The 72,089-nt window shown below is 36.3% G+C and overlaps 3 protein-coding genes and 1 pseudogene across 9 annotated transcripts; 2 read left to right on the plus strand and 2 right to left on the minus strand.

The window, feature by feature from the left end:
* Positions 1 to 625: 625 nt before the first annotated feature.
* Positions 626 to 13,183, minus strand: LOC132603546 (uncharacterized). 5 transcript variants are annotated; one of them, XM_060316671.1, is made up of 9 exons: positions 12,784 to 13,183; positions 10,673 to 10,846; positions 10,097 to 10,404; positions 9,522 to 9,805; positions 8,726 to 8,794; positions 8,567 to 8,623; positions 2,151 to 2,203; positions 1,972 to 2,047; positions 626 to 1,822 (listed from the first exon to the last, which is right to left on the minus strand). In XM_060316671.1, the coding sequence occupies exons 2-9, from the start codon at positions 10,728 to 10,730 to the stop codon at positions 928 to 930; spliced, it is 1,800 nt and encodes a 599-aa protein (XP_060172654.1). In that variant the 5' UTR covers positions 10,731 to 10,846; positions 12,784 to 13,183; the 3' UTR covers positions 626 to 927. The 5 variants fall into 5 exon arrangements, with proteins under 5 accessions (XP_060172654.1, XP_060172652.1, XP_060172655.1 ...); XM_060316669.1 differs by having other exon boundaries at positions 10,097 to 10,472; XM_060316672.1 differs by lacking the exon at positions 12,784 to 13,183 and adding an exon at positions 11,501 to 12,718.
* Positions 13,184 to 21,408: 8,225 nt separating this feature from the next.
* On the minus strand, positions 21,409 to 21,855 carry LOC132601593 (uncharacterized). The gene has a single exon (XM_060314676.1). The coding sequence runs from the start codon at positions 21,853 to 21,855 to the stop codon at positions 21,409 to 21,411; it is 447 nt and encodes a 148-aa protein (XP_060170659.1).
* Positions 21,856 to 52,197: 30,342 nt separating this feature from the next.
* Positions 52,198 to 57,364, plus strand: LOC132603547 (uncharacterized). 3 transcript variants are annotated; one of them, XM_060316674.1, is made up of 3 exons: positions 52,198 to 52,312; positions 55,265 to 55,408; positions 56,800 to 57,364. In XM_060316674.1, exons 2-3 carry the CDS (start codon positions 55,309 to 55,311, stop codon positions 56,937 to 56,939), a joined length of 240 nt encoding a protein of 79 aa, XP_060172657.1. In that variant the 5' UTR covers positions 52,198 to 52,312; positions 55,265 to 55,308; the 3' UTR covers positions 56,940 to 57,364. The 3 variants fall into 3 exon arrangements, with proteins under 3 accessions (XP_060172657.1, XP_060172658.1, XP_060172660.1); XM_060316675.1 differs by having other exon boundaries at positions 52,243 to 52,312; positions 55,259 to 55,408; XM_060316677.1 differs by lacking the exon at positions 52,198 to 52,312 and adding an exon at positions 52,319 to 52,437 and having other exon boundaries at positions 55,259 to 55,408.
* Positions 57,365 to 57,975: 611 nt separating this feature from the next.
* LOC132601594 (glycolate oxidase-like) lies at positions 57,976 to 63,361 on the plus strand (annotated as a pseudogene).
* Positions 63,362 to 72,089: the final 8,728 nt, after the last annotated feature.

Genomic DNA, 72,089 nt, shown 5'->3' on the forward strand with positions numbered 1-72,089 from the left:
CATAGTTGCATTTTTAGTACTCCCTCTCTCCCAATTTAAGTGTCTTACTTTCCTTTTCAGTCTGTCTGAAATAGAGTACCTATGTCTATATTTAGTAAGTTGACAATTCAAACATCTTACATGGCAAGTTTAAATACACAAGATTCAAATGACATTTTAATACATTACACACATCACATCTTTAGTTTAAGTCCACAACATTCAAAAAATCTCTTTTTATTCTTTAAATTTTGTGCTCAGTCAAACTAAGACACTTAAAATGGGATGGATAAAGAATTAAAATGGTACTCTATCTTAGTTTAACTGGGCACGAAGGTTAAGAAATAAAGAGGGACTTTTGAATCTTGTTGTTTTAAAAGATTATGGTCCTAAATTTGTCTTGAAATTGAAAAACTTACTAAATATTAAAAAGAGGCACTCTTTTTTAGACAAACCAAAACCAAAAGAAAGTCTTAAATCGGAATGGCTGAAATATTTTTTACGTAGTTGCATTTTTAATATAAAATGATATTTTAGTTAACTTCTTCACGTGTTTGTTCCTTTATTTTTATTTTTTTTAATACTCTCTGGCAAAATTCTGCCGCCGCCACTAAATATAGCAGTTGCGGAAAAGAACCTTGGACTATTCCCCAATGAACCTTGGAAAATCTCTGATTCTTACAACATAAAGAAACTATATGCAGAGCAATAACATCCACTTCCAACCGCACCTCAAACAAATCTATTACAACACACGGTACTATACATAGGCGAATCCCCTTCCCAGAGCATTAGGGAATATAACAGTGTGTTCCCCATATTCTCATATATCCATTCTTAAATACAACCTGAAGCACACCGGGAAAAAACATGTGTCTCGGGCTTTTGCAGCATTACACCATAATGGCTGCTCGGTTGTCCCTCATTTCTCCGATGCCTTAGTGACTTCTACCCAGTTGGTTGCTTTGTCGAATGCCCTACTAATGCTAACCGAGACACAACATATGCGAGTAGTTCCTCACGATGAGAAAATGTAAAATCCAGATGCGCGTACTCAAACTCATTATATGATACATCTACACCTGCATCAGTCATTACGTCATAATGTTTCCTAACCATGGATGGCCTGATGACCTTGTCCTTGTGCCCAGCAACAAGATCAACAGGAATGCCAATAAGGATATAGTACTCCCCCAAATCCAAAGGCTGTGGTGAACCATAGACTTCCATGTTTGCAGCAGCACTCCCGTAGTCAAACATGATAAATTTACGACCGCGTTTAATCTGTGCCATGTGAAGTGCCACGCGAAATGAAACAGCTGGCATGTCATTCATATTGTAATGTGATAATCCTAAAGCTCCGACCCAATTTGAACTGTCTCCACCGACCACATAACTTATAAGGGTTTGCACCAGGCCTCCAACAGCAGGTAAGTTATGGAAGTCCCGAGCCAACTTGTTGACCAACATGCGGAAAAACCGAGTGGGTATATAGAAAGCTGGCACAAAGGGCATCAGCAAAGGAGATAACATTAGGAATACGTACTCCATCACCGTGAATACAGGATTTGAATCATGATGGAAGCCAGCAGGTGATAACAAGATTAATCTTGAAAGCCTATGGGGTTTTTCCTCAATTCGCTGGGTTATGACATGCATCAGAATAGCAGCTCCACCCAAACTATGGGAAATAGCACAGAGCTTGTAAGGTTGATCACTCTCACACTCTCCCTCGAGACCCTCTTGGCTATTTTTCAATTCAGAAACTTTTATTTCGTGGATCTTCTCTATCATTGCAGGTATATCTTGTGTCCCGTGCTCATTTATGGAATACCGCCAGTATCTACATGCACATGCCACATACAGAAAGTAAAAGTAAGTTGACAGAGATTTAGCAATGGCAGATATATAGAAAATCAATACCATTTCAAGGAAGATATGGATGAAGGTACTTCCAACATGAATGGGAACGGCATGAAGTTGTAAACTTACTGTTGTGGGGATATATTTCTGTCAACGTGTTCTCTCGAAACCAGTCCGCGAAAATTTCCGAGGAAAACATCATACCCTGAACAATAAAGAGAAATATATATCACTTAACTATCGCGGTACAGAAATAACTATAGTATATCACACCTAGATACATTGGCTCAGAAATCCAAATGCCAAACCTTGATCATAGGCTGCAAATGCCGGAGAACCAACAACTCCATTTGATACCCAACTGTCAAGTCAGGTAACCGTGTAAGATGTAAGATGTACAAGATATCTATCTACTTGACAATTATAACTGATCAAACTACAATTTTAGCAACAAGGAAGAAACAGAAAACTAAGAACTGAAAGATTATCAAGTCACACAGCAGTCAAATACATTCATTGACAAAGAGATTCACTGGTCAGTTCTCTAGCGATTTTGGATGGGATACTTCAGCAAGATACAAGGATCCACAAGATCAACGTGACAATAATTCTTGATCTCATGCTCAGACAATTAATCAACTTTTGCTACAGATAGCACAACTCACTTTCAAGGGCTAATGCAGAATATACACCATCTTCAAGAGTATAATTTGAATCAACTTGATTAAATATCTTGCTTTTGCTAGTTAAGTTGCAACAGAAAAAGTATCTTACTTTATTCAAATTTGACAGTGACAAAACGTAATTAAGAAGCGGAGTACTGAATTTCAAGGTCGACAACCATTCTTAATCATAGTCCCACTACCCCGGCTAATGATGTGGACTGGCAATTTACACAGCTTGGTAATGAATTGAATGATCCTAAAGATGGGAATTAACCCTTCTTGAACAGATTCACTCTAGAACAATTGAGAAAAATAGAATGAGAATGAGAATAGAGATAGAAATGAGTTTTTATTTCATTGATGTTCAAAACATGCCTTACACAACGAAGAAGTAGATCTATATAGCTGAGTTAGGCAACAAATGCAGTTACAACCAAGTTAACTGATTTTTGGACTAGGCGCTTATGGCCCACGCGCCTGTAACTAATTCTCCCACGCACCTGCCTTAACTACTTCTAACTAATTTCTGGACATCTAACTAATTTCTGGACCTAATCAATTAACTACTAATTATCCAGCTAAGCTAATCCATCACATTATTCAACTAATCACTTACAATTAAAAAGGAATTACAATATTACAATTTGAGCTCATAACAATACCCTCCCCTTCAAGCATCCTTGTCCTCAAGGATTAAAATGAGGGAACTTCTTGGTGAAATCATGTAGTTCCTCCCATGTACTGTCCTCCGCAGCACAGTTCAACCATTTAACCAGGACTTGAGTGATTGCCCTTCCCCTCCTTTGAGCCAATCTCCTGTCAAGAATAGCTAGCCAATCTCCTGTCAAGAATAGCTTCAGGGGCCAGTGTGGGAGCCTATCTTATTCTTTAGCTGAGAGACATGGAAAGTTGGATGAATTTTTGACCCCCTAGGTAGAGCCAAAGTATAGGCAACATGTCCCACTGTAGCAGTAACTTGGAAAGGCCCAAAGAACTTAGATGATAGCTTCTGAAAGGAGTGATCTTTGAGAGAGAGTTGCTTGTAAGGCTGCAACTTTACGAAAACCCAATCACCAATCTCAAAAGACCTCTCAGTCCTGTGCTTGTCAGCTTGCATTTTCATCCTGTTCTGAGCTTGAGCCAAGTGAAATTTGAGTTTCTTGAGAGTAACTTCCCTTGCCTGTAGACTTCTATCAACCATGTCCAGCTGAGAGTCCAAAGGGAGGTAGGGTAGCAAGGGGGGTGGTTTTTGACCATAAACATCTTCATAAGGTGACAAGGGGACATGTTAATAGCTGAGTGATAGGAAGTGTTATACCAGTACTCAGCAAGGCCTAACCAGCTAGGCCACTCTTTGGGTTTATCAAAAGTCATGCACCTCAAATAACTCTCCAAGCACCTTTTCACAACCTTAGTTTGCCCATCAGTTTGAGGGTGGTAGGCACTAGATGTGAGCAAGGAGACTTTCTGTAACTTGAATAACTCTTTCCAAAATTTGCTAACAAAAACAGGATCTCTATCTGAGACGATAGTCTTAGGCATACCATGAAGTTTGAATACACCATCCATGAAAAGCTGTGCAACATCCAATGCAGTATATGGATGTTTAAGAGCCAAGAAGTGTGCTGCTTTGCTGAGTCTGTCTACCACCACATAGATAGCCTCGTTACCAACAGCTTTAGGTAAACCTTCTATGAAGTCCATGGAAATATCTTGCCACACCCTTTCAAGAATTGGCAAGGGCTGTAGCAAGCCAGGATATGGAACATTCTCTCCCTTGCACCTTTGGCAAGTGTCACATTCCCTCCCAAATGTGTACACATCCTGCTTCATCTGTTTCCAGTAGAACTCTTGTTTGAGTCTATGCAAGGTAGCAGAAATGCCAGAATGACCACCAGAAGCACTTGCATGAAAATGCAATAACAGTTTCTTCCTCAAGGTAGTATTAGACCCAACCATCATCTTGCCTTTCCTGCTTAACACACCAGCAGTCAACTGGTAGTAAGGTTTGTGGGGTGCATTAGATTGTATATCTTGAATCAGCTTCTGAAGTTTGGGATCCTGATACCAGAATTGCTTAACCTCATCTATTAAAGGAAATTGCACACCTGAGATGTTGAATAATTGAACCTCCTCAGACTGCCTTGATAAGGCATCCCACATTCTCCTTGCCTTTCTTATACATGATAGAGTAGTCATAACCAAGTAGCTTGATCAACCATTTTTGGAAATGCTGGCTTGGTGTGGATATTCTCTGCTCAAGTAAGTACTTGAGACTATGATGGTCAGTCCTGATAGTAAATTGCCTACCAAGCAAATAGGGTCTCCACCTTTGAACAGCAGTAACCAATGCTAATAACTCTCTTTCATAAAGAGAAAGTGCCATGTTCTTGTTAGACAACCCCTTGCTTAGACAACCAATTGGTTTATGGTCTTGTGCAATTACAGCACCAGCACCAATACCATGACCTGATGCATCAATTTCAACTGTGAATTCTTTAGAGAAATCAGGAAGAGTAAGCACAGGTGCAAATGTGAGTGCCATTTTAAGCTTCTCAAAAGCAGTAGTAGCCTTCTGATTCCAGTGAAAACTGCCCTTTTTAAGCAAATCATGTAAGGGCCTAGCAATGACTCCATATCCTTGGATGAACCTCCTAACCCGTCAATCCCAAGAATCCCCTAAGTCCCTTTAGTGTTTTTGGTTCAGGCCACTGGGACACAGCATCTATTTTATGCTGATCCATTGCCACTACTCCCTTAGAGATCACATGACCTAAGTAGTCAATTTTAAGTACTCCAAAGTCACATTTGCTCTTCTTCACAAACAAAACATTACTTCTTAGTATTTTGAAGGTCTCTTCTAGATGCAACAAGTGATCAGACCAAGTAGAGCTATAGATAAGTATATCATCAAAAAACACAAGAATGAATTTTTTGATGTAGGGATGGAAAATTTGGTTCATCAAGCTTTGAAAGGTAGATGGGGCATTTGTAAGGCCAAAAGGCATGACTAGGAATTCATAGTAACCATGGTGTGTTCTAAAAGCTGTTTTAGGGATATCAGGCTCAAACATCCTGATCTGGTGATAACCAGATCTGAGGTCAAGCGTTGAAAAGAATCTAGCTCCATGTAGCTCATCTAATAATTCTTCAATAACTAGTATTGGAAATTTGTCCTTTACTGTGAAATTGTTTAACTCCCTATAATCTACACACATCCTCCATGATCCATCTTTTTTCTTCACCATGACCATAGGTGAAGAATAAGGACTACTAATGTTTCTGATTACCCCAGAGCTTATCATTTCATCAACCATTTTTTCAATTTCATCTTTTTGGACAGCAGAATATCTATAAGGCCTTATATTGATTGGAGAAGTACCTTCCTTGAGGATGATCTTATGGTCATGCCCTCTAGAGGGGGGCAGTTCAGTTGGAGGTTCAAACAAGTTGAATACTTGTCCAAAACATTTGTCAAATCCTGCTGTTGTGCTTCTGCGACATTCTCACCTTCCATGGCATATAGACTAATTCCATCTCCTTGTCCTTCTTCAATAAGCATTCCTACTGAGATCATGCAAAGTTCAGTAGGTTGAGCAAGCAGCTTGTGCATTTGTCCTGCTGGGATCATTTTGGTTGCCGGTGGTTGTGCTCCTCTTAGTGAAACTTTCCTTCCATTCATGCAGAATTCCATTTTGAGTTTCTTGAAGTTCCACATGATATCCCCTAGTGTGATCAACCACTGAATCCCAAGGACCATATTGCACCCACCAATGGGTAGTATTAGCATATCAGACTCAAAACAGACACCTTGCATTTTCCATTCTACCCTTTTGCACACATATGAACTTGGAGCTTTACTACCATCAGCTATGGACACATTAAAAGGGGTTATAGCTATCAAATTGCACCCCAGCTTTTTAGCAGTGTTGTAGTCTAGACAGTTATGAGTACTTCCAATGTCAATCAAGACCTTAATGGCCTTCCCCCTTACAGATACTGTTACCCTCATGGTTCTAAAATCATGAGTGCATGAGATAAGATAGCACCCTCAGAATTTGTTTCTAATGCATGAGCCATTAGAGCCAATAAGTCACCTGGATCCATCATCACCTCATCTCCTCCTTCAGTTGGTTCTTCATAGTCCTCCACTACCATTGAGAATAACTGTCTTTTCATCTTGCACATATGGCCAAATGAGTATTTCTCATCACAGTTGTAACACAGACCTTTACTCCTACCTTTACTCCTCCTTTCTTCCATCTCAACAGAAGTGAGTAGTTTTGGATTTCTAAAAACTGGTTTGGAACTGTTGGCACTATTAGTGCTTTGGGTAGTAGTGCTTATTGGTCTAGGAACATGGGTTGATTTAGGAGGGTTATATGGCTTGGAATAAGGTTGGTTATTAGGTTGAAAAGATGGTGTAAATCTAGTGGTATTTCTGGAGGTTGACAGATTGAAATTTTGGAAGAAAACTTGTTGTTGAACAGATTGAAATTTTGGAAGAAAACTTGTTGTTGAATATCTAATGTCTGTTCTTGGATCCTTGCCAAGCTAATGGCCTTAGCCAAACTTCTTGGGCCTAACATCTTAACTGTCATCCCAATTTCAGGTTTCAACCCTCTCACAAAACAACTAACTATATATTCTTCAGAAAGATCAACTCTAGTAAGTAATTCATCAAAGATATCAACATACTCTTGAACAGAACCTACTTGCCTTAAATCTTTGAAGTCTCCCATGGGATCATCAAAAAGCTCAGTACCAAATTTGGAGTACAAGCATCTGATGTATTCCCCCCATCTTGGCCAGTCCCTTGTTAACCTTTGTTTCATATAGGCTTGGCGCCATTGTAATGCCTTGCCTTCCAACTTACAGGAGGCAATCTTCACCTTTGCATCATCAGGGATCTCACTTACTTCAAAGAACTGCTCACACTTATATAGCCATTCCTTCAACTTAGTGCCATCAAAACTTGGGAATTCCATCTGATATCTGTGATTTGTGAACTGATCTCCAAGTCTAGCTTGTCCTTTATACTTAGCTTCATTGATTTCTACATGAGGTCTTCTGTTTGCTCTATGGTTGTCTTCCTCCTGTACCCCATTCCTCTCTACTTCGACTTGAACTGGAGCATTTCTGTTTCCCACTAACAACCTCTTGATTTCTTCCACAGTTTGCTACATTTCTGCAACAGAACTGACAACTCCCTCCATTGATCCCTTCAAGAAGTCAACTTCCCTTCTTAGCTCTTGCATACGAGTGCTATGATCTCCCATTTTACAGATCATAAGATCGAGGCTCTGATACCAATGATGTGGACTGGAAATTTACACAGCTTTGTAATGAATTGAATGATCCTAAAGATGGGAATTAACCCTTCTTGAACAGATTCACTCTAGAACAATTGAGAAAAATAGAATGAGAATGAGAATAGAGATAGAAATGAGTTTTTATTTCATTGATGTTCAAAACATGCCTTACACAATGAAGAAGTAGATCTATATAGCTGAGTTAGGCGGCAAATGCAGTTACAACCAAGTTAACTGATTTTTGGACTAGGCGCGTGTGGCCCACGCGCCTGTAACTAATTCTCCCACGCACCTGTCTTAACTACTTCTAACTAATTTCTGGACCTAATCAATTAACTACTAATTATCCCGCTAAGCTAATCCATCACATTATTCAACTAATCACTTACAATTAAAAGGGAATTACAATATTACAATTTGAGCTCATAACAGCTAACTTAGTAAATAAAATGATCAAATAAAATATTAAAAAGAAAAGAGAAGCCGCGTCTCTTCGAACTGTTACTTATCATAGACACGTCCCAGATCCAATAGCACTTCATAAATTCTTCTAGCCAATTGACTGGCATGCCTTCCAGACGTTATCTAGTTATACTAATACTAATTATACACCTGAAGAACCAGAAAGGACAACTTCACAATCTGTCAACATGATAAATATGACTGGTCATTATAACCCCAACTTAGACATTAATATACACACACAGGAAAAAGTGACGTGAAGATTAAGGCAGACGTGCGGCTCACCCCATGGATGAATCAAAAACCCCATGTTGCAAATAAACAACTTTCTGAGCATCACGTCTGCAACATCAGATTTAAATCATCAGGTCACATTCATAAATGCTCATCCACCTAAAAGCTCTGGATATAACGAGACAGCGATGTGAAAACAGGAATCTAAACCTTGGAATTCTCTCCAAATGGAGAATATATCCATCTTTAGTTACCACACGAAGAGCTTCATATGGGTACCTACAACAGAAAGCAGTTATATGCTGAGGATATTTGTATTGCCAAATTTTATGTGAAAATATCAATTACTTAGTTATGAATACAAGAGTTCTTGCTGAGAGCCCATGCTTCAAATCTGTAAAGAACAATGCAATACCCCTAAACAACAAAGACTTCCTTATTTCCTAAAGCAGAGGAGAATCGAAAGAGGACACTATAAGAAAATTAACTTGTCTACCACTGAACAACAATCTCTTCCCTAAGAAGAAAAACAAATAAAAAGATGGCAATAGAAAGCTCCTCTTTACCACTGAACAATGGCTTTCCTAAAGCAGAAAGAGACCAAAAGAGGACAGTAAGAGAATATTGATCACCACTAAGATCTGAAAATTTTGTCAGACATGATTATCTACCAAAAAACAGTTGACAGAAATTCTTCATTTTCCACACTGTCGATCAATTTAGACAGTCTGCCAAAAGCTTAACCTGTAGAAATTATAGCTCAATGTAGAAAGTACAGAAACACAAATGCAATTGAAATACAGGTGAGATGCTAGTCCTTTAAACACCACATCAAACTCCAAACAATTTCGTGAAATATCACCACAGTTTAAGTGATAAATTTGAGTCCTTGTTTAAAAAAAAGTTAAATTTATTTGAACATGTTATCTGTTCGGGAACTTCTCAATTCAAGGAAACATGCATGTCAGATTAGGCTAAGGGGAGAAATCAAATAAAAGTGTCTTACCCAAGCTCTGTTATGACATCTTGACACGTCCTAGCATCTGTATTAAGTGAATGATAAAAGCCTGTTTGTCGTTCCCTAGGCGTAGGATCATTCTCTGAAAGAGTATCCGTAGGTACAGATACAGCTGAACCATCAGCAGGAACAACCTCAGGACCACTCATATGAGAAAAGAACCATTTCACCACTTCCGTAAATGTGACTATCGGAGAAAGAAGACAATGTGCTGCCTTGTGAACGACTCCAAAGACAGTCTCAATCATGATCTCAATTGCTAGATGGAGATCCTACATAAAATAAATCAAACCAAATCATTTTCATAAAAGCTGTAATGGCCGAACGGGAGTACAAAAGAACAATAAGACAATTACTTAAATGACCAACAGCTCTCGAGCCAAAAACAACCACACAATGACCCGTAGTCCTGCCCCAAACCAAAAAGATGAGCACAATGAACATAATATGTAAACGGAATCTCAAAAAACATATATCATACATATGATTCATGAAAGTTAAGCCCACTGCAACAAGTTTGTGATTGAGGATACTTTATGAGGAGAAAAGTGAATATGTCAAACCTCAACTACACCTCGCCTTCTGTCAGCGGCACGTTGGACAAAGTGGTCCCTGAGTGACTGTATTCTCTTGGTAGCTCGCAGATGGGGAGGCTGGAGGCTCCCAGGCGTAGTATGTGAACCATAGAGATACAACGGTATGCCCAACATAAATTTAATGGGGAAAAGGAACCATGAGAAGATGTATCCGAGCAAATGTACCCAATTGCGGCTCTGCCTGGTAAAACTGCTCACTCTGGAAGCTCGAGAACTTTGTGACAGAGGAGACGTTGGACCAATGTTTTCATCAACATCTTCTTGTGATGAGTATTCTACACTTGATGAGGCATTGGAGTCAACAGAAAGTTCATGAATTAATTGGTTAAAGGATGAGACACCACTGTGATCATCAAGGAGGAGCATGTTAACAAAACGTGCAGTTATTCAAACAACAAGAAAAGATAAGAAAGACTTTTTGACATCTACCACAATTGAAAATAGGGACAACAGTAACCCGATTGTCAATTCATAACTAGAGAAGCAGTAAATCGTCTGAATTTTTAAAGCATTGGCAAACAGGAAATCAAGATGGAAACTCACTCTTCCATCCAGCGTGGAAGTCTAGGCCCACGAAATGCTGGGCGAAGCTCCCAACCATGGATACCTTCAAGAATAGAAGAATTCCCTGGCAATATTGTCAGCAATAGTGCTGACACCCCATTTATCAACCTCACAACATTGTTCAATGACTCATAAGTGAATGTTTTAACTGACCTGAGAGAATGAAGAAAGAGATACTAACATCAAATAATCGATAGGTCCCAACAGGTGCTTAAGGAAGTCAGCAGACAAAACTACAGACATAAAACAGCATGAGCTTAACCCGCAAGGATTTCGAGTAAACATTCTAAAAAAGTTACTCTCTTTTTTAGAAGGTAAACAGCTACTACGCCTTATTACCGTCACCTAATGCTATAGCAATCCTCAAAAGAAACAATTTCATTTACAGACAACTTTTTTACGCAATTTCTCATTTATCCCACTAAAAAGGAAACCACAAAATTCATGATGATAGCTAAGGTATCTACTTCGAAAGTATATCTATCTTCATTGGTTGAGTTTTCATGATCTTGTTTCTTACTGTACTTTCACCATTAGTTCTGTTACTTGAATTGTGTGAAGAACTAAATACAAACCAGTTAAAGGTTTGTTTCCCACACCGCGACATCCTCCCCTGCTCACTTTTAGATGGAGCCAGTTATTTGCTGACCAGCACGAACCAATGGATTACCGAGAATAACTTACAAAGACACCACTCGTATACAATTGCTAACAGGTAGGGGAGCAAGGGTATATCCAGACTCATGGCTTCATATCCTAAATATGTGTCCTAAAATGTTGATAGAAATGCTTCAGCTGCCAACTTACTGTTTTATAAACTGAAAATGTCTTTTCTTTTGATATAGCTAATATCAGAAGTCTTCAGCTGTGTCAACCTTGAATACACCGAAAATGTCTTTTCTTCCGATATAGCTAATAACAGTATCTCCCCTAGTTCCACCTATTCTCTACATGGTAATTTTAGTCTTCTTCCCGCAAGTGATTAACCTAGTTCGCTCATTTATGCTACAGGGTAAAGTATAAAAAACAAATACACGTCCCTCCAGGTTTACTTAGAAAACCCTCATTGTCCACTGATATAAAGGGCTCTCTTTTTGACATATAAGGAACCAATGTCAATTTTCTCCCTTATTATCAGTCTGGCTCTCTCTATAACTCATCGTCTTCAACATGATACTCCGTATGTACACGCAAACTCTTCCCGCTTATTCAATCTTATTCTCAGAGCACTTCTTGGTAAATCGAGTTATATGTACTTGAACATCATATGCATTTATCTGATGGTATCATGATTCAATTAGCAACAAACAAATTGATGCTCGCAGTGATAGTAAACAATATCCTTTTGGCATCCTCTCTAACAACAGCCCCACCAAATTGTTGTCATCATAATTCTACTTGTTATACAAGTAAAAAGTCTACCCTTTCCCCAATTTTTTGGAATAAACACTCAAGAAGTCCATCACTTGATCATACCTCTTCGGGTAAGCTGCTGTTCTTATGCTTATCATTCTAAGGGCCTGTTTGGCCATGGATAGTGTTCACTTTTTCTGGAAGATTATTCCGCAAAACTGTTTGGACATACAACTGTTAAATTTTCCAGAAATTGAAAAACTCCAAAAGGCTATTGTCACTCCAAATCACTCGCAAAATCCAAAAACAACTCCAGTTTGTATTCATGTCCAAACGCAACTCTGGTTTTCAAATACCATTTTCAACTTGAAAACAAAAACTACATTTTTCCAAATTTCACAATCCTTATGTCCAAACGCCCACTAAATCTCAATTTCTTTCACACTATGTTGAAAGACATCAAAATAAGAGGAATTCTCCCACCATGCATACACACAAACAATTTAGCATTTGACCTAATACTGGCGAAAAATCGACAAATTACCTTCCCCCCGCCAAATAACCCAAAAAGGTAAAGTCCAAAATGATGAAATAACGTTTCATCCGAAGTTGCAGCTACAATTCCGGTCACGGGCAATAAATAAAGGAGCTAAAATTTGAGGTATAAAGGCATTAAATAAAGGAAGTAGGGGCCTCACGTTCGTATTAAAGAAGGAGAAATGAATGAAAGAACATACTCTTTGGAGACAGCAAGGACATGGTCAACCAGCCGTTGCATTGGTTTAGGTTTCCAATTTGGTAGATTGCAGAAGAATCAACCCCTTTTTTCTCAAAAATGCAATCTCGGGAGAGAGGAGAAAAGGGTCTGATGGAAGTCGGTTTGTTTTCTGCAACAAAGTCTTAAAATGCAACGTGGCAAATCCTTGTCTGTTACAGTGACGACTATCGGTTTCCAAAGTCCCACTATGCTGACTCCGCCTCCATCTTTACTTTCACCCAAAGATGCGCAAAAATTATGATTAAGTATTTGGGATGCGGCATGCAAATATACGTGGACTAAGATACAAGAACAAGGAAAATTGAGGTGCCAGAACCCCAAAACCTGTTTTTTCTAAGTGGCCCGGCCCCTTACTTTTTCCATTTTATTTTTTGTCTAGAAATTACTAATGACCTAGATTAGCAAACACATGGGAGCTTTTTTGTATTTTTAAAAATTTCAGGGTCCCTTTTTTTCTTTCCCTCTTACTTCTTCGTTCGTTTTCCCTCCAACTCCACCGATCGGTAAGCTTCACATTTTCCTACACCTCCATCTCCAAAAAACTTTGAAGGCAACTTTGGGAGCAAAAAAAACTATTTCAAGAACCAATATTTCATTATTTCAACTGAAGAACAGTTGTAGATTACAAAAGCCCTAATTTTTTTCCTATTCTCATTTCTTTCGAGTTCAAAATAGTATTTTTAATGTGATGTTCTGAGCTTACAGTCATAGCGAAGCCCTAACTTGTTGATTCTAATTGCCTATTGATTCCGATTTTACAGTCATTGTGAAGCCGTAATTTCTTTTTATTCTGATTTTTTGTTGAGTTTCATTGTTTTGCGCATGCATGTCTTATTTGTTGAGTTCCATTGTGTTTTGCATGCCTTATTTGTTGATTCTTTTGAGTTTATAGTCATGGTGACGACTAGAAGGCGTTCCGGATCACTTTGGAGAGTTGACTACAGGCCTTCTTCATCTAGAAAAAGGTTAAGAACAGAGGTCATTGACCTAGATCCCGACGTAGGTGAAGTTGAAGCCCAAAAGAAGAAACAAGCAAAGAAGTTAAATAAGACCAAAAAAACAAGAAAAGTTAAATAATAGACGAAATAAAGAACCAAATGAGGTGATTAATAGACGAAATGAATAACTAGATGAGGTGATTAATAGATGAAATGAAGAAGAGTTAAATAATAGACAAAATGAAGAAGAGTTCATTAGTAGACAAAATTAAGAACCAGATAAGGTGATTAATAGACGAAATGAAGAAAAGGGAGACGAGATGTCTCTTGATAAGATTCTCAAGGAGATTGATGAATTTGAATTTGAAGAAGAAGAAGTAGTAGCCAATTGTGGTGTTGGAGAAGAGGAAAGTGGCGAATGAGACGTTCCGGAAGATAAAGAGGACAATAGTGCTCGCCTATTCGTTCCTGAAAATGTCAAGTCCATCACCGTAGAAAAGCTGGAAAGGCTCGGATTAACCTTATAGATTTTAGAAGGCATTGATTTCCCAGCCTGTATCATAGTAAGGTCTTCTATGAAGTCGTGGTTTGACTTTAAAGTTCAATTACGAAAGCATAAACTTCTAAGTATGTTTCGTAAAACTTTTTCGGCCCCTTCTTGGACCTACCCTTACATTGGGATAAATTTTGTGCAAAGTTTGTTCATTCGCTTCTTCTATGGCAAATTAATAACCGAAAGAGAAAGCATGAGATCTGGTTTTTGATTGAGGATATGCCATGTTGTTTTGGGACAAGGGAGTTTGCATTGGTCACTGGGTTTAATTGTGATGTCATCCCTAGTGGAAAGGAGTTGAGTTTCAAGGTCCATACAAAAGGAGACAAGTTCTCTAAAATAGTTAAAAGAGTTGTTCAGGTGTTACCCAAGATTTGCTCATGAAAAGCTTGAAAAACAAATCATTGACCAAATTGGACAAGCTTAAGTTGTCGTTGCTGTGGTTTGTTCACTGCATTTTATTGACACATGACAAGTCTAAAACAGTTGAGACGAAATGGATAAAATTGGTTGATTCGTTGCTGCGCTTTAACAAATATCCTTAGGGAAGATATGCTTTGATTTGACACTGGATTAATTACTTAAAGAACAAGGTGGACATGTTGAAAATGTTTAAACAATTCAAAAACGACCCCACTACAAGACTAACTTGCTGTCTTTTCGGGTTTCTCTGGGCATTGATGGTAAGTTATCCATACTAATATCATTTTATTATAGACCATTGGTAGTCTGTTGACCCTATTATGTGTTGAATTCCATTACAGGCATGGGCATATGAAGCAATCCCCTTTGTTGGACGTAATTGTGCCAAATCAGGGGTTGTTCCGCTTCTAACTCCAACGATGTTGATATGGCGCACTTCATGCCAAAAAGAACCTAATCCATTCATAAAGAAAATACCTGTTGAAGAGGTAACAATTTGAACTTAAGTCTATTAGAATGCCAATATTGATACATTATAAACTACATGATGCATTCAAAAAGAAAATACCTGCTGAAGAGGTAAAAATTTGAACTTAAGTCTATTAGAATGTCAATATTGGTACATTATAAACTACTTATTTTATGAACTGATCTTGTTGATTTGTTGAACTTAAGAGGGTGCATCCTTTTCTTTACTCAACTGTTGGTGAGATGGAGAAGGACCATATAAGAAATCTTACGTCTTATGACGACAAGGAGGTGGATGTCATGACCCAACCGGGGGGACCATGGCGGGCACCCGGAGCTAACCCACCGGGCACCTCTCATCATACATTCACATTCATATCTAGGTGAGACACATGGCTTACTATCAAACTCTATGACTCAATAATACTATTTCTAACGGCTAAAACGCTTTTATATCAACGTCAACAACTATGCCCATACACATATACACAAGCCGACAAGGCTAGCAAAATAATATACAAAATATGAGCCGACAAGGCCTAAAGACTTCTAACTGTACACAACTGTCTACGAGCCTCTAGAGAGAGTATGTAATATCATATAGACGGGACAGGACCCCGCCATGCCCATATGTATATACACAAAAGAATAGTACCAACAGCTGCATCTCCGAATCAAATGGAGCTCCTCTACGCAGTCTCTGAACAAGCAGTTTATGGGTCAAGTCTATCTCTCTGTCCACCTACGAGCATAACGCAGCGTCCACAAACAAAAGGACGTCAGTACGAATAATATACTGAGTATGTAAAGTATAATCAATAACATAATTGAAGCATGAGAAATAACATAAGATAGAAAAGTCATGGGATGAAAGAGCCATTTATACCTCTAGCGACATTTATCATAATTTCTTACCCTTTTTCTAATGGGGACCTTCCATTACATATGCTTACATATATCGTAGTACCATACCCGACTATAGAGGTTCGGTGTCTCACATACCAGGCCATGACAAGGCTCGGTGCTATACATACCTCGCCCTACCAAGGCTCAGTGTTATCCGTACCCAACTGCAGTGGTGCGCGCGATAGATATCATACCCGGCCATATTAGCTCGGTGTTCTTAATAATCATACTTAGATATGTATATATATATATATATATATATAAGTACATAAGTATCATCAACATCACTATCATTTCCATTATATCCTTCTTTAGAGGATCAACTATCATAGGATGAGACTAATGGTATCGTGAGAATATCAAGAATCATGAGCTTTAGTGATTCTAGGAATGAAGTCATCTTGGAAGACATTATGGAATTCACGTGAAGGTATACAACAATGGAATCATGCCTTAAGGAAATAAGGGTTAGCCTTACATACCTCTTTGTCTTCTTAGCTCCTTAACGTTCACCGTCGAAGCTTGGAAAATCTACATTTAGAAGGATTCATACCATAGTTAAGCCTTAAAGACACTCTTAAATTCAAACTAGAATAATTCATGTGTTAACGAAAATTGGGCAGCATTTCCCCTATTTCATCGACTTCCACCATATTGCGCATCAACTCCCAAACAACCATAATAACATCCACAATATCATAATCAAGTAATCACATTCCATTAAGTCTTCAAAATTCATTCTCATATTCAACTTATATCAACAACTTCACACCAACCCTTTGCACAATTTTGTACAACACTTCCTTGTTATCATTAATACCTTTTATGAGGAGATTATATCCATAGTATACTAAGAATCATGACTCAAGTTAGTTTACTACTCAAAAATATCATGAAATCTACATTTGGACCTCATTTTTTACTTTCTTCTTTCACCCAAGTTATTCAACAACTAAGCATTCTTAATAACATGAAATAAACATGAAAACTAACCTTTTATCTCATAAGAATAAGCTTTGGAGCAAGTTATCAACTTGTATGAAAACCCTAGCTTCAATACCCAAGAAATTCTTGAAGTCTACCAAACCTAGTGAGTCTTCTAGCACATGGATATCTTGATTCTTGCCTCTTGACCTTTGATTTCTCTTGGGTTTGGTCCAATATATGTATGATAAAGTTCTAGATCTCTCAAGGGTTTGGGAGAAGTGGAAAAATGAAAAATAAGAACAAGGGTCATCTATTTATATTAAAAGAACAAAGCTGCCTGACCACGTTATAGGGACACTTATACTGTCCGTATAACTTTATACGGTCCGTATAAGTGGTTGTATAATCCCACCAGGGATTGACCCTTCTCCGGAATGTTATACGGACCGTATAAAGCTATACGGGCCGTATAAGTGGTCGTATAACCCATATTTTCCGAACTTGCTCTCGTTGATTCGTTTGACTTCCAATCCTTGTGAAACCTTCTTGGCACTTATATAACACTTCATTAACCATACAATAGGCCCGATAGCCCCTCCTCAAGAATTACTAAATAAATATTAGCTCAATTATAGAGAAAACCTTTCCAAACATGACTTACATCTCACTTCCTTCAACGAACTTAGTTTCATATATTCATATGACTTCAAAATCCTATGGTACACACTTTAAGCTACCTAATAATTTCCTTAATCTCGTAAGGACTTCTTATTGACCTTAAGCTCGCATTAGTCTACTCGCACGGCAACAATTTGAAATCTCTGAGATGTAACAGTGGATGAGGAAATAGATGCATTGGGGGAGGAGATTGCAGATGCAACATAGATCAATAGGCCAGGAGAGCCCCACCAACAACGTTAATAGAGCAAGAGTTTGTGACTTCTAGTAGTGAATTTTGCAAGGAGTGTGGAAATACCATTCTAGATAGACTTGCAGCAATTGAGAAATCAATTGTTGAGTTTACAAAATGCATCAGGCAATTGATTTATTTGAGGACAATTTGTACTGTTAGTTAGGACAATTTGTAATATTATCCTTTTTTTTTTTGGTATGTTGTAATATTATCTTTGTTTTGTACATGATTTAATGGATGACTTTAATACCTGTGTCAGATATTAACATTGTTGTTGCATTACTGTCAATTAGCTTTTAGAAAAATAACATGTTTACACAATGTAATCCGACAAATGGATATATATTAAGTGTAGACGTGATAAATTATAAACTTTGAAAATGCATCGACAATCAAACAACTAGTCTATGGATTAATTGTTGTACACGCATATAGTGGTAACATCTGATTTTGGCTATATATTTTCTGCCAAAAATCTAATGATTACACCTATATGATCCCTTCCCAATGTGGCTTTTCAATCACTAAACAAGGAAAAGAGGGTTTTACAATTAATGCTTTGATGAGAAGTGGAAAAGACACTCATTTTTAATCCCTATAAATAAACTCTTCCATCTTCAATCTTTGATCATAAAATTCAGATTTCCAAAACTCTTCAAAAACCTCCTATATTCTTCAAAATGGCCAACTTGAACAACAACAACCCAAATGACCTTCCAAATGGCCATCATGACCCCAAACACCGCCCCTCCCCCACCAAACAGCCTTACGAAGACCCTCGGGTTAGTAGAATGTTGTGGGAAGTACTTGTTGCTAGCAAGAGCATCACCACACTGTTTAGCCTTGTGCGTGGACTTCAGGAGGACGTGTGGTTTGTCCGTCACCTTCCTTTCACCACGAGAGAGGACATGGAGCGTCATCATAGGAGAACAAATAGGATTCTCACTGAACTCCTCGCTGATCAGGGAGAGGTGCTCGAAGGCTACAACACCCGTCTCCTTCCCCTCCATATTCCCCTGAAGCTTCACCCCCACATTCACCTCAAGCTCCCCCCCTCCCCCACACACACACCATAATAACCCTCAGTAGTTGTAGTTTCTGTTTTGTTTTGTCTTTGTGTTTAGGGTGATGTTTTTGTTGTTTTGTTTGACTTTCCATGTAAATCACCCTATGTAAATATTAAGGTTGCCTCTTGGCTTAATCGATATTCACTTATTTCCAGTCTATGTCATGCACTGATAACTTAATAGTTCCACTGATAGGCACTAGATTTAATTGTGTATTCTACTAGACGTTAAAAATGGGGAAAATAAGAAATAACTGCTAACTGTTAAACATAGACACTAGACCTAATTTTATCTTCTAGAAAATGGGAAAAATTGCACTGCTATCTGCCACACGTAGACAATAGACCTACTTGTCTATTCTACTAGACATTGTTGAACAATGGGAAAATATGCACTCATAACTTAAGAGTCCCACCCATAAACACTAGACCTAATTGTGTCTTCTACTAGAGCTTATTGAAAATGGGGAAAATAAGAAATAGCAAACAACTGTCAAACATAGACACTAGACCTAATTTTATCTTCTACTAAGCGTTGTTGAAAAATGTGAAAAATAAGAAATAACTAATAACACCAATATTAATGTAAAATGGGAAAATTGCACTGCTATCTGCCACACATAGACACTAGACCTAATTGTCTATTCTACTTGACATTGTTGAACAATGGGAAAATATGCACTAATAACTTAAGAGTTCCACACATAGGCACTAGACCTAATTGTGTCTTCTACTAGACGTTATTGAAAATTGGGAAAATAAGAAATAACACCAATATTAATGGAAAAACTATGCATGTTAAAATTGATGAATTAATTCTTGAAGTTTATATTTGTGGGCACTTAAATGGGCTCTTAAAAAATATATAATGTCATGAATTAACTTTAAAATAGACAGAAGACCGAATTGTATCTTCTACTAAATGTTGTTGAACAATGGGGAAAATATGCACATTGATGAATTAACTTTAAAATTGATGAATTTATTCTTGAAACTTATATTGGTTGGAATTTAAATGAGTACTTGAATAAATATATAACGTCATATTTATTAATATAAACACCAATTTCAATGAAAATAAATATGATGTTCACATATAGTTATGTCACCAATTCCAAGTTGTTACATATGATCATCACAACCAAAGACTTTCACTAGCATATTATTGACATTAATCAATTAGTGTCATTATTTAGATCATTATAATGTTTTTTTGACTAATTCCATGATGACAACATATTATTTAGTCAAAAATATAAGTTTTAAATTCAAAAATTAGTTCAATTCTTACTTAATAATACATTGAATATTCTACTAGTATGTTCTAGGTGAATTATAAACCAAACATTTAGGCCTCGCATATGACTCCAAACGATAACTTTTTTCAAACCCAACGTCAAATAACGGTAAATTTTCCATAATAAATACCCTCATCCCAAGGCTTTCTTCCAAAGAGTAAAAAACCGACATTTTATTATAACTCAAGGGAAGATTATTAGAAGTGTCGATTCATTAATTTCTAAAATGTCACAGAAGTCGTCGTCTAATTCGTATGGCACTCAAAAGGGAATATGCGGGTGTGGTGATTTAGCTCCCATTAAGATTTCAAAGACACCACAAAATCCTGGAAGGGAGTTTGATAGTTATGCTAAGGGAAAAGTTAGTATTTAATATGCTTATGTCTGTTTTAACTTGATACACTGCTAATTTTTATTTTTATTTTGATTTGTGCAGAAAGAAGATGGTAGATGCGGTTATTTTAAATGGGTCGACGATGATACCCCATTAATCAATGGGGAGGAGAAATTTAATTTAATGTACAGGCTCCACAAAGCTGAAGATTCATTGGGAGAAGTCAGAAGCCTCTTCAAGGAAGCGGAAGCATTGAGGGACTGGTTTAAAGATCAAATGAAGGAAGCTCAGACTGAGAGGGATCAGGTAAAGAAAGAATTGAATGCGGCTGAAATGGACAGGGATTAGAAAAAAAGCAAAAAAAAACTGAAGGCATCTGAAGTTAGGAAAGAAAAGATGAAGAGGATGTTGTTGTGTTTAGTGTCATTTTTAATTACCAAATGGGTCGTTTGTGGTTCCTTTTGACTGTGTTTCCTTTTATAATCAATTATCAGCTTGTTTTATGTCTAGACTGAATGCATTCGTTAAAAGTGAAGACAAAATAACAACGTTTAACATAGACCAACAACAGTAATACATAGACCAACAATAGTTATAAATAGACCAACAACAATTATACATATACTGCAGCCATATCAAAAACTAAAAGGCAACAGAAATACATTCACTGCATCCATAGAAGACAAAAGGGCAATAGCAAAACTACATTTTACTGCAGCCATAGCAAACAAAAGGGCAATAGACTAACGACAAATTCACTACTCAACTTGTGGCGAGTTCTGCTCAAGTTGTGACGAATTATGCTCAACTTGTGACAAACTCAGATTACAAGTGATTCTCTTGTGTCCAGGTTGTTTGCATAGGGAGCATTTATTTCTTCTCTTGGCTGGTTTCTTGGTATGACTACGTTCTTCCTCCAAGACACCTTTCTTACTCTTATTACTCTTTCGACCCAGTTTAGGAACGTATTTTGGTGGGGAAACTTGTGCGCCCTGTATATATGGCGGAATCATCCACTTACTTTCATGAGGAATTTGGACAATATCACCTTCATGTGCTTTGTAGTATGCATCTGTGGAGTAATATGCAGAAGAGTGGTTATGAACGGAGTCTCCAAATGTATCTGGATACCTCTTACTCAGAGCTGCTCTGGCATGTAGGCACGAAAGCCTGTCCAGGTCGAAAACTCTACAAGAACATGACATAGTCGACAGGTTGACAGTTGCATGTCTCTTTGTCCGCACGCGGTGTACTCATTTTTTTACCCCAATAACAAATACCTTTTTGCTCGCTTCCATTATCTTCCTTATCCTTGTTTCAGCACGAGGCATGACACGGTTGTTTAATAAGAGGAGATTCTTTGCTAAGGTGCACTTTCAATTGAATTTGGTAGTAACCTCATATTAATGGCGTCGAAAAGGGAAGTTATGGGGAACTCTCTCTCTACTAGAAACATTGAGTTGAATGACTCGTCAATGTTTGACGTCGGCACTTCAAATCTGTTCCTCGAGAAAAATGCCCTGCTCCATTTATCGAACTCAACTTCATCCCTAAGGCAATCAGCTACATCCGGTGTAACGTGCTGAATTTCACCAAATTGATCATAGAACACCTCCGAGGTATATGATTTTGCTTCTTTGTAAAAGAATTTCTCGAAGGATCCGTTATGAAACCTCCCACTCATTCGCTCACAAAGATGCCTTGTGCAAACACTGTTGTGGGCATTGGTGTAAACATCTCGTATTGCCTTCTTAATGTTGTGGTACCTATCAGATATTATGCATAAATCGAAGTTGTTAGGCACAATGTCAAGAAATTTTTGGAAAAAGTAGTTCCAAGAGGCATCACACTTCGAGTCAACCACACAGCAGGCCACTGGGAAAACATGGTTCTCCACATCTTGTGCCACATCAGTCAACAAAACACCTCCATACTTTCCCTTTAAGTGTGTGCCATCAACTGCTATGACCTTTCTTATGTGCTTAAACCCCGTAATCCACGCTTCAAAAGACAAGAGGTAATATAAGAATCTCCCCTCCTCATCAAGCTGTAATTCTGTCTTACTTCCGGGGTTTGTACTATGTACGATCCAAATCGGAGGGCCACGACGGGCACCCGGGCCCTACCTGCTGAGCACCGCTAGTCATGCCACCATATCATAATCATGAACAAGGGTGGACCACTGTCACGACCCAACCAGAGAACCATGACGGGTACCCGGAGCTAGCCTACCGAGCACCATCTAGCATGCTTCTTTTAATCTTGTCTCGGTGGGCCACATATCTAACTCACAATTATCAGAGTCTGTACGGGCATGAATTCTAAAATAAAAGCTCATTTATATGATTATCATCAACTCTGACCCATATATATATATATATATATATATATATATATATATATACCAGGCTTCAAAAATGATATACAAGATGTGAATCGGTGAGGTCATGAGACGTCTAACTATACACATCTGTCTACGAGCCTCTACATAGAATACCAGAAATCATAGGGATGGGACAGGACCCAGTCATGCCCAAACATGTACACAAAAGAGTAATACCAATAGATTGCAGCTTCGACGCAAATAGAGCGCTCCTGAGAATCCGCTGATGAAGCACCTAGGGATATGATTCGTCTCCCTGCCTACCTAAGGGAAGGAACTGAGTGTCCACAAGAAAAAGGACGTTAGTACGAATAATGTACTGAGCATGTAAGGCATGAATAGCAACATAATAAGAGATACGGAAAGTAGCATGATACAAGAAAATAACATGTACATCTGAATACCTCTTAACGCGAATGTCATGCATGCTCAGTTTTAGAAAAACAAACCATCTCATACATACATATATAGTATACTGCCTGGCCGTATAGGCGTGGTGTTATCATCATGTGTGTGTGTGTGTGTGTGTGTGTATTGCTGCAGAACGTGCAGCCCGATCCATATACCCCGCCCACGTCCGGGACGATATCATAAGTTGCCCGCTACAATGGTGTGTACATCTATATGTCTGGTCGGCTAGTTATAGCATGGCGTAGTGTGAGAAAATAAGTACATATATAATAATCATGCATGAGAGTCCAAATGAAACGTTTCTAGTCTATCGGAGTGACGTAAGATCGGTAAACCTCTGATTTCTATTATGCAATCTTCAACATCGTTATATCTCACCTTGGAAGAACATCTGTTATAAGGTGGGATCAACAACAATGGATGCAATCGGTAATCAGGTGACAAACTCAATAGTATCATGAGAGCATTAAGAACTTTTAAGCATAGGCATTTCTAGCATTGAAATCATCACCATAATCATTATCATTATCATCACAAGGAGCATCATAAACCATATCACAAGAATCATGAAAATTATGGGCTTCTAGCGTTTCTAGGAATAAGAATATTGTGGATATCATGGGTAGGTTCACAACTAGGGAATCATGCCTTTAGAAAGAAAAGGGTTAGCCTTACATACCTCCACCTCTTTGTAGCTACTAAACATTTTCCTCCAAAACCCGCAAAATCTACATTCAAGAGAATTCATACTAAGATTAAGTCTTGAAAACAATCTTAAGTCCAAACTAGCATAATTAACGAGCTAATGAAATTTGGGCAGCACTTCCCCTATTTTATCAACTTCCATCATATCATAAAACAACTCCCAAACAACAATAACAACACCTATAATATCATAATTAAGAAGTTATATCCAATTTAGTCTCGAATTTACCCAAAATCACCTTTCCAAGTTCATCTTCTTCATTTCAACACTTATCGCTTCTCCACTTTAATTCTTTTCCTTCCTAGGAGTTACTAAACCTTTATATCAACTCAATCATAGGAATAGGATGAAGAACATACCTTATAATAGAAGAAATTCACCTCACACAAGTCCCTCCAAGATCAAATTCACCACTACTTTGAAAGGAAGCAAGAACTATCACCTTCTATAGATTACCTTTGAGTTTTGATATTGATCTCCTCTCTTGATGATACGGAAAGGTGTGGAGTGATAGAGAACCTTTAAGAACTCTTAAGAAGCATCGAGAAGTGTGGGGGAATAAATGTGGGAAGTTGGAATGAAATTGAGGTCTCTTGGGATTTAAAAAGGTGGCAAAATTCGCACCCCGCTCCACTTTGCGGTGAGTATGGGGCCGCATTCTCCCTCCACCACTTGGGGGTGATGTTGGCCAGTGATTTCACCCAACATAGGGAGTTGGCGGCCAGTATGAGACCCAGCATACTCAGTATGTGACCGCATACTGCCCCAACTTCTCCAGTTTTGCGAAATCGCATTTTTTTCGATTTGTTTGACCTCCAATCCTTATGGAACCTTCTTGGAACTTGTATAAAACTTAATTAACCATCTAATGGTCCCTATAGCTCCCCCTAAATATAGTTCTAAGCAATGTAAAACTCAAACGATACGAAATCTTTCCAAAACATGACTCCAATTCCCATTTCTCCAACAAACTTACTTCCACCGCTTCATATAACTTTGAAACCTCAGGGTATATACTTAAAATGATCAAATATCCTTCCTAACCTTATGAAGGCTTCATATCCACTTTAGGCTTGCATTAGTTCACTTATAACACAAACGTCACAAAATTTCCAAGGTGTAACATTCCTCTCCCCGTAGGAACATTCGTCCTCGAATGTTGGACTCTTAAGGATTCTACAAAAATTTCGCTAGATTTTCACCTGTAAATATGCCACTACCATCTTATCACAATAACCCATAATATACAATGCCTCACAGGGCTACAAAACAATAGCAATAATGGCCACACATGACCGAGAAATCATCCAAGGAAAGCATTTCATACTTGTATACAATTGTGCTTCTTTTAGAAGCTCATCTGGAAGTGGAAACAGATATGGATATCTGAATTTCATATCTTCCTCAGCTTCCCAAGTCATCTCTTCCTTGTTATTATTTCTCCATAGAACTTTAACTGAGGCTACGTCTTTGGTTCTGAGTCTTTGAACTTGTCTATCTAGAATAGCAATGGGAACTTCTTCATAGGATAATTGCTCTGTACATCATCTACAGGTACAATTCTGGAAGGATCTCCAATGCACTTACAAAGCATTGACACATGGAAAACTGGGTGGACTGATTCCAAGTACGAAGGTAGATCTAATTGATAAGCCATCTGGCCTACCTTGCGCACAATCTTATAAGGTCTAATGTACCGAGGACTAAGCTTGCACTTCTTACCAAATCTCATCACACCCTTCATAGGTGTCACCTTCGAGAATACCCAATCATTAACTTGAAATTCTAAGTCTCGGCGACGATTGTGCGCATAAGACTTCTGTCGGCTCTGGGCTGTCAACAACTGATCTCGGATAAGCTTAATCTTCTCCACCACTTGCTGGATCAAGTCTGGGCCTACTAACTTTATCTCCCCTACTTCGAACCATCCAATTGGCCATCTACACTTTCTCCCATATAAAGCCTCACACAGGGCCATCTGGATGTTGGAGTGATAACTATTGTTATATGCAAACTCAATGAGCGGCAAATGATCATCCCAGCTACCTCCGAAGTCTAACACATATGCCCATAGAAAATCTTTGAGGGTCTGAATGGTGCGCTCATCTTGTCTATCAGTCTATGGATGGAATGTTGTGCTAAGTCTCACCTGAGTTCCCAAACCTTCTTGAAAGGACTTCCATAAATTAGCTGTAAATAGTGCTCCTCTATCAGTAATAATGGATATTGGAACACCATGAAGTCATACTATCTCTTTGACATACAGCTTCGCATAATCTTCACCCGATTATGTAGTTCTGACCGGTAGAAAATGAGTTGACTTCGTAAGTCTATCAACAATTACCCATATAGAGTCATACTTACACTGAGAACGAGGTAAGCCTGTAATGAAATCCATATTAATCACTTCCCATTTCCAAGTCGGAATCTCCATAGCTTGCAACAATCCACCGGTCTTTTGATACTCAATCTTTACCTGTTGACAGTTAGGACATTGAGCTACGAACTCTGCTATGTCTTTCTTTATTCCGTCCCACCAATATATGGACTTAAGATCATGATACATCTCTATCGCTCCTGGTTGAACAGAATAACGGGAATGATGGGCTTCCCCCATAATCTGTCGACGTAACCCTGTAACATCAGGAACATATAATCTGTTTCGATACTTGAGAACTCCATCTACGAAAATCTCAAATGGTGACTTCTTCTTCCGAGAAAGTGTATCTCCGTAATGAATTAACATGGGGTCCTCATATTGGATCTTCTTCACCTCCACTACTAAAGATGAAACAGCTGAATTATGAACAATGACTCCCGTATTGCCTGAGTCCATTAAGCGAACTCCTAGGCTGGCTAGCTGTTGAAGCTCACGAGCTAACTCCCGCTTCTCCAGCTGGATACTACATAAACTGCCCATGGATTTACGGTTAAGAGAATCAGCTACTACATTCGTTTTTCCGGGATGGTATAAGATACTCACGTCATAATCCTTTAATAGCTCCAACCACCGTCTTTGCCGTATATTCGATTCCTTCTGCTTGAAAATATTCTTGAGACTCTTGCAGTCTGTATAAATATCAACGTGAACACCATATAAATAATGTCTCCACATCTTTAATGCATGAATAACCACAGCTAATTTAAGATCATGGGTCGAGTAGTTCTTCTCGTGTTTCCGCAACTGCCTTGAAGCATAAGCAATAACTGTATCATGTTGCATCAACACACAACCTAACCCAACACCGAAAGCACCACAATAAATAACATAGCCTTCTGATCCTTCCGGAAGTCTCAGGACCTGGGCTGTAGTCAATCTATCTTTCAACTCCTGAAAACTGCACTCACAAGCGTCGGTCCATTGGAATTTTGCTGATTTCTGAGTTAGCTTCGTTAACGGTGCAGAAATAGAAAAAAAGCCTTCTAAAAATCTTCTGTAATAACCTGCCAAACCAGGAAACTACGAGCCTCCGTAGGTGTTGTAGGCCTTGGCCAAGTCTTCACAGCTTCAATCTTCTAGGTGTCCACTCAAAAACCATCAGCTGAAATAATATGCCCTAGAAAAGTTACCGAATTCCACCAGAACTCACATTTTGAGAACTTTTCATATAGCTCCCGAGTCTGAATAACTCTAAGAACAGTACGGATATGATCTGCATGCTCTGCTTCAGATCGAGAATATACCAGAATATCATCGATGAATACAATCACGAATAGATCTAGCAAAGGCCTAAACACATTATTCATCAAATTTATGAATACCGCCGGTGCATTAGTCAATCCAAACGACATTACCTAAAACTCGTAAAGACCATATCTAGTCCTGAAGGATGTCTTCGGAATATCCTTATCCCTAACTCTCACTTGGTGGTATCCTGATCTCAGATCTACTTTGGAAAACCATTTGGCACTCTGCAACCGATCGAATAAATGATCAATCCTTGGAAGTGGATGCTTATTCTTTATGGGCATCTTAATCAATTGTCTGTAGTCAATACACATCCGCAAGGAACCATCTTTCTTTCCTGCGAACAATACAGGTGCTCCCCGTGGCGATGAACTAGGCCTAATAAAGTCTTTTCAAGAAAATCTTTCAATTGCTCTTTTAATTCCATCAACTCTGCAGGAGCCATCCTATAAGGAGGAATAGATATGAGCTTGGTATCCTGTAACACATAAACGGTAAAATCAATCTCCGGTTCTGGTGGGAGGCCTGAAAGCTCATCCGGAAACACATCTGTAAACTCATTCACTATCGAAACAGATTGAACAGTCGGCGACATTGCTCCGGTGTCTTGAACCCGGACTAAGTGATATATACAACCCTTAGCAATCATCTTCCTCGCTTTAAGATAGGAATTAAACCTACCTCATGGGGATGTTGTATTACCCTTTCATTCTAAAACTGGTTTTCCCAGAAACTGGAAATAAACCATTTTTGTTCTCCAATCAACATTGGTGTAACAGGAGGCTAGCCAATCCATACCCATAATGACATCAAAATCTACCATCTTCAATTCAATCAAATCAGCCATAGTATAACGGTCACAAACTATAACCACACAATTTCTATAGATCCGTCTAGCTACCACTGGGTCACCAACAGGTGTAGACATCTCAGAAGGTTTGATTGGCTCAGGTTTCACCCCAATACGATCGGCAATATAAGGAGTAATATATGACAATGTAGAACCCAGATCAATCAATGCATATACATCATGAGAGAATACTGATAATATACCTCTGACAACATTAGGGGAGGACTCAAGATCCTGTCGCCCAGCTAGTGCACAGATACGGTTCTAAGGGCCGCTCGAACCAGATACTCCCCCTCCCCCTCTGCCTCTACCACAACCTGCTGGTGCTTGCGAACCTTGCCCCAAAGGTCGTACAGATGATGAAGAACCAGCCGCTGATCTTGTGGGTTGGGCCCTACCTCTGCCACCTTTCGATAGACAATCACGCAGTATATGCCCAGTCTGACCGCAGGCATAACAAGAGCCTGAACCAAGGCGGTACTATCCCAAATGTAGCCTACCACATTGATTGCACCCTGGTAGGGGTGGCCTCATCTGACTGGAATTACCTCTATACTGAGAATCTGAAACTCTGGAGCTCTGACCCGGTCCGGAATAAATAGGGCGATCAAATCTCTTGCCAGCAAATCGGGAGGTGCACTAGCTACTGATTGGCCTGAATGCCTAGAATACTGCTGCTCCGGATACCCTCTGTACTCACTAATAGCACCTAAAGATCTGACTTTCTTACTATAACCTCTATCATAATCACGCTCACCTCTTTGCTGCTGATGTTGTTCTTCTAGGTTCTGGGCATGGGCCTGAATACGAGAAATATCTATTCCTTCCTGAAGTGAGGCCGTCAAACACTCCTTAATCAAACGTGGCCCCAAACCACTCACAAACCGGTGTATACGGTCCCCCATATTAGCTACCTTGGTTGGAGCATACCTAGCCGAAGAATTAAACCGAAGGTTATACTCTCGAGCACTCATATTCCCTTGTTTAAGATTCAGGAACCTGTCAGCTTTGGCCCATCGAATCTCTAGCGGTAAATAATGTCGGAGGAATGCATCTACGAACTCTTGCCATACCGAGGGAGGTGCATTTACCCTTCTAGAAGATATCCAGGTGTTGTACCAATGAGCAGCCACGTCTTGCAATCTATAGGAGGCAACCTCTACCGACTCAATATCAGAAGCATGTATTGTGAGCAATGTCGTTAGCATCTCATCTATAAAGCTTTGCGGGTCCTCATCCGGGTTTGACCCAAAGAATTCTGGAGGGTTCAGACTAATAAAATCTCGGGCTCTAGCTCTGACATCTCTGTCACCATGACCCGCACCCTGCTGCTGGACCTGAGCGGCGACTAACTGGGTCAGCAAATGGATGGCCTCTCTCATATCCCGACCTAAGGCATCTGGTGGAAGAACTGGGTATTGGAGCTGAAGCTGAGGGCCCTTCATGCTCTTCTGAAATGGGTGGAGTATGAGAGGACCTATATGGAACCTCATTCTAGGACTCACCCTCCTCTATGTCTGCCGGCGACCCCCGCTCAGTCCTCCTTCCAGCTATTGTCTTGCCCTTCTGGGCCGCTGTAGCTTTTCTCTTCACAAGCATCGCTGAAAACATAATGCACGGTTAAGCAAAGGGAATTCTTATATCATGGCTTTATCGCACGATCTATGATGAGGAAGAAAGTTCAATCATTCCTAAATGCCCCGCAGCCTCTTGTTTATAAGTGTGGTGCGCTTCACACTCATACACAAGACTCTACTGGACATAGGCTCGTAGACATACCTTAAGACGAACTGCTCTGAGACCACTTTTGTCACGACCCAACCAGAGGGCCATCACGAGTACCCTCAGCTAGCCTATCGAGCACCATCTAGCATGCTTCTTCTAATCTTGTCTCTGTGGGCCATATATCTAACTCACAATTATCAAAGTCTATACTGGCATGAATTCTAAAATAAAAGCTCATCTATATGACTATCATCAACTCTGATCCATATATATATATATATATATATATATATATATATATATATAGACACACACACACACACACAAAAAGCTAACCAGGCTATAAAAATGATATATAAGATGTGAACCGGTGAGGTCATGAGATGTCTAACTATACACATCTATCTACGAGCCTCTACATAGAATACCATAAATCATAGGGACAGGACAGGACACTGCCATGTCCAAACATGTACACAAAAGAGTACTACCAATAGACTGTAGCTCCGAAGCAAATGGAGCTCTCCTGAGAATCCGTTGATAAAGCACCTAGTGATCTAATCCGTCTCCCTGCCTACCTGTGGGTATGAACGCAGTGTCCACAAGCAAAAGGACGTCGGTATGAATAATGTACTGAGCATGTAAGGCATGAATATCAACATAATAAGAGCTATGGAAAGTAGCGTGATACAAGAAAATAACCTGTACATCTGAATACCTCTTAAGGCGAATGTCATGCATGCTCAGCTTTAGAAAGATAAACCATCTCATACATACATACATATATAGTATACTGCCCGGCCGTACAGGCGCGGTGCTATAATCATGTGTGTGTGTATATACATACATACATATATATATACATATATATATATATATATATATATATATATATATATATATATATATATATATATATATATATATATATATATATATATATATATATATATATATATATATATATAGCGTGCAACCCGATCCATATATCATATCCTCATTATATATATTGCTACAGAACGTGCAGCCCGTTCTATATGTAGATATTGCTACGGAACATGCAGCACGATCCATATACCGCGTCCGAGCATCCCGCCTTCGGGACGATATCATAAGCTGCCCACTGCAATGGTGTGTACATCTATAGGTCTGCCCGGCCGGCTATAGCATGGCACGGTGTGAGAAAATAAGTACATATATAATAAGCATGCATGAGAGTCCAAATAAAACGTTTCTACTCTATCAGAGGTATGTAAGGTCGGTAAACCTCTGATTTCTATTATGCAATTATCATCATCGCTATATCTCACCTTGGAAGAACAACTGTTATAAAGTGAGATCAACAACAATGGATACAATCGGTAATCAGGTGACAAACTCAATAGTATCATGAGAACACTAAGAACTTTTAAGCTTTGGAATTTCTAGCATTGAAATCATCACCATAATTTTCATCATTATCATCACAAGGAGAATCATCATCAACCATATCACAAGAACCATGAAGATTATGGGCTTCTAGCATTTCTAGGAATAAGAATGTTGTGGATATCATAGATAGGTTCAAAACTTGGGAATCATGCCTTTAGAAAGAAAAGGGTTAGCCTTACATACCTCCACGTCTTCTTAGCTACTAAACGTTTTCCTCCAAAACCCGCAAAATCTACATTCAAGAGAATTCATACTAATATTAAGTCTTGAAAACATTCTTAAGTGCAAACTAGCATAATTAACGAGCTAACGAAATTTGGGCAGCACTTTCCCTATTTTATCAACTTCCATCATATCATAAATTAGCTCCCAAACAACAATAACAACACCTATAATATTATAATCAAGAAGTTATATCCAATTTAGTCTCGAATTTACCTAAAATCACCTTTTCAAGTTCATCTTCTTCACTTCAACACTTATAGCTTCTCCACTTTAGTTCTTTTCCTTCCTAGGAGTTACTAAACCTTTACATCAACTCAATCATAGGAATAGGATGAAGAACATACCTTATAATAGAAGAAATTCACCTCACACAAGTCCCTCCAAGATCAAATTCACCACTACTTTGAAAGGAAGCAAGAACTATCACCTTCTATGGATTACCTTTGAGTTTTGATATTGCTCTCCTCTCTTGATGATACGGAAAGGTGTGGAGTGATAGAGAACCTTTAAGAACTCTTAAGAATCCTCGAAAAGTGTGGGGAAATAAATGTGGGAAGTTGGAATGAAATTGAGGTCTGTTGGGATTTAAAAAGGTGGCAAAATCCACACCCCCGCTCCACTTTGCGGTGAGTATGCGGCCGCATACTCCCTCCACCACTTAGGGGTGATGTTTTCCAGTGATTTCACCCAAAATGGGGAGTTGGCGGCCAATATGCGACCCAGCATACTCAGTATGCGACCGCATATAGCCCCAACCGCTCCGGTTTCGCGAAATCGCATTCTTTTCGATTTGTTTGACCTCCAATCCTTATGGAACCTTCTTGGAACTTGTATAAAACTTCATTAACCATCTAATGGTCCCTATAGATCCCCCTCAATGTAATTCTAAGCAATGTAAAACTCAAACTCTACGAAATCTTTCCAAAACATGGCTCCAACTCTTATTTCTCTAACAAACTTACTTCCACCGCTTCATATAACTTTGAAACCTTAGGGTATATACTTAAAATTATCAAATATCCTTCCTAAACTTATGAAGGCTTCATATCCACTTTAGGCTTGCATTAGTTCACTCATAACGCAAACGTCACAAAATTTCCAAGGTGTAACATTCCTTCTCCCTTAGGAACATTCGTCCTCGAATGTTGGGCCCTTAAGGATTCTATAGAAATTTCGCCAAATTTTCTCCTGTAAATATGCCACTACCATCCTATCACAATAACCCACAATATACAACGCCTCACAGGGATACAAAACAACAGCAATAATGGCCACACATGACCGAGAAATCATCTAAGGAAAGCATTTCATACCTGTAGATAATTGTGCTTCTTTTTTAATCTCATATGGAAATGGAAACAGATGTGGATATCTGAATTTCATATCTTCCTCAGCTTCCCAAGTCAACCCTTCCCTGTTATTATTTCTCCATAGAACTTTAACTGAGGCTACGTCTTTGGTTCTGAGTCTCCGAACTTGTCTATCTAGAATAGCAATGGGAACTTCTTCATAGGATAATTGCTATGTGACCTGAACATCATCTACAGGTAAATTTCTGGAAGGATCTCCAATGCACTTGCAAAACATTAACACGTGAAAAACTGGGTGGACTGATTCCATGTACGAAGGTAGATCTAATTGATAAACCACCTAGCTTACCTTGCGCACAATCTTATAAGGTCCAATGTACCGAGGACTAAGCTTGCCCTTCTTACCAAATCTCATCACACCCTTCATAGGTGACAACTTCAAGAATACCCAATCATTAACTTGGAATTCTAAGTCTCGGCGGTGATTGTTCGTATAAGACTTCTGTTGGCTCTGGGCTGTTAATAACTGGTCTCGGATATGCTTGATCTTCTCCATCGCCTGCTGGATCAAGTCTAGGCCTACTAACTTTATCTTCCCTACTTCGAACTATCCAATTGGCCATCTACACTTTCTCCCATATAAAGCCTCATACGGGGCCATCTGGATATTGGAGTGATAACTATTGTTTTATGCAAACTCAATGAGCGGAAAATGATCATCCCAGCTACCTTCGAAGGCTAACACACATGCCCATAGCATATCTTCGAGGGTTTGAATGGTGCGCTCAGCTTGTCCATTAGTCTATGGATGGAATGTTGTGCTAAGTCCCACCTGAGTTCCCAAACTTTCTTGAAAGGACTTCCATAAATTAGCTGTAAATTGTGATCTTCTATCAATAATAATGGATACTGAAACACCATGAAGTCGTACTATCTCTTTGACATACAGCTTTGCATAATCTTCAGCCGAGTATGTAGTTCTGACTGGTAGAAAATGAGCTGACTTCGTAAGTCTATCAATAATTACCCATATAGAGTCATACTTACGCTAAGAATAAGGCAAGCCTGTAATGAAATCCCTATTAATCACTTCCCATTTCTAAGTCGGAATCTCCTTAGCCTGCAACAATCTACCGAGCTTTTGATGCTCAATCTTTACCTGTTAACAGTTAAGAAATTGAGCTACGAACTCTGCTATGTCTTTCTTTATTCCGTCTCACCAATATATGAATTTAAGATCATGATATATCTCTATCACGCCAGGATGAACAGAATAACGGGAATGATGGGCTTCCCCCATAATCTGTCGACGTAACCCTGCAACATCAAGAACACATAATCTGTTTCGATACCTGAGAAATCCATCTACGAAAATCTCAAATGGTGACTTCTTCTTCTGAGGAAGTGTATCTTTGTAATGAATTAACATGGAGTCCTCATATTGGCGCTTCTTCACCTCCACTACTAAAGATGAAATGGTTGAATTATGAACAATGACTCCCGTATTGCCTGAGTCCATTAAGCGAACTTCTAGACTGGCTAGCTATTGAAACACACGAGCTAACTCCCGCTTCTCTAGCTGGACACTACATAAACTGCCCATGGATTTACGATTAAGAGCATCAGCTACTACATTCGTTTTTTCAGTATGGTATAAGATACTCACATCATAATCCTTTAATAGCTCCAACCATAGTCTTTGTCGCAGATTCGATTCCTTCTGTTTGAAAATATACTGGAGACTCTTATGGTCTGTATACATATCAATGTGAACACTATATAAATAATGTCTCCACATCTTTAATGCATGAATAACCGCAGTTAATTCAAGATCATGGGTACAACCTGAGCCAATCAAATCTTTTGAGGTGTCTACACCTGTTGGTGACCCAGTGGTAGCTAGACGGATATATAGAAATTGTGTGGTTATAGTTTGTGACTGTCATACTATGGCTGATTTGATTGAACTGAAGATGGTAGATTTTGATGTCATTATGGGTATAGATTGGCTAGCCTCCTATTACGCCAATGTTGATTGCAGAACAAAAATAGTTTGTTTCCAGTTTCTGGGAGAACCAGTTTTAGAATGGAAGGGTAATACAGCGTCCCCAAGAGGTAGGTTTAATTCCTATCTTAAAGCGAGAAAGATGATTGCTAAGGGCTGTATATATCACTTAGTTCGGGTTCACGATACCGAAGCAATATTGCCGACTCTTCAATCTATTTAGGTAGTGAATGAGTTTCCAGATGTGTTTCCGGACGAGCTTCTAGGCCTCCCACCAGAACTGAAGATTGATTTTACCGTTTATGTGTTACAGGATACCAAGCCCATATCTATTCCTCCTTATAGGATAGCTCCTACAGAGTTGAGGGAATTAAAAGAACAATTGAAAGATCTGCTTGAAAAGGCTTTATTAGGCCTAGTTCATCGCCGTGGGGAGCACCTGTGTTGTTCATAAGAAAGAAAGATGGTTTCTTGCGGATGTGTATTGACTACAAACAATTAAATAAGGTGCCCATAAAGAATAAGTATCAACTTCCAAGGATTGATCATTTATTCGATCAGTTGCAGGGTGGCAAATGGTTTTCCAAAGTAGATCTGAGATCGGGATACCACCAAGTGTGACTTAGGGATAAGGATATTCCGAAGACAGTCTTCAGGACTAGATATGGTCTTTACGAGCTTCAGGTAATGTCGTTTGGATTGACTAATGCACCGGCGGTATTCATAAATTTGATGAATAATGTGTTTATGCCTTTGCTAGATCTATTCGTGATTGTAATCATCGATGATATTCTGGTATATTCTCGATCTGAAGCAGAGCATGCAGATCATATCTGTACTGTTCTTAGAGTTCTTCAGACTCGGGAGCTATATGCAAAGTTCTCAAAATGTGAGTTCTGGTGGAATTCGGTAACTTTTCTGGGGCATATTATTTCAGCTGATGGTTTTTTAGTGGACACCCAGAAGATTGAAGCTGTGATGACTTGGACAAGGCCTACAACACCTACGGAGGTTCGTAGTTTCCTGGTTTGGCAGGTTATTACGGAAGATTTTTAGAAGGCTTTTCTTCTATTTCTGCACCATTGACGAAGCTAACTCAGAAATCAGCAAAATTCCAATGGACCGACGCTTGTGAGTGCAGTTTTCAGGAGTTGAAAGATAGATTGACTACAGCCCAGGTCCTGACACTTTCGGAAGGATCAGAAGGCTATGTTATTTATTGTGGTGCTTCCCGTGTTGGGTTAGGTTGTGTGTTGATGCAACACGGTACAGTTATTGCTTATGCTTCAAGGCAGTTGCGGAAACACGAGAAGAACTCCCACTCTCGTGTTAGCAATTGACGAAGAATATTAAAGCTCAAAAGTTTTGATGTTGTTCGAAAGCCTTGTTTATTTGAAAAGGTAAGAGTTCTTTGTTGTAAATTCAATTCTCCATTGCTTTCAATTTTAGGTCGAGAACTCAACTATGTAACACCACATAATCCTTGAATCTCTTCAAGTTTCAATAAAATTACTACTATAAATTAATTTATTAATCTATATATAATATAAAGCTAGGCATAGACAAGGTGATGTGGCACCTCTCTATGGCCTCCATTAGTATTTATCTTTTTTCTCCTATTTTTGACATTTTTTCTATCATTTTCCTCATTGCCTATATTTAAAGTCCATGTAAAGAGAATAAATAAAAAAGAATTATAGTAAATAAATGGGGAAAAAATGAAGAGTCATAGTATGGACGGCAGTTACCCACGAAATGGATAATTAGTGAAAGTAATAATGACATGTAGTAAATGATAATGAGCAGTCTAGCATATATTCATCTTGCAACAAGTAATTCTTTTCCTATAATCTCCTTTCTTCCTTCTATGTCTTTCGTAATTTCTTTCAAAAATTTCAACATTCTTAATATGCGATTTATCTTATCTTTTCTACTTTCTTAATTATTGATAGATTTTGTGTTTTAGATTTGTTATTATGTTTTTGAGAGCATATACAACATAAGTGATAATTAGTGAAAGTAATAATGACATGTAGTAAATGATAATGAGCAGTCTAGCATATATTCATCTTGCAACAAGTAATTCTTTTCCTATAATCTCCTTTCTTCCTTCTATGTCTTTCGTAATTTCTTTCAAAAATTTCAACATTCTTAATATGCGATTTATCTTATCTTTTCTACTTTCTTAATTATTGATAGATTTTGTGTTTTAGATTTGTTATTATGTTTTTGAGAGCATATACAACATAGCATGAAATGTTGTTGTCTTTTTATAAATATAAAAAGAGAGAAAATTTACTGGTAACAATTTTGTGTCAAAATCGATATTGATTTTTTCATTTTTTGCGAAAAATGGTTTAAGCTTATTTGTATATCTGATTTAAAGATAATATTGCAGGGACTGTTTTGGAGCAAATTAAGCTTATGGAGAAGGGATGGAGAGGGTGTGGCACCTACAAAGAACCAAAATTCACCGGTAATTATATATTAAATCTGTCGCTTTTCTCTCTCAAAGTTGTGCTTACAAAAAGTTTGTATTTGTGCATTGAAACCGTTTTTCGTTAAATTCGTGTAACTTTTAGTAAAGTTACATCTTGATGCACTTATATTATTATTTTTAGTCTTGATAGATTTTATTAGTTTTTTTGGTAGAAACAAATAATTTAAGTTATAGTTGTTTTTCTTATCAACAAAAAGAAAATTCATTTTTTATCGTAAAGTTACATTTCTATATTTGTAAGAAAAAATATCTTACACAGTTATTCTTAATCTTTTTTACTCTTGTCTTATTTCAATGTTAAACATCTGTTTTCTTGCTTCCATAGTAGAATGTATCTTTTGCGACAGTTAATGTTACATGAGTGGCAAAGGTTGAAGCCTTTTTAAACTTATATAGAGGTAAGAAGAATTGACAAGTGAGAGAAGATATATAATTTCAGGAATTTTACATAAAATTGGGAGGACGATTAGATGAAATTGATGGGAGGAAAGAAAGAAAGAAACAAACAAACAGAAAACGGAAAAATAAAGCGAGAATCACATTTTTCTTTTTCTTTTTTTTTGTGTTTTTTCCTGGACCCCCTATTTTTTGCGTTTTATCTCAGTCTTTTCTTTTGTTGTTTCGTTTTTTTCTTCTTCTATTTATTTCAAGTATTTATTGGAGAGAAAATTGAAAACAAAGTCTACTTTATTATTAGCAAAAGACAATTCTTACTAAGACAACATACTAAGAGAAAGACCGTATCAGAAGAAGAAAAAATTGAACGATATTTAGATGTGCATCTTCCGGATTTTTACACTACAATTAATGTCTTTTTTCGTTATCTTTTATTTTTTGTTCTCCTTATTCAAGTTCACCTATAATTTTAAATGAGTTATTTTATACTTTTTTTTCACTGACATTTATTTCAAATAAGTTTATATAGGATGTTAAAAGTTTATAAAACGATGTAGATTCGTAATTATTAATTTTCTTTATTAAAATCATGATATTAATATTTAACTGTATTTTTTACAACCGCGCGAAGCGCGGATAGATGTACTAGTATCTATATATAATATAAAGCTAGGCATAAGAGAGGTGATGTGGCATGCCTCTAAAGCCAAGAATGACATTTATCTTTTTTTCTCCTTTTTTTGGCTTTTTTCTTCCCAATTCCTCCTTTTTTGCCTTTTCTTCTAATATATTTCTCTATTTAATCCAATTGTAAGAATTAAAATCATTAAAACCTAATAATTATAACTCTTCCGTTTCTCCCGTTCATGAACGGAATTCATTTCCTATTTATTATTCTATTCTAATGTTTCATATAACTGATTCTCTCCCTATTCCCCACTAATTAATGGTCCCTAAACATCTTCCATTACGTATAATAATCCCTATCATGTGAAGCTTTTGTCATTTTAGTATACGAAGGGTGAGAAAGAAAATGAAGAAAAGGTTAATCAAATCATATGGTTGCTTTCACGTATAAGAATCATGGTCGGCAAAGCTGCAAAGAATCTAAGGGTAGGAATGTTTCTTTTAATTTTCTAAATTAAACTCCTTTCGTTTTAATTTATGTGGTTTTTTTATTTTTTCGAGAGTCAATTATTTTAGTAATCTTTGTAGCTACATTGTATTGTTTTAACTCAAAAGTTATACGGAAAGTACTACAAGTTGCATTTCTTTTCATGTTAATACAATGAAAAAATACACATTAATATTAACATGTTGATAGAAGTTACATAGTTTAAAATGTTTGTGTGGCATTTTTTGGTCTTCCAAAAGTCAATTTGACTTTGAGCTAACTTGTACTACATTAATTCAATATTTTAAAATTAAAATTTATATCTTCAAAAACTATACGAGAAGTACTACAAGTTGCATTTCTTCTCATGTCAATACGATGAAAAAGTACATGTTAAAATGTTGATCGATAGATTGAAATTCGAAAAGCGAAAAGTGTCATATAAATTGAGACTGAGAAAATAGATGTCTTTGATCTGATATACTCAACAAAATTTGTTTATTTTCTATTTATGAAGAGTTGCTTGTGCTTTTACAACCTATCACAACCAACAAAATCACAATGCCAAATTATCTACCAAGGTATGATTACTTAAACTGTAAATATTTTTTTCTCTTTTTTTTTTTTTTTTGGGGGGGGGGGTGTCACTTTAAAGTTTCAAAATCTGATATCAGGTGTTTAAGGTGAAATATCCATTTAAGCTTTTCAGAGTAAGTAACAACTTCTTATAAGTATATTCCTGATTTGGGCAGTAACAACTTCTTATAATTATATTCCTGATTTGTGCTTGTAGGGATGAAGAAGAAAGCTGAGATAGAGGAAGATAGAAAAGCAAAAAAAATTGAGCAAATTCAGAAGAAGATGGTGTAGAGTCTATGATTAAATTATTATTACCGTAATTTTTTCTCTTTGGCCAACCGTCCCTCTTCCTTAGTTTCTCTATTTATGTACTCTATTGAAGAACTTAAAAAATGCTTTTTTAAATTCTTTTAATTACACCTCCCTGCTTCCTCTTTTTTTCTTAAAGTTGTATTTTGAAAACGTAATGGGATGAGAGGACAGGAAAAGCAAATCAAAAGGCTGGGAAAGAGAAACCCGATAATGAGACATTCTTTTTTTTTTTCTTATATATATAAACACACGCGTATTTCGTTATGTTTAGTTGTAGTTGGTTCTTGTGTTATTTTTACTATGGTAGATTTTCGCTACTATTTTAAAATTTTTGCTACATGATGAAAAAAATTGAAATGCTAATTAATAGAAACAACATAAATGCTAATTAATAGAAACAACATATTTTAATGTTTATAGACAGTTTTCTTATAATGCTGAAAATTCATTTCTTTCACCTTGTGAGTTGTGACTAGCATAGAGAAGATTACTCACTCCATTTGGAATATATTTTTGTATTTGGTTGTATTAAAAAAGTTATTTTTTCAAACGAGATGTTTATCAAAATTAAGACTATAATTGATAAACGTAATTTCTACTCTTAATTGCTATCCATAAATCTTGTGTCTTTCGTTTTTATACTCCTAAACATATTTATTTAATGTATAAAAGATTATAGTAAACAGATGTAATAATAAGATATAGCATGAAAACTCAAAAGTCTTTATTAAGAAATCATTGTATGCATGGAGAATTAAGTACTCCGATAAAAGAGAGGAAATTAAAACGAAAAATTATACTTGCAACTTAATACAATAAATTGCAGTTTCAACATATGACCTCTTATTCCATTAACTTCATCACCCATCCACCCTAAATTTTTATTTCTACTTTATCCCTATGGAAGGCATGTACTTAAAAAGAGTAAAGAATTCTTATTTTGTATACGGGAAGAAGATGGAAGAACAAATTAAAGATCTACTCTTCTATGGCACTGACACTACTCCTTTCATCAAAATAAGTAATTACAATCTATAGAACTAATGTTTGTATGTATATATTTTGAAATTTTGTGCAGCTAACTGGAAAAAAATTGATATCAGATAGTTTATAGAATTTAATTTAGATACATATATATAGTAGATATTAAATAAATTCTTTAATTTTATTCATAACCGCGCGAAGCGCGGATAGATTCACTAGTATATAATAAAGCTAGGCATAGACAAGGTGATGTGGCACCCTCTATGGCTTCCATTGACATTTTTTTTTCTCCTTTTTTAGGAAATTTTTCACTCACGCTTCTCATTTTATTTTCCAAAATTTACTCCTAATTCAACAATTATCAAGGAATAAATAACTGGTGGTTACTATTGAAATTGCAGCCCAAATTAATTGTAGCTCTTTAGTACGTAATACGTAATTATTACTCATAAAGAAAGAAACAAAGAGCCTGGTTGGATGGGCTTATGTCTATAAGCTGTTTGCAGCTTATAAATTAAAAAAAAAAATAAGTTGGTAGTCTAACTTATTTTTTTTGGCTTATAAGCTGTTTTCAGCTTATAAACTGCTTTAAATAAGCTAAGTCAAATGGGCCCAATTATTTTTTGGAGCTTATTTTAAGCACAAAATGACTTTAAGCTGGCCAGTCAAACACTCAAAAAAGCTGAAAACAGCTTATAAGCAGTTTATAAGCAACTTATAAGCCAATCCAAACGGGCTCAAAGCATCGTTTCAGATTCCTTCTAAAGCCATCGTTTGAAACCAAGGAATATACACACCACAATATGCAATATTACCGTTTCTTTTAGAGAAAAGACATCATCCCCCAACTTGGCACGAAAACTCAGTTTAGCAATTAAATTTAACTTCTAATTATTTACTCCCTAAAGAACATATGTTTCAATTATTTTCCACCTTACAAAAATAAGACCACTCTCACAATGTGAAGTGTAGTACACTCGCGTCACGTCATTGCCACATCGTTGTCACGTCATTATCATGTCAAAATTACCAACCCTTCATTTTTTGTTTTTCTTTTATTATTTTTTCTCTTTCTTCTTCTTTCTCCCTTTTCTCTTTCTTCTTCTTTCTCCTCATCCTCACCACACTTGTAGCAACTACCACCACCGCCATCATCGCCGCCGCCACCACCACCATAACCACTGCCTCCTTAAATCAACCCAACTGAAAAATTCCATCTTTGTCAAAAAAAAATCTTTTATTAATCATATTTCCACTTTAATTAATTCCTAATCAATTATTAAAATTCATAAATCACATTTTTTCCAACATTAACTTCCACCCACCTGCCCCCACCCACCACCCTTTCTTCTTCTTCAGCCCACCCCCCACCCCCTTTTCGCCACACACCAGTCCATTTGAAGGGCAATTCGTGCAATTTCTTCATTATTGAACATTGCAATTTCTTCATTACTCAACTGAAGAAATACCCATCAACCAAATAGCTTATATAATCAATATTTTACAGTTCCAATTGTCAAAGACAATAACCCATTTTCAACAGAAAAAAAAAAAGGAAACCCATTAAGAGAATTAGGATAGAACCTTACGGGTATTGAATAAAAACTTGGAGAAATTGGGGTTTAGAAACTCAGTAGAGGGAGGCAAGGATGGTGGGAGGGAATTTTTTTTTTAAAAGCCGAATTGATGGTAATGATGGTGTTGTGAAGAAATTGCAATGTTGTTTTGTTGATCATTTGAAGGGCAGTTCGTGCAATTTCTTCATTGTTTAAAAACAATGAAGAAATTTTTTTCTTCAACCCAGCTGGGCAGTTCGTGCAACTTCATTGCTTCAGTGGTAGGGAAGGTTGGCGGCGACGGTGGTGGTGGTGGTTATGGAGGTGGGTGGAGGTGGCAGTTGGCGGGGGCGGAGGGGATTCAGTTGGGCTGATTTAAGTGGGGTGGGGGAAGAGGAGTGGGAGGTGATGGTTACAGTGGTGGTGGTGGAGGTGGCAGTCGTGCGGGCGCGGGGGGTGAGATTCAGTTGGGCTGATTTTAGGGGGGTGCATTTTGATTTTATTTTTTAATTATATATTATTATTATTATTTTATATATATATATATATATATGTATCAGCGGGCCCATCTTCCTGTATTTTTCACTCTCTTAATTTTTTTTTTTCTTTTTTTTGTCACGTCAGTATTTGGGGTTGTATTTAATTAAGATGAAAGTTGTTAAGGGGGTATATAAATACAACTTAAATTTAGTTGTTAAAGTGAGTTTTCGTGCCAAGTTCAGTGATGAAATGCTGTCTTTTCTCTTTCTGTTAAAAGGATAGCAATATTATGTACTTATTGCAATTATTATGAAATAATCAATTCATTGGTCTAATGCTTTGAGAATGTGGAACTTGAATAGGCAAAAACATGGACAGTAAATTTTTGGTCCTTAAATTCTTAAAGATACAATGACCTTATAATGAAGCTGTTGCCATTATCTTGAAGCTATACCAGGAATTTCCCTCAGAACTATGGTATGAACATGAAGTGCGCAAAAAGAAAAAAAGAAAAAAAAAAAAAAAGATTACTGTAATGGTTGCGCGAAAGAAAAGGTGCGATTAATACAATTTAGGTAGACTAGCTACTTTGGACGTCAGTGATGCAACCTAAAACAAAAAGCACGTAAGAACAATAGTTGTTTCTATCCTTTCTATCCATTTTGTTCACCCTCTGTGTCACCCTACTTCTCCATAAATATACCTTCTTCTTTTTTCATTTTAGTTATGTTGATTGGGAGGTAATTATCCTTTGTCTTAAATCTCTTTACTTGTGCTTATGGGCTTGTAAGTTTTAAGAAAATTGATATTCTGATTTTTTTCCCGTTGTGCTTATGGTTCTAATGTTTTAAAATTTTGATATTCTCTTTTTTTTTATTTTTAAATATTGTGCTTATGAGTTATAATAAGGTTTTGAATTTTGATCCTCTTAGAAAAGATGGTGTGGACTGCCGTAAGGATGGTAGCATGTGGAGCAGTTGGTGTCTCTGCCAAATTGCGTTGTCGTTTCTAGGAAGCATGGCCATGTTCGTGGACTAAAAAAATTATACTTTTTAAATAATGTCCTTCCAGCTTCAGCCTAAGAAAATATGGATTAGTGGTTAGTATCTTTTTTCTCTTTGTGTCCCCTAATTTTGTATGTAAATTTTAATAAGAATGTTTTTGTTGTATAGTCATTATTTAAAATTGCTTGTTGATAACTTTAACATAAATTCGCCTTATGCTTGACGAGATTAGCTGCAGCTTTGTATCCCCATTTCATTACATGCCCGTGGGAACTTTAAGCTTTGTGTCTTAATTTAAAGAATTGTGGGGACATTAAGTTTGTAATTCAAGAACTCTATTGGTATTGATAAAAAATAAATCATCACAAAATTGGAATATTGTATACTCGGTCCTTCTTTTTTCATAAAATGGACCTTCGATTTCAAGATTTGAATTTCAATACTCATAAACACAATTATGAAAATGTGAGGAATTATTCATTTCCTTATTAACTTTAAGGGGAATATTTATGATTTATTCTTGGCTTGTGTTGCCTTTTTTGGCAGTTGCATATTTCTCTATAAATATTTTATTTCGATATTGTTGAAAATCATTTATAGCAGAACCCAATGACAAGTCCATATTTCTCAAAATAAAGAAAAAAGGTACTCCAATACATAGAGAGAAAAGGAAAGAAAATTAAAAATATTTTTATTTCACTTAGTAGATTAGGGTAGCTGGATCTAGGGTTGTTCATGGTCCGGTTGATTCGGTTGTAGGTTACCAAACCAATTAAGTCGGTTTTTTTTAATATTCAAATCAAACCAATTAATTAAAGTATAGATTCTATTGGTTTGGTTCAGTTTTTGCGGTTTTTTTGGATTTTAAGAATGTATTAATACAAAGAGCCTTTGAATTAAATGATAACTAAAGACGGTTTTAACCGTAATCCATTCAAATCTAAGAATCTTCTTAATTAATTTATTAACTTTATTCAGGTATAGGCTTATGGCTATGGGTATAGAAATTACAGAAACATAACATCTATTTTTCATGATTCTAATTACCTCCCTACATAATATCATTTTGCTATTACGCAGCCCTCTGGAATTTTTGTATTTAGACTCATCGTGTTTATGAAGCATTGAGGAGAGAGCACAGAAGTTAAAACAGAAAATGATAAACAGAAAGACAAAGTCATCTACTAAATCTTTTTAACTTCCAATTGCCATTTTCTTCCCTTTAATTTGACGGATAAAATGCTACCTTATTAGCAGTAATTCATATGGCATGTAAAAGAGGGAACCATAAAACTAGATAAGGGGATTTTTTTATTTTACCTTTAGCAAATTTCTTTTTATTTTACCTTAAACTTAAATGGGCAACACTTTTCTTTCTAATTATTTGAATTTGTATTGAACTTGGAATGAGACAAAATTTTGAAGAATATATATATATATATATATATAATATTTTAAATATGTATGTATTTATCAGTTTGGTTCGGTTTTTTTTGGTTTTACACCAAACCTAATCAAATGTTATCGATTTTTAAAAATTTAAAACCAAATCGAGTCAAACCAAGCCGATTTACGATTTATTAAGTCGGTTTGACTCGATTTACCGTTTCGGATCGATTTTTCGGTCTCATTTGAACACCCCTAGCTGGATCCAGTTCTGTGCTTTATCCCCCCCCCCCCCCCCCCCCCCCTCTCTCTTAAGCAGAAAATGATGAAAGTACGAAAATTGAACTCTACAATGACGGAAAAATTATTTGCATATAAACTATATACGTTGTATCAATTACCAACAAGGGTTGTGGTGTAGTGGCTGGTAATAATCCATCCTTAACCAAGAGGTCTCGAGTTCAAGCCCCCTTGGGTACGGAGTCACCATTGTTAGAGAGTGTTTTGCCCCCCAATGTGGGACTATACCCAGCACGAATCCGGATTTAGTCGGGCCCCAATGCGGATACCGGACACCGGATGGAAAACCAAAAATATACGTTGTATCAATTATCTACAAATTCATTTTTTTCTTTACATACTTTTTAAATAAAATCAGTTTCTTGACCAAATTCTTTTACCAGCTTCACCTATACTCTACTAATACAAAACTCAAAGTTAGAGAAATGCATTCAAGTGGTAATCTAGTGTTAGTAATATTTATAATTTAAAAAATCTCGTACTCCAATATTATTAAAAAAATTGTAAATTCAAATGAAGTCCTTATTACACCTATTCACTAGTAAAGAAATAAACTTGAGTACATGAATGCATAATGTTGATTCAAAAGAGAGAGAGAGAGAGAGGAGATTATTGTCGAATAACTATAAAAGAACAAAGCCATTGAGAGATGGAGGAGGTTCTGCTCGGTTTATATTTGGGAGCATAAAATTAAATAATGGACATAAGACTCCTTTTCGGCCATTAATAGGCGCATGTATTCACATATCAAGTTTTAACTTGTTTTCTTTACCAGGTCATTATTGAGAGGGTAAAAATACAAAAAAAAAGTAAGTCCAGGGGATCGTGGGACCTGCGACAATTCCACTGTAGTTCAAATTATGTCTTATCCCTAAATATTTCCTCAAATTGTAAAGGCATTCTCTAAGTTAACCTAAATTGACGAGGACACCACATTACCTTTAATTACATTGATACAATCCCCAAAGTCTTCAGTCATCACTGCGCTCCTTTAAATTATAACTAATGTACTTGTCCGCACTTCGTGCTAGGGCTGTTCAAAATCGATCGCTACCGATAATCCAACCGCAAAATTGGCTTATTTGCTTATTATTATTGGGTTATCGGATTAGCAGGTGGGGAATGGATTTAAATTTTATAACTAACGGCTTATCGGTGCGGGGGACGGATTACTCAATTTTCTTATTGGGTAAACCGTTAACCCGTTAAGAATCTATTATATTTTTATCCCTAAACATATAAAATATGTATGGTAATTATAATTTGTAAACTTAAAGATAAGCCTCAGCAGGCCAAGCCCATTTAATTAATAAGACAGCCCATTTAGTAAATAAGACTGCAATAGTTGCAATAGCCCATTTAGAAAATAACCCTCATTTTACTAAAGGGTAGGAACTGTTGTAGTGCTGTCATTTTCCACTCAATTCATTTTCCACTCAACTAATGGATTCCTAGGGTTTTTTTTTTTTTGCTTTTTACACGGCGTCAAGACTTAAGAGAAGATCGCAAAAGTGGGCTGCATTTGTTATTAAACCACAAGTCCACAACAACTCAGCAACTGCTAGTCTGCTACTACACGCAAGGTAAATTTCGAGGTTTTTTTTTTTTCACTTATGATCGTAATGGGTTTTCCCCTTCTGATCCATGGGGTTTCCTCTATTTTAAAACTTTTAGAATTCTCCCTAGTCAATACTCCATAAAGACACATATTTCCTACTATTAGCGAGTAATACTTTTGCCTTTTCATTAGTATTAGAACTGCAGATTGGACATAATTTTTGCTAGACTTATAAGAGCATTTTGGATGTTAATCTTTGGTGTATGGTAAAAGGACAAGGAGAATTGTTTAGGACAAGGAGAACTGCTTAGGTGAAGGAGAACTGCACTTAAGGAATATTTACCAAATATTAGTCATTACCAAGTAAATCGGTGCCTAAGCAAGACTTTTTCGCTGAAATAAGAAGGAAAACTAACGGATCAAATACAAGTCCTTTTGTCAGCAAAAAGGGACAAAATGTTCCTTGTTGCATGAAAAAATGCAGAAGCATTTCACAAGATCCAAGTTCATACAGAGCTCGCAGATTGGCATATTCAGTAGTCCAGTAGGAATATTTACATTGGCATATCCAGAAGAGTACTAGTCCAGACTGTCCAGTAGTGGTAACCAAAATAAAAGATTGAATGTGGTAACCCATACTTAACCGATACACCGCCCGATAATTGCTAATCCGATACCGAACCAACCGATATCTTATAGGTTGGCTAGCGGATTAGTACTTTTAAAAACCGATAACCGTTAAGCCGAACCGTTAACATAATAATCCGTCCGATCCGCCCGATAAGCAGCCCTACTTCGTGCAGTCGGGAGAAAAAGATATGCGACTGGTTACTAGTATCACACAAAAATTTTACGAAAGAAAATCAATTTTACAAATCGAATAAATTTTCATGATTTTTTGCGCATCCTATTTCTTTGATAGAAAGCCGATGCAAAAAATATTGCATGTTAAAAAAAAAAAAACCTATTTAAATATGTGTATAGAAATAATAGAAAATTAAATTAAAAAGTAATAGAAAGAAAACAAATGGTAATGAAATTCAGGGATATTTTATTTATATATATATATATATATTTTACTCTCTTATAAGAGGGAATAAGCAGACAGCAGGTCAACATGCCTGCTTGCCTGCATGGGGATATTTTTGTAATTTCAATGTTTTAGTAGTATTCTAATTGGTTAAATTTGTGCAGTTACTGTATGCACGTTGTAACTTTTGACTGTGAAGACATATTTGTCCTTTGTGGGCCCAATTCATCTTCCACGACACCAGGTGCAGTTCATCTATTGCGTGCATGTGTGACCGCCACGTATTGCTTACACGGTTTACATTGGATATAATAAGAAAAGTAATTTTGTGGCTCTTTTTTTCCTTGCATATTTTCTTCTGAGAGCAAAATTGCCAAGCATATTTTTGGTATAGCACAAAAGAGCGCGTATAACATTTATTTACTTATGTATTTTAAGTTTGATTAATTATATAACTTATATGCTAAACTGTAAAGATGACATATGACATCAAATTAATTACTTCTCAATTTGCTATTTTACATGTAGATTTATTTAAAGACAAATTAAATTCAGGTTATGCATAAAAACTTGTACACATTTATGTAGCATTTACAAAATAAAATCCAAAATTTCTTCAAAATAATAACTTCTTTAAAGTGCAATTTATAATACAAAATAAAAATTATCTTACAGTATCATCGAAAATTCATAAAAAATTTAATCATTAATTTCAATATTTTCACCTGCGTTGGGCCTGTGCACGGGGTTTTATATCTAGTTGTAGTAACCTACTTCTTTTTTATTTCTTCTTCCAAGGTATTTTTCTTAATATTTTATTTCATATTATGAATCGTTGATACTTATGTTTTATTTTTTCATTTCCTTTTAAATAAAAACTAAAAAATTTAAAAAGGAAAACAAAATAAAAGTGAGGTTGAAAAAAAAAGAATGAAAAAATAAAAACAAATCAATTAAAATGTATCCGGTTATTTATCGGATCAAATTACCTTATTTCTAATACTTCTCTTTTCCTTTTCTTCATTTCTTTTGTAAATTTTCATGTACTTAGATAAACTTAATCCGAATTATAGAGCTACGACACAATTAAACCCGAACGAACAAAATGTTGAATTGAGTAGGTGCATGTACTCCTTCTCCGGGACTATATTTTTTTGCAGAGCTGTGTCTAGTTCTCTAGAAAAAAACTGCAACTTGTGTGATATGGAAACCTCTATTAAAAATACTGCTAACTTGTGTGATATGGAAAACATTCAAATAATAATTGAAGACAAGATAAAAATAAAAAATACCTTCTGGTTCCTTAACAAAATGATAAGCAAAAATATACATGTATCAGCAACCATTACCAATTATTCCTCTTAAATCACAACTCTATAATTCCTTTTAAAGTTGAAGAATAATATTACATTCTGTCAAAAGATTTGTTTTTGTGTATTTACAGAAGAGAAAGAAAAGTAAAATGAAGGGCGAGACTCCCTATCAATCTTAGCTTTGTTATTAAAGATGAATCCTTTGTTTTGAAGTGACAGGGGTGTGTGTTTGGAATATATATATATATTTATAAAGCTAAGCATAGACAAAGTAATGTGACATCTTTCTATGGCCAAGAATCCTATATCTTTTTTCTTATTTTTTTGACATTTTTCTTATTTTCTCCCCATTTATATGTCATATTAGAAAATGCAAATGGCATTTCTTAATTACATTTTCTTTTCTTAATTACCCCTCTCTTTTCAGTTTAGAAAGCCCAAAAGACTGTCATTAATTTAGTGATCATTAATGGAATGAAACAACAAAAATCGTGGAAAACATGTGACTCTTAACTTAGCATTTTGCTAATTCCAGCATCCAACAACTTCCTTCTTCTTGATCAAATAGTGGAAATTTTAAGATTTCCAGAAAAAACAAATAACCCAAAGAATGAGTTTTAGAGAAGAGAATGAAGATGGGAGAGGGAATCTGAGAAAGCCATTTCTGCATACTGGACCCAAAAGGTGTTCTCGTTTTGGTTTCACTCTATTTTCATTTCTTCCTTTTGATTTTTTCTTTGTTTTCTTTTAAGTGTGTAAATTGATGGGATATTATTTTTGAATTTTGGTAAAACAAATTTTGAGATGTATGCTTTTCGGAGATATTTTTCAAAGCCGTGTTTATTTACAATGGGTTTTCATCACGTGAAGTAGACAGAGAACTCCGAATTTTGCTATGTTGATAAATATTACTTTCAAGATTCAATGATAAATATTCTTACCTTCGATATTCCTTTTTGTAATTTATATATTTCTTTACCCATATGAAAATAGCTCTATTGTGACTGTCATCATATTAATAGCATTTTATTTAATTGTGTCTATGGTGAATTTTCTATAATTTTTTAAAATATTTAGTTTGGTAACAGTGTTGTGCTTTGTTTCTGTTGGTAGCAGTGTGACAATGATATTAACTCTTTTAGTTTGGCGTGTTCAGTTTATTGTTATTATTGTTGTAGATCGGAGAATTATGCATAGAGACTCCTTTCTCATTAAATCTCATTAGTGAACATCCACTTTAATTTATTAAATGATTATAAATTAAAGTGACCCATAATTATAAAGGGGTAAAGGGCCAAAAATAACCCTCAACTAATGAAAATAGATCAATTATACTCTCTATCTGATTTTGGTATAAAAATGCCCTTATCGTGGAAAAGGGTCAAAAATACCTCTCTACTTTTGAAAAAGGGTTAAAAATATCCTCCGAACTTATTTTGGATAAAAAATATCACTTTTGTGCTTAAAGTTTTCAGTTATACCCCTGTCTTGACGGAAATTATCCCCCAAAATTATTTTTTAAATCCGCTCCATCATTTAAACCCGACCAACTAAATAATAACCCATAAGATCTCCTTATTCCTCCAATTCCCTCAAATTTTAAACCTACGTATTGGGGGAGTAAAGGGATCTTATGGGTTTTTATTTAGTTGGGTCGGGTTTAAATGATGAAGCGAGTTTAAATGATGATTTCAGGTTATTTTAGAGGATAATTTCCGTCAAGACAGGGATATATTTGAAAACTTTAAGGATGGGAGGGGTTATTTTGACCCAAAATAAGTTTAGAGGATATTTCTAGCTCTTTTTCCAAAGTAGAGGGGTATTTTTGACCCTTTTTCCTATCGTTAATGTATGAAAGAATTACACGGCGTGCTAAATATTTAGATTGTATTTATGAAATGTAGCTATGTTTCCAAAAAATTACGAAATACATCTACATTTTGGGTTTGTAGCAAATACACAATACACACGTGCAACTTGATGCGTTGATACAGTATGAGCTAATATAGCTCTTTTGCGCGATTTTACCAAATACAGTCTGTGCAAATACTCGCGATTTAAGCTAATCCAACACAACCGTATGTGCTGAAACAGTTGATACCCGCGATTCAGCTTATCCAGCGCTGATACAATACTAAACTACATCTATAGCATGCGCAACTACATTTCATAAATACACAAACTACAGTTATGTTCCGTGATTACGCTCTAAACTATAACAATTTGTGAAATTTTGTCAATTTGAAAAATTAATGTAATTGAACATTCAAGGAAAAACAATATGGGCTGTTCTAGGCCCAAACAATAGCATACAGAATGGCCCAAAAATGATCCAAGGTCCAACTAATTTCGGGCAGCGCCAGCTAATATGTTAGTCCTCTGTGAACTTGCTATTCCCCATCGCGAATATCACGTTGTAAGTTCCTCTTGTCTCTCGGTCTTTCTCATTACTCCTTTGTTTTAATCAATTCAATTTATTAAATCAAAAGACAGTCAACCAATTGGGGCTAAGATTAAAGAACTTCATAATATTCATAATTGGTAATCATTTTTTATGTTCAGCATATTTACTAGTTGTTAGAGAGGGGAGTGCAAGCTTATGAATATTAGGCCTAAAGAGTTCCTTGAAGTTCTTCAGTATACCAGCTCTTTGCGTTTCATTTTAGGTTTTGGGTTGAGTGAGACAAACTTAATATTTGATACTCCCTCCGTCCACTTTTACATGTCCAGTTTGAAAAACATTTACCATTTCATACCTATTTTACCCTTATAAGTGAGACAAACTTCAAGGAATTTTGTTGGTGGCTGCACAACTTTTAAAGTATGTTTGATTGATTTCAATTGTTTAGATGATTTGTAATAATTAGGGGTGATATAGTAAACTTATCATTTTATTTATGGCTCCTTAAGAAGTATGCCAAGTCAAACATGGGCAAGTAAAAATATCTTGTTCGGTACTTAGTTTCTTAGAAATTGTCTAGAAAGACCTTCAACATCATATAATCCTAGCAAATTTAAGCAAAATTAGAGCACAATGAATCAAAATGTCTATGTAGGCAATACCAACTAGTTGAAGATTAAGGCTTCTATTATTATTTTTTTGGGTATAAAGTGAAATTTTACTAACCGAAAAAAAGTATAATTATATGAATGCTGAGCATCCACTATTCCTATACAAAAGACTAATCCATTAGTTATCCTCTATCAGACATAAGTAGTGCAGAGAAGAACTAGTTAAGCCATTACAATTAGAGTTGCCAATACAGGTTTCCATCTACCAGGTTTCTGGTAGAGTAGGACAAAATAGCAGCTCTACAAAATTTGTTTCTTTTTACATTAATTTTCCAGCAAGGATACTTATTTAAATACAGCCTTTTGGCAGAGATTGAATACACAGAAAATTCCCAATAATTAAAGGACAGCCCAGTGCACAAAGCATCTTGCGTTGGCAGGGTCCGGGGAAGGGTTGCACCCATAGGGTTGTGATGCCGACAACCTACCCTAATGCAAGCATTGGTGGCTGCTTCTACGGCTCGAACTCGTGATCTATAGGTTATACAGAGACAACTTTACAGTTGCTCCAAGGCTCCCCGTCAAAATTTTCAATCATTAAAAGGCAATCCGGTGCACAAAGCATCCCGCATTAGTAGGGTCCGGAGAAGGGTTGTACCCCTAGGGGTGTGATGTAGACAACCTACCCTAATGCAAGCATTAGTGGTTGCTTCCACGGCTCGAACCTATTATCTATAGGTCAACCGGAGACAACTTTACCGTTGCTCCAAAGCTTCCCTTCAAAATTCCCAATCATTAAAGGGCAGCCCAGTGCACAAAGCATCCCGCGTTAGCCGGGTCTGGGAAAGGGCTGCACCCCTAGGGGTGTGATGTAGATGGCCTACCTTAATGCAAGCATTGGTGGCTGCTTCCAAGGCTCGAATCCGTGATCTCTTGTGATCACTTTACCGTTGCTCCAAGGCTCCCTTCAAAATCCCCAATCATTGTTTTCACTAATTCCTAACACCAGTGGTGCTCAGTTTGCCAGTCCCTAGTGGAGCTGTGAATGCCCAACTAGTTCCTCATTCTTGCCCGTAGACTTGATATAGTAGAGCACTCAAATAATAGGTGGTCAAAAGTTTCAATAGCATTTCCACAGAAAGCACAAGCCATTGGATAAACTTGAATCTGGGATGAATACTACCTTGCAAGGCTATACTCTTCCAAGGAAACCTTTGGATGTTGAGGGAGTAGACTGACATACATTTTTCAAATAGAGAACCTCCCTCCTTGTCGCATCTTGTCTAGTCTACTAACCAAACTGCCTTGAAGATTAAGCTGCATGATAAGTAGTCCAGTGTCCAGGATTTTTCTTATTACCCAGGCAGCCAGTTCCTAGGTGTTGAGCAAGTCTCTACTGTGTCCTTTATATAGAAGTCGTGCACCCATTTGATCGGTAGAAAATCCTTCTTGTGAGCCAAAGACTAAAGTTGCTTTGACACTGCTGCTTTATTCCAAAGTCCCATGTTCAAGACATTCAGGCCACCTACCTGCTGATTGTGGTAGACATACTCTGTCCAAGTAACAAGAGGTTTCTTTGATGAACTAGCTGCACCAGTCCCAGAGAAATGCTCTACATAGAGATTCAGTAGCTTTCATAATCTTCTTTTGCAATTAGAAAGTCCGAGACCTATTCTGGATGCCAAATTGAACAGACTTTATCATTGGTAGCCTTCCAGACTTCCAGTATATGAGAGTAGTTTAGTGGAACAACATGTTATTGTAGAGGTTCTCTTCTCCACCAAAGACATGCGCTGGCTTATGCTTATGGTCAGCTTCTTTGAAGATTAAGGCTTTGTTTTGTCGGTTGGCGCACACTAGTTTAATATTTGCTAGACACTTTTAATCTTGTTGGGGCTTTGTATGTTGGTAGAAAATGGAAGCTACCTAATCTTGTTGGCAGTTTTGGAGGAGGCTTTGTTGTTGTTGTTGGTGGTGGTGGTATTTATTTTCTTGTGATTACTGTTGTTTGCTGCTGCGAGCTTGTGCTGCTTGCATAGCAACCTATTTGTCTCCCTCAATGTAATACTCCCTCCGTTTCAATTTTATGAACCCATTTGACTGGGCACGACATTTAAGAAAGAGGGAAGACTTTTGAAACTTGTGGTTCAAAATAAGCCTTGAAAATTTGTGTGGCTGTAAATCATTCATAAAGTGAATTTGTTTCCAAATTAGGAAAGAGGTCATTCATTTTGGCACGGACTAAAAAGGAAATAGGTTCAAACAAATTGAAACAGAGGGAGTACATAATTACGAAAAAGTAATGTTTTGTTTTTCTTATTTGTTGATTTTTATTTTTTTATCTTGAAAGCTACAGACTTTGAGTGGTTGAATTTGTTTTATTGCTTGGAAGAATCACTAATGGCACTCTCATTAGAGGACTTCCTTCTTCGTGCCCGAGTATTGAAACTGTACAGACATGCTTTGAGAATCTCAAGGAGAGCACCTTCTCATGCTAGAGGTGAGACACATACTTCAAGAATTATTCGAGATAGCAATGATGTATGGTGCGCACATTATGTTGTTTCGTGCTTTTCCATATCTTTGGTTTCTTCAGGACAGTGATATTTTAAATTTTTGCAATCTAATAGTTATGCAATAGAATTTGATCCACTGGGGTGTCTTAGCCATTGAATTTTGTTTATAAATCTGTTAAGTGGAAACTTGTGGTTTAAATCTATGAACCATTAAGTTGCTCCCTTTTCCCCGAGAGAATTGCTAAGAATGAAATAGGAGTATGTTACTTTGACATGTCCTAGACAGATACTAGTGAAATACTACTTGGTGAATGGTATTATGCCAGAAAATTGCTCCCGTCGTTGCAATCGGGCTTTTGTTAAGCAAAACTAGGGTTCAAACTCACCCAACAATAACTCTAAATACTGTTACTGCTTAAGAATTCCAGCAGAAGAGAACTTGGTAACTGAAACACAGTTAGGGGTCGTTTGGTAGGATGTAGTAGAGAAAATAATACATGTATTAGCTTTGGTATTATTAATCCGTTGTCTGGTAGTGTTTTTCAACCTATGTATAACTAATGCTCCCTCGATTTCAAAATGTTTGTCTTACTTTCCTTTTTAGTTCGTTTAAAAAAGAATGTGTTTTTCCCTTTTTGACAACTCTTTAATTCCAACTTTACACATGGCATGTTTAAGACCCCAAGATTAAAAAACATTTTGGTACATTCTACACATCTTTAATTGAAGATCACAAAATTCAAAAGTCTTCTTTACTTTCTTAAACTTCTTGCCAATTCAAAGCCAGATTAACATTTTGAAAAGGAGGGAGTACATATATTAGTTATATACCCTATTTAGTACTATTCTTATCCCAACACCCTATTCATATAATACAACAAACCAAACAGTCGATAAAAAATAATGTCAGCATAACTAATCCCAGCATTATTAATACACCTATTCAGTACTATTCGTATACACCCTAACAAACGACCCCTTAGAGTTCATCAACTCACTGCAGGAATATAGTGTTCTTTTATTGGGGGACTTCACACTTTGTAACTCACAAGCACTGAATTGGTGCTTGGCTATTGACATCTATAAAATCATTTTTACCTGTTTCCAAAAATAACATGGCTTTTGCAGAAGATGTGCAATGAAAGTAAGTAAAACAAAGAGTTGTTTCTATCCGTAGCAGCTATACTTCCGTAATTATCAGCAATAAAGTATTTTATTATTTTGTTCTTTTTCCCTTGAATTTTATTTCTTATTCTTTGAGCATGATAGCCCTTTCTAATGGTGCAAACTTCCTGGAAATTGTTCTCGGTTTAAGTTCTTTTCTCTGTTCAAATATGTTGCTTATGAATTCCGCCCAACACATTTTTGTTTTCAGCTGATTTGAGGCATATTATTAGACAAGAGATGGAGAATAACAGGAGTTGTAGTGAAAAACAGAGAATCCGGTACTTGGTTAGTGAAGGATTAGAAAGAGTGAAACGTCTGGATGAGACGCTTGACATGCAAGGCCATTGATTTAATGTTAATGTGTAAACTATATCGTAGAACTTACATTTTGCAACCCTAACAAGTCAAATGTGTGTTGCATTTTCCTGTAAAATCAGCAATTAGAAACAGGGAATGTGGAAGTCGAAGAACTTATTCAGATTAGTCAAAGACATGCTACAACGTCGGTGCTCAGCAATATCTCCAGGGCTTTATGCAAATATCTCGAACGATCCTCTTGTAGCCATATTCTTGTCTACACAGTTTACATGTAGGAAAGATGTTTTCTCAAAGATCATATTGATTATTTTCTTTTATGTACTTGGACAACGTTATTATTTACTGGTTCAATGTTATAGTTTTATAACAACTACTTCGTGTTCTATTCTTGAACTGGGAAGGCAACACTTGGTGCCAAGCTGTTAAATAAAAATAATTTGTTTGGTTCCATACAATCTTTTCTAGATATGAGTCACATATTATCATCAACAAGAGAAATACAAAACGAATGAGGAATGTTGTTACTGCCAAGGAAGTTCATTTTGAAATGCTAATACCCAGAGAGTTCTTTCTTAAGCTAGGGTCTTCTTTTTATCATGATTATATCAAACTAACAAGATTCAAAAAGTGTATTTTATATGTTCTGATGAGGTTTCATTGGATTACATAGGCTACCCAAATTGGTCAAAGTTTATGATGAGCTAACATAGGTTATGCAAACTTAATGTGCTGTTGAATACTTGCCAGAAAATTTCTGTAGAATTTAACATCCCTACAATTTTTTTACATTACAAATCAATTTAACATTATTTTTCTTTCCACTTTGCGCAATTTTCATGCTACCTACTCCACTAGACGCAACTCAGTAGGGAGAAAATGTAAGAATTGTGATATTGCGTTGCTGTTTATTTTACGTGCACAAAAACTAAAGATACCCAAGATTATTTTCTTTTTTCTTTCTTTACTTAGAGTTGGTCAAACGTCACGCACAAATTGCTAACTATAAGGAACTTCACACTTCTTTCACTTTGCTAATTTTTAGGAACTTCACACTTCTTTAAATAGCATGCAATTGCTAATCATTACAGTATTACTAGTGCTAAGTACTGCTCATATTTTAGTACTTCTTATTGCTAACTATTACAGTTTTACTAGTGCTACTGCTCATTTTTTAGTTATTCTTGTTGCTAACTTAGTGCTAACTATCAATTTTGGTTATCTCATATCTCCCTCTGTCTTCTTGTATGATTTTGCTTACTATACCTGCGGGGCTCCGGATGCTATCGGGGCTTCCATCACTTAGATTTAGTGCGATAGAGCGCACCACAAGAAGCACCCCTCAATTGAGATGTCAAAGACAGGAACATAGTAGCAGTGACATCTCGAAAATCACAAAAGTGTAGAGTTTGAAGCAATCGCAAAGGAGAAATTGCCAAAGATGGTATATGATTACTATGCCTCTGGTGCAGAGGACCAGTGGACTCTCGCAGAAAATGAAAGCGCATTTTCTAGAATTGAGTAAGTATTTCTATGACTATATATGGTCCTGTTTCATATTTTAATTTTCATCGACTTAGTTGTTCACCTAAATAATAGCATGTAAGTAGTTTTTTTTCTTTTGAAACAGGATTTGGCCTAGAATTCTAGTTGGAGTAAGTGACATTGATCTAATCACAAGTGTACTGGGATATAAGATTCAATGCCCATCATGGTTGCACCAACAGGGATGCAGAAAATGGCGCATCCTGAAGGTATCTTCGGATTGCACTTATACTAACTTGATCTCATCTCATCAACTAAAGCAAATTGAATGTTTATTTTAAGTATGGGATTGATACAACTCATATGATCCATTTGAACTGAAAAGAGTAGTGCATTATCTGTTTTTTACTACCGACTATTTATATGTTACATATTACTTTGACGTAGAAGAATATGCAACAGCACGAGCAACTGAAAGAGCTGGATTCAAGGCTGTTGTCCTTACAGCGCATACTCCAAGGGATGGTCGAAAAGAAGCAGATATCAAGAACAGGTAGTTTTCTTTTTTCTTAAAATATTGGAATGTGTGATTTAATTATCAGCTAGTCTTAATTTCTCTTCTTGTTTTTGACAGATTTGCTTTGCCTCCTCATTTGACGTTAAAGAACTTTGAAGGACTTGATCTAGGAAATATAGACAGGGTGAGCGACGTACTCAAGACTTCATTTTACTACTATATAGAAGCATGGGTTGGCACCCATGCTTCGTGGTCTGCCTTCGTCGTCAAAAAAGCCAAAAGTAAAACAAACAAAGTGGGAAATGTCAAATTGAGACATCAACGTAGGACCCACATGGTCATGATGCAGAACTTTGGATATTGCAGAGCCAATGCGTGACATTCAAATACAAGTGGACCCAGTGTATAGCAAATTAATACCCACGTGAACAAGTGATAAGGCATCAAGTACAACATTTTAAGGCATACAAATCTTGAAACAACAACTAAAATTTTAAAAAAAATTATGGGCCCCATATATATTAATCAACAACTAATATTAAAAAACAATTGTGGGCTCCATATTAAATACCAACCAGTATTAAAAAAAAAAAAAGTGGAACCCACCACATCCAAACTCACGGGAAAAAAAAGTGGACCCCATATTACCAAAATCAAGCAATATTAAAAAAAAGTGAATCCCATATTAAAAAAACAAATAATGTTAAAAAAAATTGTGGGCCCCATATTAAACACCAACCAGTATTAAAAAAAAAAAGTGGAACCCACCACATCCAAACTCACGGGAAAAAAAATGGACCCCATATTAACAAAATCAAGCAATATTAAAAAAACAAACAATGTTAAAAAAAAAATTGTGGGCCCCATATTAAACACCAACCAGTACTAAAAGAAAAAAGAGAAGAAAAAAAAGTGAAACTCACCACATCCAAACTCACGGAAAAAAAAAGTGGACCCCATATTAACAAAATAAAGCAATATTAAAAAAAAAGTGAATCCCATATTAAAAAAACAAATAATGTTAAAAAAAAATGCTTAGAAAATCAAACAATTAAATCAATAATGATGGACTCATTGCCACATGCGTATCAACCCATTAGTGAGAGTAAATGAAATTATTATACAACAACATACTTAAAATACTTATATATTAAAATAAGATAGAATTTAATTACTTTTTCATTTTTTCCTTACTCTAATAAATGTGAAAAGAGATTAATGTCATAAAAGAAAAATAATATTAAATGGAGATCAAATAATTAATAAGGTAAATTAGTGAAATTATAATTCTAATTGACGTTTCCTTAAAAAACCGTGTAAAAAATAACATGACAAGTAAAATGAGTTAAACAAAAAATATTTACTAAAAATTAAAAAATAGAAGTTCTTCATTTAAATAGAAAATTAAATTTCTACTTTGTTTCATTTTAAACATGTAAAATTAATATAATAATTTGAATTAGAATTATCCAAATCAAAATTTGATAAAAAAATTATATGTATTACTTTACTATTACTACTATATAGAAGAGCCGGTTTAGGTAAGATCTTCGTCCGTGTTCGGTCCTACTTTTTTATTTAAGGGTAAAAAAATCCTTTGTGGTCCCACCCACTTTTTTATTTAAGGGCAACGTGCACCTCATATATTAAAAAATCAAACAATATTCATGTAATTCCCAAAGTATCCCCATCAAGTCAATAATAGTGGATTCATTGCCACATGCATATTAACCCATTAGTGAGAGCAAATGAAATTATTGCACATCAAAAAACGTGGACCCCATATTATTACTTTTCTTCAAAATATTTAATTGCTGTATTTGCTATTCCGCCATGTCATTTATTTGTTATGTTTACTAAAATAAATATACTTAAAATATATATATTTTAAAAATAAGATACAATTTAATATCAAATAAAGATCAAATAATGAATAAGGTAAATTAGTCAAATTATAATTCTAATTCACGTTTCCTTAAAAAACCATGCAAAAGACAACATGACAAGTAAAATGAGTTAAACCGAGAATATTTACCAAAAATTAAAAAATAGCATTTCTTCGTTTAAATAGAAAATTAATTTCTACTTTGTTTCGTTTTAAACATGTAAAATTAATTTAATAATTTGAATTAGAATTAGAATTATCCAAATCAAAATTTGATAAAAAATAATAAGTATTTTACACTTTTAAATTAATTAAATTAAAATTGAAAGTATTGACTGATGCTTAAATATTGCTATTATTTTATCTCAAAGAGAGGGACATAGTTTTCTTTTAAACAAGTCTTCTCTTTTAAAAAGTATTAATAAATTTTCGTAGCAAACACGAATAAAATAAAGTTTTAGATACGGAGCACAAACTACAATGTTATATTGATCGTATTTTGAACATAGTATATATATATATATACACATTATAATCCGAAGTGTTGGGCCCGTGCGCAGCACGGGCATAGCCCGTCTAGTTATTCTATATATGTTGCTCAGACTCGGGTATAACAATATAGATGATTTTATCCATTTGTGCCCATTGTTCATTTTGTGTACGGTGCAGATTGATGAGTCTGGACTTGCTGCATATGCTGCAAGCCAAATTGATCTGTCACAGAACTGGGAGGTAAATATATATATAGGTTGATGCTGCTTAACTTTTTTTTTTTTTTTGGCGTGGATTGCCCTTCATTTGGGATGGTCTTCAATTTTTTCCCTTCAAATTGGCGGTCTTTAAGTTTTTCCCTTTGCGTAACATCCCGAGGTTATGGGTTTGAACCCCAGCTCAGTAAAAAAAAAAAAAAAAAAACTCAAGGCAGAATTTTACAAATCTGCCCATGCAAGGCAGAATTTGGTCCCTAAGGCAAAATTTCTACCTGAAGGATAAAATTTAAAGACCACCATTTTGAGGGGTAAAAATTAAAGACCATCCCCAACGAAGGGCAATCCTGCAAATTGCCCGCTTAACTTTATCATTGATGGGCTTTCTCTTAACTTGGTGTTTCTTGGGAATTCGAATAGGATGTGAAGTGGCTTCAGTCGATAACCGACTTGCCAATTGTTATAAAGGGTGTGTTAACTGCAGAAGATGGTATGTATGCAAACATATACTAACATGTGAATGTTGTATTTTCTCTGTTGAAACTCTTATGAACCATATTTTCTATATTTGTCTTAACAAGGTTAGCTGTTGTAGCTGGAGCAGCATGACTTATGGTGTCAAATTACGGAGCTAGGAGCTTGAATATTCTCCTGCAACCAGGGGCGGACCCACCTTGAAGGGTAGGGGGACACATGCCCACCGTAACTTCGGAAAAAACCTTATATACATATATTCATGTACCTTGAAAAACTATCATATATTTTAAAAGGATCCCTCAAACATAATTGGTAAAGTAGTTTAGTTGGTAGGAGTGCCCTTGAGCTGATTCTCACTGGTCGCGACCCGAGTTTGACTCTCGGCTCCTACAATTATTATTTTTAAAATTTGTGCAGTAAATTGCTGTACAAACCTGAATTTAATGCAGTTTTTTTTTTATTTTTTTATTGTTTAGTCCCCCTCTCATTTTACTTTTTCATTAAATCCCTCCCCCAAAAGCCCCAAATTCCAAAAGATCTTTTCCCGCTTTCCACTCATCTTTTCCCAAGGTAATAAGCAAAAAGAAACTCCTTTGACTCTCTCCATTCTCAAACCCTTCTTCCATTCTTCCATTATCAAGTTTCTCACAAATCACTAAGGTAGGAACGTCACTCATAGTCGAATCTATTGTTAATATTCATTAATTTGTCCGACAATTGAATTCGAGCCAACGATCAGACTTCTCTTACGGTAAAGATTTTCCTTCTTTTTTAGTGATTAATATAGATTACTTATTATATAACTATTTAATAGTATTTAACTACTAGGGATTGAGGAATATATAACTTTATAGATTTAATTTAATTAAAAATTGTATATCTTATACTAAGCCGTAAAATCTTATCATTTTCTTAAATTTGGAGTTTTGTACAATCAACTTAAGGTCTTGAAAAGTTAGGTTTGTCTTTATTTTTCAAATGAAAACGCGTTGAGTTCAAGTATGAGTTGATGATGTACTTTTGTTATATTAGTACCAAATTAATTATAATTGATAATATTGAAGTTTGTACTTTGCGATTGTAATCAATAATTTTTTTAAGAGTCGCACGCCTAACTTTGTCGCTAGTAATTGACGTACTAAAGATAATGGTGCCTCCGTTGTGCTCAAATCCTGGGTCCGCCTCTGCCTGTAACTATAATGGCCTTAGAAGGGTTTAGCACTACTCAACTTTGACATCTTTAAAGTAAACATTTTTCTATGTTTTTGTTGACAAATAGATGAAAATTTTGCAGGTTGTAATAGCAGAATACCTGTTTGGTGTTCGGCGTGGGACTGATGTCTTCAAAGCATTGGATCTTGGTGCATCTTGTAGAAACAAGTGATTCAAATGTTAGTTATGTTAGTTAGGAGGGTCCATATGAAGGTAGTTATTAAAGTAAGGGACTCAAGTGTAATTAGTAAGAATGAGTCAGCTATTAAACTTATAGTTAGTTAAATCATCCCATGTATATATACCATGTACACAGCTTGTATACGGTTACAACAATAATGAGAATTAATCCTTCTTTCTTCCTCTATACTTTTTCTTCTAAATACTGATTAGAATCAAGAACTTGATTCATTTCTCTTCTAAATTCTTCATGGTATCAGAGCGACGAGCTTGAAATCCTTGCTTGATAGATCCAGTTCAATCTGTTTGTCATTTCCGCAAAAATATGCAATGTTAATATACAGTTTTGGTGAAAATATTGAATAATCAAGATGGTTGCTGATGATACTACGAATGTTGCAAATGGAAGTGCCCAGACAAATGAGCATATTAACAACAACTCTCAAAGGCAAGGAAGTCAAAATGCAGGAATCGATTATACTCACCTACTGTTTCTGCAGTCATTTGATATTATTAACATTCAGGTGATTTCTTTCCAACTTACTGGTTCTGAGAATTTTTCTGCTTGGTATAGGTCAATGAGGCTAGTCTTGTTGGGTAGAAACAAGTTAGGGATAGTGGATGGTACTGATTCAAAAGATAAGTTTCCTAGTTTAGAGGGTCTTTGGGAGAGAGTAAATGTCATAGTCTTGTCATGGGTGATGAATTCTGTGTCAAAAGAATTACTTGGAGGCATAATGTATGCATCTAGTGCTCAGTCAGTTTGGGAAGATTTGATTGAAAGATTTCATAAAATAGATGGTTCAAGAACATTTAACATTCATAAGGAAATTGGCACATTAACACAAGGCACCAATTTTGTGTTAGTTTACTACTCTAAAATGAAGAAATTATGGGTAGAATTTGAGGCATTGGTCCTAACACCTTCTTGCAACTATGACAAGTCAAGAGAGTATGTTATCCACCAGAAGAAACTAAAGCTTTTTCAGTTCTTAATGGGATTAAATGATACATATAAAGCAGCAAGAAGTCAGATCTTGTTAATGAATCCCATGCCATCTGTTAACCAAGCTTACTAAATGATCATGAGTGATGAGGGTCAAAAATCTGTAGTTGCAACTGCGGGGGTGTTAGGTGCAAATCCTGGTTTCTCAAGGTTCTTATGACTCTGCATTATACACTAGAACAGGAGGAAATCCAAAGTTCAGGAAAAACTACAATCTGTTTTGTGACTTCTGCAAGATTGATGAGTTATGATACCTTATGTTTTGATGATTTGACAAACCTTAAGGAACCAGATATGATCAGGCTCACTTGCTGAATTTGGTCAACCTCTTGATACCTCATATACTTCTATGTTGACATGCTCGTGGAAGAATCAGATGCAATCAGTCACACTACACAAGCTGCGGGATATGTTCATATATGAAGGACCAGATGAGATCAGGTTCCCAGCAGGATATGTTCATATATGAAGGATTAGATACGTCTTCAGAGAGACAAGATGAGATCAGGTCCCAGCTATTGCTTGATCAACTGTACAATTGTAAAGCTATTGACATTGCAGCAGTGTAGCAAACAACATCAGAGTTGTTGCAGCCCGTTCAAGAACAGATGAGGGATCAGGTTCCTCCAGATGAGGGACCAGGTCCCTAGATCATTGAAAAGTCAACTCTGCATCTGTAAAGCTGCCGACACTAGAGTAGAGCAGCAGTGCAGCAGTAATATAGCAACAGAGTTGCTTTATGGGCTGTCATCTTCACTCTCCCTCTCTCCCTCTACATATACAACATCATGCTCAAAGTGAAGAATCATTCTTGCACAATTCGAAATTGCTCCATCCTAAGTGCAAGTCTCTACCTTGCAAGGTGTTCCTCAAGAACAGAGCCTCAGCAACCCGAAGGACCAGATCCAGAACTGAAGATGCTTGAGGTCCTTAGGTTGTTGAGTCTTTGTTCTTTTGTACTTAAACTGTAAACCTACTTTTCCATAAAAAGAAGTTTATTGTAGGTGTTTTGAAGTCTCAAAGGTTGCTCGTTGGAAGTGTGTTTCCTTAAGCCTTTGAGTGGTACACTGAGCTAGAGTTAGCTTAGTTGTATTAGTGTATGGGTGGCTAGTGTTAGTCATTGTGGTGAATTCTCAAAGGGTTCCTTTGAGTGGTACGCTAGGCTAGAGTATTAGTTGTAGTCTCAAAGGTTGCTTGTTGGAAAAGTGTCTTCACATAAACTTTGAGTGGTACACTAGGCTAGAGTTATTCTAGGTGTATTAGTGTGCTTGCCTAGGGGTAGTCAAGTGTGAGGGTTGCATAAGCGTTATTGTAAGGGTGAGGGGTTATGGGAGTTAACTTCTAGCTTGCAATAGAGTTGTAACCTGAGTTTGCTCGGTTAGTGGAGCTAAAATCCTTGGGGTAGGTCGTGGTTTTTAATCCCTTGAGTAAGGAGTTTTCCACGTAAAAATCTTGTGTTGATTCTTGTATTGCACTGCATAAGGGAACTAGTACACAACCAGGTACCTCTATACTATTTTTGGTGGACGCACAACCTCTAACAAAGATTAGAGGTCATACTAGAGAAACCTGTTACAAGATTCATGGTTATCCTAAAGATTTTCAATTCAAAAGAAAGGGAGGAAACAATTCTAGCTATCATGGAAACAATTCTGCACATAATGTGATGTCTGATAGTGCTGGTTATACCTATATAAGTGGACAAGTTAACAGTAGTAATTGTTGACACCCAATTTTGTCCCGCCTCTCTTCCAAAATACCTATTTTACGCTTCTAACATTTTCTGGAAAATTAAAAAAAATATATATTATATTTACTATAATTATTAGCCTTTTATCAAAGCCGGTGTTTCATTATTATATTAAAGGTACTAATTATTATTATTATTTTACCAGCTCACGCACGCGCATCGCATTTATCTTTGCATAATTAAATAATAGTATTTATCTTACTGTGGATTTTCAAAATATTATTGCACGGCTATTACAACGCCATTTTTTGATCTGAGCATTAGTGTTTGCATATTTCATGTCGAGCAATATTTTAACACAAGTTATTTAAATAGGTCTCTTATTCAAATTTAGAAGACAAACTATTTCTTGCACTCGGTCCGTATTTTGACTTACCGGATCCCAAATCAAAAGTCCGATTAACTCCTAATATTTTTTAGACTAGCCCATATCTCTTGTCTCAATTTTTAGACTAGTCCGTGTTTTAATTCGCTAGCCCATTTTTTTAATACCCGATCTAAAAATTGACCCCGTCCACAAATGGACTGGGTCCGATCCGTTGTTCATTCAAAATAAGGGAAACCATTTAGGGTTTCCCCTCATTTTCTCTTCACCTTCGTTCTCTTCTTCGCCGCCTCCTCATCCCGCCAAACACACCTCCGCCGTCTTCACCCATCTCTCCGTCATCACCCACCTCTGTCATCTCCCCATCCTCACCACCTTCATCGTCCACACCCATACCCCCACTTCACCACGTGATCCCCACTTCACCACCGACATCCCACTCGCCTCCGACACCTCTGTCACACCCATCACTCCACTACACCACGCGTCTGACGCCACTCCCACCACTCCTCTGACACCATCCACTACACCACGACACCCACACCACTGTCATCCCCACTCAATTTTGTTCCTCACGCTCCTCTCTCTCTTCTTCACACGAAAAACCCTGACAATCCCCTATAAATAATCGTTTTCGAGTCACAGAAAGGGAGGATTTTTGGATTCAGGAAGCCCCCCAAGGATTGAAACCTTAAAATCGAGAAAACCCCCAAAAGAACGAAATCCTTGATTCTGAAAGTTTCCTAAATAACTGATTTTCGGTTCAAGGAATCCTTTGCAAAGTAATTTCTTTTAGCTGTCACAATATCCCGAAAACATCGAATCAAAAAAAAAATATTTAAACAATTTTTTTCGTCTACTCTGCGTTTGTCGCGAATTCGAGTCTCGCGACATCGAATTTGAAGTGTTCGAGTGTAAATCGAAGACTCGCACCCACTTCGCTGCACCCGGAGAAGGTAATTCTTCCTCCTGATTAGTATAATGTCTTTAATGTAGTGTTCATATTTCGCATGTTCGTATGTTCGTACGTTTGATTGTGTTTGTTTAGATTGGTCTATGACTAATCTTAATATGTCTGCTTAGGACTCAGTATCGTTTGTTAAGTTGTCGTTTGTTGATTATTGTATGGATTAATTGAATTATTTTGATGTTAATGTTAGTCCTTATAAGCATATGTAATTAGTTTTTTTTTTTGGCAAATATATAAAAGTATGTAATCTCCTCTCATGTTTATTCTCAGGATCTTATATGGTCTATTGATTATTACTTTTCTTTTTTATTCTGTTAAATGTTTACGTCAAGTGTTTGTATGTCTATTTTGATTTAGCTAAAGCTTGGTATGTCTCTATAATAGGTATTCATAACCTGTTTGGGCAGTTTAACTTAGTTGCATCATTTATTGTTTAGATGACCTGAAGGTTAATTAGTTTGTTGCCTAGGACATGCCGAGTGATTGTTTTGATTCGTATGTATGGAAAAAACATGTTTTATATCAATTAGCTTCAACCCATCCATTTAGGAATAGCTTGATCAGGCAAGCATATGTATATAAAGATTAACTTGGGTTGATTTGTTTAAAGCATGTTCTATTGGTGATTTGGTTAGTTTATGTGGATTAAGGTAGTAAAAAAAATGGTTGGGTTCAATACAGTGTTGGTTATGAGTTTTGTTCTAAGTTTATGTTGGCTTAGCCCTGTCTGCTGTCCTGCTATGGAGAAATAAGTGACAAGGTTAGAGTTTGTTGGGATTTATGATGAGAAATGCAGTCTCATGGTCTGAAAGGTGTGGCATTTGTTGATCAGGATAGTACTAACTGTCTAGTTCGTTTGTGTGATCTTGTTGTTTGATTTGCTGAGTCTTAGACGAGTCCTGAGTTGTTTTAAGACATGCTTTAATGCCATTAGTTTTTTTTTTTGTTTCTTCTCAATATTTTGTACTGTTAAGTCCTCGCAATATCATCTAAGTATAGGCAATATGAATATTGTTTATGTTGTATGATGAATGTCATGCCTGGTGCTGATCTAGTATACTTTAAAGCATGATACATAGTTCAAAAGTTCATGGGTCGGCGATTGCATATATTGCTGAAATTTGATCCCTTGCTTATGAAATATTTGAGTCTGACTCAGGGTCCTACTAGTTTGTAATAAGCATGATTAGCTCTGTTAAGTTTCCAATTTGATCCCTGTAATATTTAAAGCATCCTGGTGTTCTGTTCAGATGTGTATAAGGTCACCTATGACCCTTTTGATCCTGATATAATGTGACAGGCATCTTTGTGATAGTCTTTTTAATCTCGGTATTGCCTCTGTAATATTGTGCCATTGGCTAAACCTGAAGAATATCTGCTTTGTTGAGGTTCTGTTACCTTTAAAAGTCATATGGTTTTAAGGTGTTCGAAGCTTTGATTATTCATTTGAGCACAAAAGATATATGGCCAATTTGATAGGTTTCTCTGCCCAGTAGAGGTGGGCAGTCCATCTTCCTTTAAATTATGCATGTGCTATGTATGCAGAAATATCTGATTTGAAATTCTTCAAATTGTTGAATATTAGGAATACGTTCAGTCTGGTCATATGCATTTTATGCCAGTGAACATGAATTAGCAGTTTCTGTGCATAGCTTGTATTATCATTTATTGTTGTTTGAATTCTGTGCACCGCTGCAAGTATATTTCAGTTGGTTTATGTATATTACGTACACTGCTGGTATATCTCTATATGAAATAGTTATGAATATGTATACAGGAAGTATACTCAAGTATACATGGTATATGCATAATCCGCTGATTTGTTTTCAAGTCTATATTTCATATGTCTAACATCATTTATTGATCGTGTACTAATTCTTCTTTTTTTCGTTTTTATGCATGAACATCGCATACGAGTCCGAGAGACTCGTTCTTCCTCCGCATTCGATGTTGGGCTAAAAGCCCAACGAGATCTCTTCTCAATCCATCCCTGTCCGCAGCCCATTCTAAAGAAAGAGCAATTCTGGGCCGAAGCCCAGTAGCCCACGAATCGAAGCAGCCCCAAAAATGGGCTGAATCCCATTTCAATTATATTTGCTCTTTTATTTTATACATATCAATTTGTATTATTCAACTAACTTTTTGTTGGTTTTGTTTATTAGTTTAGATAAATCCTAATTAATTAGTAGGTTTAGTTTTAATAAGGGGTAGTTAATTTAAGGAAATTCAACGATTAGTTTCCACAAAATTCATTTGTTTCTTTTTATATTAAAAAGTTATTTGTAGTATCCACAATATCTACTTCTCATTAATATGCAAATATAAATTCAAACATATTTTAAACAACTCTTTGAATTTAGAGTCAGTCACGCATTTCTTAATTAAGCATAGTAGATAAAGATAATAAAAATGAATGAAAGAAATCTATTTAACACTTTTATGTTTTATTCGCATTTCTAAAATTCAAGTTTAATTAATACCTCATTGCTTAGTTCGTTCAAATATTTATCGCGTAAGTTCGCATCTTCTTCTATTTATATGTAAATCATCATATTTTGCAAACTTCATTTTTATGCCACTTCCTTTGAAACTATTATTAACGATTATAAATTTTATTTCAAATAGCATCCTAAAATTCCCCTTTATACATAATATTAGTCTTACTTTCAATAGTCTCTTATTTAAAGCCTTAATAATCTTTATAAGTCTTATTCTAAAATGGTATTTAAAGTTCTTTTATACAAATTATTATCTCTTTTCTGTAAATCTTATTTTAATTAACATAATTTTCTTCTTAAAACTTTAGCAATATTTTAAAGTCATTTTTCTAAAATTTAATCCTACATTTAATTTAATTAATTAATCTAAGTTGGTCGGATAACCGTAAGTTAACGGATTCTAAAGGATGCCTAACCCCTTCCCTTTAGGATAATATAGAGCCCTTACCTAGAATCACATTGGTTAAGCAGACTATTAATTGAGGTTTAGTTTTAACTTTGCCTTAGTTAGCATCTAGGTGTCCTAATTCACCGTTAAATTAATTAGGTGGCGACTCCTCAAATAAAATAAATAGGAATCACCAATACGTCATACTCCTTAAATCAACCCGGTTAAAATGGGGTGTGACAGCTTGGCGACTTCACTGGGGAACTTAGGCTCTAACCATAACAACTTAGGTTAATAAATAATCTGTGGGACATTTTGTTTGTTTTGCTTTATTTTCCCTATATTGTTGCTTTATATGCTTTTAAATGTTTGTATTTCATTCCTTATGTGCATTTTTTCTATGTAATATGTACATTACTGCTTTCCTTAAACTGTCATTCCGTTCATATTTCTTCCACTTCTGGAAACTCACACTATCACACGTACACGCGAGGTGTGTTTTGCGCACCCGCAAATTTCTTTCGTAGAATCCAAATTTTAGGAGAGTTGGCGTATGCGCGGGGTGCCCGAGTAACGGGGACCGCGTAGCCTTCTCACTCGAGCAGTCCGCTTGGGAACCTTGCGTCTAGTAAACCCATTCTTAGTCTACTTAGGGTAGAGCGAAGCCAAAACCTTGTAAGGACATGCATCATTTTAAACCTAGGAGGCTTAATACCCTTGGTGTATTAAGTTCATTAGTCAACCTTACCAAATGTCCAAAAGAGTCTATGACTCTAAGTGACACTACTCACTATCTATGTGCATTATTTGAAGGACAAATATGTGGAATATGTAGACCTAGTACTCTATAGATAAGTATTTCAAGAAAAACTGACCTTTTGTTGCAGGTTGACGTGGAGCATCTAAAATTAATGCCGGAGGTTGAAGACAATTAAAAGAAATTAGTGGAGATAAAACGTTAGATATCCTAGATCAACTTTAAATTGTATTATTAAACTGGCATGTAATAAATTTTATTTTCTTGTAAATTAGTTGTAAGAAGAGTTATGGAATGATACATAAAAGACATGTTTGTCCTTCAATGTTCGTTAGGCCTACCTCTGGCATAAAGAGGTCCCTTGCATTATAAAACGCGATGTATTATGTGCAATAATGTGTTTATATGCAATAATATTATCCTTACCGTATACTGACTCATTTTCCTTTTCTTTTTCTTGTTTTTATCTTTTTTCTTTTTAAACTTATTTTCAAAACAAAAAAGGTTGACTTGTGCTAAAGGGGAACTGGCGGAGCATCCATATTTCACACGGTCTAGAGCCAAGAAATCAGACTCTGACTCATCACTAATCGTCTGGTTAACTAAAAGGACTCGTTCTAAAATGGAGCAAAGTTTGATCAATGCAACCACTTCATCTGAGCCATCTCTTAGTTTACCAATCACGAGTGATCCCACATCCTCTAATGAACCAGAAACACATTTGGAGACCATTGCTCGTCTGGAGCGACGAGTTGCCGAACTAAGTCATATGGTACTTCATAACCGGTCATTTTCTCAAACACCGCCACATATGACTCCGTCCCAGGGAGTTCGTCAGACTTTGCCTGTGCCACCTCCATTCCCAAATTTGGACGAATTTAACCAAGCAAATTATTTCACCACTTCTCAGCCAGTTCGTTCCGAACACCTCACTCAAAATGCTCCTTTTTTATTTACAGCCACCTCTTCAAAAGCTCAGTTCATACCGCCGGCACATGATGTTACCAATACACATCAAGTTCCGCC

The sequence above is a fragment of the Lycium barbarum genome, chromosome 7 (genome assembly GCF_019175385.1).
Source record: "Lycium barbarum isolate Lr01 chromosome 7, ASM1917538v2, whole genome shotgun sequence".
In the NCBI taxonomy this organism is placed as follows: domain Eukaryota; kingdom Viridiplantae; phylum Streptophyta; class Magnoliopsida; order Solanales; family Solanaceae; genus Lycium; species Lycium barbarum.

Coding starts and splice junctions, on each gene's coding strand:
- LOC132603547 (XM_060316674.1), top strand. CDS start 55,309: ATGGCACTCTCATTAGAGGACTTCCTTCTTCGTGCCCGAGTATTGAAA. Junction 55,409..56,799: donor AGCACCTTCTCATGCTAGAG/GTGAGACACATA, acceptor TTTTGTTTTCAG/CTGATTTGAGGCATATTATT.
- LOC132603546 (XM_060316669.1), bottom strand. CDS start 12,824: ATGCAACGGCTGGTTGACCATGTCCTTGCTGTCTCCAAAGA. Junction 9,806..10,096: donor GAAGGCGAGGTGTAGTTGAG/GTTTGACATATT, acceptor TATTTTATGTAG/GATCTCCATCTAGCAATTGA. Junction 1,823..1,971: donor AGAAATATATCCCCACAACA/GTAAGTTTACAA, acceptor ATGTGCATGTAG/ATACTGGCGGTATTCCATAA.
- LOC132601593 (XM_060314676.1), bottom strand. CDS start 21,855: ATGTCATGTTCTTGTAGAGTTTTCGACCTGGACAGGCTTTCGTGCCTA.